Source organism: Ochotona princeps, chromosome 13 (assembly GCF_030435755.1).
Source record: "Ochotona princeps isolate mOchPri1 chromosome 13, mOchPri1.hap1, whole genome shotgun sequence".
NCBI classification, from domain to species: domain Eukaryota; kingdom Metazoa; phylum Chordata; class Mammalia; order Lagomorpha; family Ochotonidae; genus Ochotona; species Ochotona princeps.
Genome location: NC_080844.1, coordinates 2,003,943 through 2,076,031, shown reverse-complemented (window position 1 = coordinate 2,076,031; position 72,089 = coordinate 2,003,943). Strand labels below are relative to the sequence as shown.

The 72,089-nt window shown below is 40.8% G+C and overlaps 1 protein-coding gene across 1 annotated transcript; it reads left to right on the top strand.

Annotated features, from left to right (window-relative positions):
• The first annotated feature begins 28,849 nt into the window (after nucleotides 1-28,849).
• Nucleotides 28,850-52,809, top strand: LOC105942610 (histo-blood group ABO system transferase 2-like). Its single transcript, XM_058671870.1, has 2 exons — nucleotides 28,850-28,945; nucleotides 52,381-52,809. The coding sequence occupies exons 1-2, from the start codon at nucleotides 28,850-28,852 to the stop codon at nucleotides 52,807-52,809; spliced, it is 525 nt and encodes a 174-aa protein (XP_058527853.1).
• The last annotated feature ends 19,280 nt before the right edge of the window (nucleotides 52,810-72,089 follow it).

Sequence of the window (72,089 nt, the reverse complement as noted above, 5' to 3'; positions counted from 1 at the left end):
GTGAGGGCCTACCCCTAAGTGTTGCAGTGTGTTTCCAACATTTTCTTCCAAAAGTTTAAAGGTTTCTGGATGTAGGTTTAGATCTGTTATCCATTTAGATCTGATCTTAGTGTATGGTGAGAGATGTGGATCTATCTTTTTGTTTCTGCAGGCTATCAACCAGTTGTCCCAACAGCATTTATTGAACAGACCTTCCCATTTGCCTGGGTTGTCGTTTGTCTTTTTGTCAAAGATTATTTGGCTGTATCTGTGTGGGTTTCCTTCTGGCATTTCTATTCTGCTCCATTGGTCTTCCTCTCTATCTTTGTGCCAGTACCACGCTGTTTTGATAACCACTGCCCTATAGTATGTCCAGAGGTCCGGAACTGTGATTCCCCCTGCTAACTTCCTGTTCTTCAGGATAGTTCTAGCTATCCGTGGTTTTTTGTGCTTCCAGATGAACCTTTGGATCATTGTTTCCAGTTCCATGAAGAATGTTTTGGGCAATTTGATTGGGATTGCGTTGAATGTATATATTGCTTTTGGCAGTATAGACATTTTAATGATATTGATTTTACCTATCCAGGAGCATGGGATGTTACTCCATCTTTTGAGGTCTTGTTCAATTTCTTTTTTAAGTAGTTTGTAGTTTTCTTCAAATAAGTCTTCTACATTTTTGGTTAGATTTATTCCCAGATATTTCATACTTTTCTCTGTTATTTTGAATGGTATCTTGCTGGTTAAATCTTTTTCCATCTTGGGGCTGTTCGCATAAACTATGGCTGTTGATTTTTGTTCATTAATTTTGTACCCTGCCACTCTACCAAACTCTCGTACAAGTTCTAGCAGTCTCTGTGTTGAGTCTCTTGGCTCTTCTACATAAAGAATCATATCATCTGCGTATAGTGAGAGCTTGACTTCTTCGTTTCCCATTTGGATTCCTCTGATTTCTTTTTCTTGTCTTATGGCCTCAGCGAGTACCTCTAGGACTATGTTGAATAGTAGTGGAGAAAGTGGACATCCCTGTCTTGTTCCAGATCTCAGTGGGAAGGGTTCCAGCTTTTCTCCATTCAGTATGATGCTGGCGTTGGGTTTTTCATATATGGCTTTAATTATGGTGTGGATTTTTCCATCTATGCCTACCTTGGTTAGGGTTTTTAGTAGGAAGTGATGTTGGATTTTGTCGAAAGCTTTTTCTGCATCTATTGATACTATCATGTGATTCTTGTTTTTCAGTTTTTGGATGTGGTGTATCACATTTATAGATTTTCGAATGTTGAACCATCCCTGCATTCCAGGGATGAATCCTACTTGATCTGGATGAATGATCTGTCTGATGTGTTTTTGAATTCTGTTGGCTAGGATTTTGTTGAGAATCTTAGCATCAATGTTCATCAAAGAGATAGGTCTGTAGTTTTCCTTCTCTGTAGGATCTCTGCCCGGTTTTGGGATTAAGGTAATGTTGGCTTCATAGAATGAGTTTGGAAGGGTTGCCTCTTTTTCTATTGTTTTGAAGAGTTTGTAGAGGATTGGGGTCAGCTCTGTTCGGAATGTTTTGTAGAATTCTGGAGTGAAGCCGTCTGGGCCTGGGCTTTTCCTTGTTGGGAGGTCTTTAATCACTGATTCAATCTCTACTTCAGTTATGGGTTTGTTCAGGTCGTTTGTTGCCTCTGGGCTAAGTTTTGGCAAGTGGTAGAAGTCTAAGAACTTTTCCATTTCTTGGTGATCTTCTGATTTGTTGGAGTACAGTGCTTTGTAGTAATTTCTAATTATGGCCTTAATGGATGCGGTGTCTGTTGTTATGTTGCCTTTTTCATCTTTGATGCTGGTAATTCTTGCCTTCTCTTGTTTTTTCTTTGTCAGTCGGGCCAGTGGAGTGTCTATCTTGTTTATCTTCTCAAAAAACCAGCTTTTTGATTCATTGATTTTGTGTATGGTTTTTTTTTTTATTTCTATCTGGTTGATTTCCTCCCTTGTTTTGATGATTTCTTGTTTCCTATTGTGTGTGGGGCTCTTCTGCTGTTGTTTCTCCAGTTCCTGGAGGTGTGTGTTTAGTTCCTGTATTTGGCGCCTCTCTTGGGCCTTGACATGAGCTCCAATTGCGATGAGTTTACCCCGTAGCACTGCTTTGACAGTGTCCCACAAATTTTGGAATGTTGTGTCAGAGTTTTCATTGGTTTCCATAAATTTTTTGATCTCATCTTTAATTTCTTCTCTGATCCATTGTTCATTTAGTAGCATATTGTTCAGCCTCCAAGAGTTTCTGTATTTCCTGGGGCATTTTGAATTGCTGATTTCCAGCTTCATTCCGTGGTGGTCTGAGAGAGTACATGGTATGATTCCTATCTTTTTGAAGTTATTTAGGTTTGCTTTGTGTCCTATCATGTGGTCGATCCTGGAGAAGGTGCCATTGACTGCTGAAAAAAATGTATAATCTGTGGCCTTAGGGTAAAAAATTCTATAAATGTCAACCAAGTCCAGTTGTTCTATTGTTTGTATGAGTTCTGTTGTTTCTTTGTTGAGTTTTTGTTTTGTTGATCTGTCTATAGTTGTTAGTGGGGTGTTAAGATCACCCACTATTATTGTGTGCATATCTATGTCTCCCCTTAAGTCCGTGAGTAATTGCTTCACGTAGCTAGGTGCGTTTGAATTTGGTGCATATATGTTCACAATGGTAATTACTTCCTGATGGATCAGTCCCTTCACCAATATATAATGTCCTTCCCTGTCCTTTTTGATGTGTGTCAGATTGAAGTCCACATCATCTGAAATTAAGACAGCTACCCCAGCCTTTTTTTCTCGTCCATTGGCATGAAATATCTGTTTCCAACCTTTCACTTTCAGCTTCTTCGAATCTCTTCTGGTTAGATGTGTCTCTTGTAGGCAACAGATAGTTGGGTGCTGTCTGGTAATCCATTCTGTTAATCTATGCCTTTTGATTGGTGAGTTCAGGCCATTTGTGTTGAGAGTTAAAATTGAGAGGTTGTGATTTTGCCCTGCCATACTTGTTTTTGTGGGTGTTGATATCTGTGTTATTGCCCTTCCTTGTGTGGACTTTAGTGGGGAGACCTTCCTGTTTGCCATCTTTGCTTATGATTCACCTCCTTTTTTTCTGGAATTAGTGCATTTCTAAGGAGATTTTGTAGAGCTGGTTTTGTGCTGGCATATTCTTCTAATTTCTCTTTGCTGTGGAAGTATTTGATTTCATTCTCAAATACGAATGAGATCTTTGCTGGGTACAATATTCTTGGTTGACAGTTGTTCTGATTCAGGATTTGGAAGATCTTTGTCCATTCTCTTCTTGCTTGTAAGGTCTCTTCAGAAAAGTCAGCCGTGATCCTGATTGGTTTTCCCCGGTATGTGATCTTTTCTCTGCTTCGTACTTGTCTCAGGATTCTTTCTTTGTCTTCGTTGGAGTGGAACTTGAGCACCATATGTCTGGGTGAAGATCGCTTTGGGTCATATCTGCTGGGAGTCCTCTGACCGTCCTGGATTTGAGCTGGATTCATGTTCCAAGTGTTTTGAAAGTTTTCCTGTATAATTTCGTCAAGCACAATTTGCATTCCTGATTCTTTTTCCGCTCCTTCAGGAAGGCCAATAATCCTAATATTTGATTTTCTGAGGTTGTCTTTCATTTCTTGTATGGTCTTATTGGCTTTGTTCAGACTTGTCTCCAGCTGTTTCATGAACTGGGTGTGTTCGTTTTGTGTGTCTTCCGTTTCAGAGATCCTCTCTTCTGCTGTATTTGTTCTGTTGGTTAGGCTCTCAATTTTGTGCTCTAAGTCAAGGATTTTACTTTTCATTTGTTGTATTTCTGAGGCTATGTGGTTCTTGAATTCCTTGAAGTCCTCCCAATTCTTCTCATTGTCTCTGACATATTTTAACATTATTTTTTTGAATTCCTTGTCTGGTAGATCTTCTATGTCTTCATCTCGCATCTCCGAAATAGACATTGGCTTTCGATCCTTTATTGGTAGGGTGTTGGCACTCTCATCTGGATCATTACCTTTTCTGGTATTTCTTCCCATTGTGTTAGTGTTTCTTTTTTGAGAGACCTAGGCACCAGTGTGCTGAGGGGTCTCCAAGCACTATCCTGTAGAGATCGGAGTCTGCAGGCGTGGAGTAGCAGGGTGTGGGAATTTTCAAGGCACTTTTGGTGCGTCTCCAGAACACTGGACCTCAGGGCGCCACTTCCAGGGCCCAGAGGATTCAAAGCGCACTCTCAGCTCGTCCCCTACAGGTATGCTACCACAGGGCGTGGGGGAGTGAAGGCACTCTCTGTGCGCGCCCCCTGTGCACTGGATCACAGGGCTCGGAGCAAGGGACTATAGGGCGTGGGGTGTTCCAGGTGCTCTCTGGAAACGCCTCCTGCGCAGTCCCGCCCACCCCAGGACTTGCAGGGGACCGACCGCCCAGGCGCTAGCAGGGAACTGCCCAGCCCAGAGGCGTGCTTGGGTTCCTGTGGGATAGCACCGCCCAGCTGAGTGCCAGACCGCAAAGGCACAGGGGAGTATCCAGTGTGCCTTTTGCCTTTCTCCCAGACACAGTTTTGGCAGTTTCAAGGCACTCGCCCTGTGTTCAGGCTCTGTCCGTGCCCCGGGGTCCAACTCCCGAAGCCTCCAACCCACCACTGTCCCCACCCAACTCACTCAAACCTCAGGTTCTTGCAGTCTGCCTCTTCCTCTGGTGGGAATCCTGGCCGCCGGTGCGTCTCCCGACTGCTGCGTCTGTTGCTGGTCTCTGCGGGTCGCGATGGAGCCTGGAGGCTGCGGCTGGTGCAGGTCCCGGGGGTTGGCGACCAGGGTGGGCAGATGCCGGCGGGTCCCAGTGATTCAGGGTCCTGGTGTCCGCAGCGGGGCAGGTCCTGGCGAGTCCTGGTGACCAGGGTGAGCAGATGCCAGCGGGTCCCAATCACCGCCGGTCCTCACGGCCACAGCGTCTGCGGGTCGGTCTTTGGGTGGGTCGGCGGCTTTCAGCGTCTGCACTCAGAGGTGACTCAGCAGGTCAGGAGCGGAAAGTCGTCTTCCCTGTCCTTTGCTTTGTTTTGTTTTTCCCTGGTTGCTCTTCCGAGTTGTGTGGATTTTTTTGGCTCCACACTGTCCAGGGAACTTCACGTTTTTCTCCCTGTAGTTCTATGCTGCTCCACTTACGCTTTTGTCGCGTTCTAGCCCTCTCTGTCTGTGAGCTCTCTCACAGTCTTCCTCCTATGTCGGCCATCTTGCGAGTCTCCGATCCCGGGGCTTTCAAGGCGAGGACTTTAGCCGCTAGGCCACGCCGCCGGGCCCCAGTGAGAAATTATTAAGGAAGAAAAATGTCAGTGCAGAGGTAGGAGACCAAAACTATGGAAGGACCATAGGAATTCAGAAACCTTATTGGGGGACACTCAAAACTGCTCCCTAAGAATGCATTTGAAAACTATTAGAACCAAGTAAAAACCAGGAAAGCATAATTTTTTAAACAGTTGATCACAAGCCTGCTTGTGTATCACTCCAATAAGGAGACAATAACTCTACTAGATACTGTCAAATGGTGAATTTAGAAAAATTAGTAATGTACTCAGTGCTGCTTTCTCTTAAATTAGGCCCACAGTGTCCAGGGCACCTGAATTTCACCCTCCTTAATCCATGATTGCAAAAATTTAAAATGAAAAATGTAAGACATTATGTTTTGTGGTATTTGTAAACATCAACAGACGCTTTCTTTTAGTCACATTTCTCCAGTGGTTACACCTGTGCATCCCTAGGTGGATAATCCTCTCAGTTTACTCCATTTCATTCAAAACAATATCATGTGTGCTTCCTAATTTCCCCCCATTTTAAATATTCTTAAGTACTAGAAAACCATTGTTATTGAAATTAGAAAATTCTAGTGGGGAGATTGTGATATCATTGCAACTACATTGAAAAGGTTCTTTTTATACACAAGTTTTTAATCAAATTCAGCTTAAAACTTTTGAAGGAAGACAGGGATATTGATGGCAGTGATCATTTTTTGTCATGAATATAAATTCTATTATGCATTTTAAATTATTTCTCTCACTTTCATAAAAATACAATATTATCCTTATTATAAGATTGCTATTTTTGAAAGCTGAACATTAAAACTGAAATTATTTGAAGAAAGTATTTGAGGGTCAGTTTCATGGCTCAACTGGCTAATCCACATGCACATACCAACACCTCATATTAATGCCTGTTTGCATCCCATATGTTCCACTTCCCTCATAGCTCCATCCTTATGGCCTGAGAAAGCAGCAGAGGATGGGCTAAAGCTCTGGAACTCTGCACCCAGAGGGAAACCCAGAAGAATCTCCTGGCTCCTGCTTTCAGATCAACCCAGCTCCAGCAATTTCAAACATTTGGAGACTGAATAGCTCTCTTTCAGGGGCTTCTTCTATTTATAAATTTGCTTTTGCAATGATAAGAAATAAATATTTAAAAACAGGAAGTATTTGATCTTATGCTGCTTACTTTGATGTAATTTATATATAAGCTAATAATTTATTTATGTTAATAGGAGACAGTTTTTATGGATATTTTATAGCAGAAAAATATGTTAGCAACACACATTATGACAGAAATTTAAATGGCTGCTTGCTAAAAAAGTATCAATAATTATTAAGAAAAGTAATGAAATGTTCTAAAATGTATTAAAATATTTCTAAACTTTTCAGAACAAAATAAATATCACCAAGGCGTAACTAAATCAGTTCAGATTTAGTCCATTTAATTAGGTAACATTTAATTAAAATAAATAAGTTAAATTGAAGCTATATTAGAAGGATGGAAATTTAATGCAATTGAAGTGTAACAACAACACAAATATTTTTTTCAAACTTATCAATTAACTAGTTACATAATACTTTAAATTGGTTATTTCATTCTCATAAGTTTGATATGTAGAACAGAGAATTTCCTAACATTTCCTAACATTTCTTTTTTAAAAGATTTATTTATTTTTATTGGAAAGTCAGATATACATAGAGGAGGAGAGACAGAGAGGAAGATCTTCCATCTGATGATTCACTCCCCAAGTGACCGCAATGGCTGGTGCTGCACCGATCAGAAGCCAGAAGCCAAGAATCTCACCCAGGTCTCTGACGTGGGTACAGGGTCCCAAGGCTTTGGGCTGTCCTGGACTGCTTTCCTGAGTCACAAGCAGGGAGCTGCATGGGAAACAGGGACACCAGGATTAGAACTGGCACCCATATGGGATCCCTGTGTGTGCAAGATGAGGACTTTAGCCACTATTCTACTTTGCACAGGTTCTCACATGTCCTGACCAAGTTACTCCCTGAGCACAAAAACACATGCTTGATAAAATGTGGAATTATGTGAAAATCTTAACTTGAATATAATAAAACAGTTTTTCTAGGATGCAATGATATCCATTTTTGCGATAAAGACTGCATTTTTTTTCTTTAATTTTAGATTCTTTCTGAGATGGGTATTCAAAAGTAGTATGATATATGTTTCAAGATTTGCCTTGATATTTCATGCTATCTAAAGGATTCACTGCTATTTAAGCTGCTCTTAATAAATTAATTTTAATTGACATTGGGTAGTGTGTATTTTTAAAATGTGATGGGATCATTTGATTCATGTGTTCAATTTAAGATAATCCAGCCAAGCTAATTAACATTTCCACCACTACTAATGTATAATTTATATTAACACATTCATTTAAGAGGCAGACACACAGAGAAGGTTATAGAATTTATATCTGCTTATTCATTCCCCAAAGAAATAATGGCTGGAACTGACACAAAATAAAGCTGTGATCCAGGATTAGTTCAGATATTTTGCATGGCGCAAGGACCAAACTAACGCCTAGGCTTACACCTTTAACAAGTTATATTTTAAATAGTAATCAGGATCTTATACAGCATTCTACCTCAGGCACTCTCATATAGTCCAGTATTCCAACAACGTTCTTATCACCGGTCCAAAAATCTTACAAATCACCCCAAAGAATTCATTCTTCAGCAACTTTTAATTCACAAGGAAACCTTCACAGTTTTGGCATTACACAGAATCATTGCAAGCATGAACTTTACTGCACAAAAATTTCTAAATTTAGCACTGTATCCCCAATTGCAGCTACCTTTAAGATGATATAATCCCTGATGATTTGACTTATTACACATTGTTAATTAAATTGGAAGGTCTGGGGTGGAGTGAAAGCTTTAGAAGGAATAACAGGAAAAATGAATGCTCAGCATTGATTTATATATGTTTTCTTTACTGCTCCCTTGCCAACACCTGCAGGAGTATCTGGCACATAATAGGAAAGGATGAATTTGTGCCAAATCATTTATGGAAAATACCATGGTGATCATTGATGCAAGCAACTACTATGCTATATTGTATGCTGCTCTTCACCAAAGAAATCTGCCTATATTTAAGCTTTGGTCTAAGCAATTTGCATAGACATTATTTTGTTCAGTTTTCAGAACATCACCAAGTGATATCCATAAATTGGTCCCACTTTGGTGTTGAAAATTGGTAGACAAATTTGCACGGAATAATTTACAGAGGAATCCATGAGTGTGCATCACCTTGGTATGTAATAGTTTGCTCTTCTGAGAAGTAACTCATTCTAGGAGATGGCAAGTGTTTCTAATGAGGTACTCCCTAATAAACTAAACTTATAAGTCTAGGATCTAATCTCCAAGTTTTCACCAAGATACCCACCCCCCCTCATACCATCACAGGAACTATCAGGGATATTCTCAAACTGTATTCAAAATATACTGCCACATGATTGTTTAATTTTACCTCTGAGCATGGATTTTAATGTACTAAAACATTACTTCAAGTTTCTTGGAGCATTATTTACAATATCCAAAAGATGAATTTAAGTCTTTATCAATAGTTGATGGGTAAGAGTATATTGTATAACAACATAAAGTAATAGCACTTGCCATTTAAACAAAAGAAACTGTCATTTACTAAGTGAGCGGAGCTAGAGAACCTTATAATCAATAATTCAAAAACAAAGAAAGATGTTTGAATCCAACTGATGAATAGGGGATAAAAAGTCAATAATTAAGACAAATAATACTTCAGTGCAGATTTTAAATCCAAAAGCACAGCCGGGAATCCATGAGAAACACATATTTGATGACATCATGAGTGGTAAAAAATGTAAAGGCTTATACAGGTATACAATATTTAATCTCAATAAATTGTAGGAATGGTTCAAAATATAAAAGTGCAAGTGTAAAATTTGTGAACACATTGAATACTAACTCAGAAAAAAAATTAACAAGCAATATCTCAAGTTTCTGACATTTGTCAAAAAAGTGGAAAGCACAGTTGAGGTAAATCTTGACTGATTTTTAAACTTGTATATGAAAGATTTTACCTAACTGAATTGTAGCACGATTTGGAATGCTACATTGGCCACAAGTTGCAACTACAAAAGAGGTATTCCCTGAAGTGTGTGAATACTCACAGTGCTCGTGTGTTCTTTTCATTTTGTTTTCAAAATATATATAAAGGGACCAAATTTTCTGTGTTTCATGATACTCTCTCTTATGCCCTCTTTTCCTCACTTCTTATTTTTCTTTTTATTCTTAAAATGACATGGCTTCACTTTACTTAATAATCAAAAAATTAAATATCCACTGAATAAAGAAACCAACAGGAGGGAGAGGTTGTAGATTAAGCAGTTTTAGTTCTGTGGGTTCCTCAATAAGTGAAATAAAGTTCAATGTAAACAGCAAAACAAAACCTAAACTTGCTTATCAACTGCAAATGGGAGCTGTTCAGTGGATGAAACTTATAGAACCTTACTTACTATACCCAAAGAAGTAATGTATTCATTTCCCTTTATACTCAGCCTGCTAAACAAAGTTCTGTGAAGGTCTTAAGGTTTGGAGTGCTGATTAATAAATCATTTAATAGTTAAGAAACTAAAGTCTGACAAACAGTTTTTCTGGAATACACATTAACAACAAAATGTGAGTAATTCTGCCCAGTCATTAGTTAGGAACCTCATGCGGCATCCTTCTTCAGAGGAGGAGATTAAATATATATATACTGTGGGCTGTGCATGGTATCTTACATTCAAGTTACTTCTTGTGAAACAAGTGCCATTAATTGAATGCTCTTAATAGTATTAGAAGCATGACTACTTGTGTATATCAGAATAAGTCAGAGAGTTAACATACTTCAACATATTTTCTTTAATCTGATCCTGAGCATTATTTTTGACCAAAATGATAAAAATGCGACAAGGAGGGAAAAGTTAGAAACATGACTGAAGACCAATTTCTGCTGCTGTGATTATACCCCTTGATAATCCACTGTGCATTTAACCTCATGATCTAATATAAAATCCTTTCTTTAATTATTGTTATGACTCCATTCAATAAATTTAAGGTACATATTTACATACTACTCTTGACCAATTCCTGAAAACTTATGTGAGGAGTTTTCATTTAGGCTTAAATTACATTATTTTTATTAAAAAAAAAAACCCTATAGTAACAAGAAATGCAACTAATCTACATAAATAGCTCTTCATGATGAAAGTTTCACAGAAATAACTGATCCATAAAATATCAATTATTATTATTATTTTGATGATCTTTACATAGTTGATTAAGGTGCAAAGGGTCAAGTACTACAGGAAAATTGGTAATATCACCACTTCCACACTCTTCCTTTTATCCAGTATCTGAGGGAAGGGGGAGACAAAAGGAGAAGCAACACCCAGCCTCCCAAAAATCCCAGAGTGCCCAATGTGGGGCATGTGCCAAGGGTACTGCTCACGTGGTTTTGATAGTTCAACAATTCTAAATTGCTGCCAATCTTGCCATTCCAAGCACGATGAAATCTCTCCAGAATCTACTAGTTGACACAGCCCACCTTAGGGTCCCCATTTGCCCAGATTTTCACTGCCAACACTTGGCTGGGATAGTTCATCAATTTTCTCCATCCTCCATGCCCTGTGGTAGTGTCAGGTGTCCTCTACAGACTCCAGTGGACTTTCATATCCTTCATGTGTAACTGGAAATGCTGTCTAATGCTTTGCCTGAGCCACTGAGGAGGCTCAGTTTTGACACATGCACTCCATGGTCAGACAATAGAACCTGCAATTCTCTCATGGTTTAGGTTCCATTCATTTGGGGAGATCCCAAAAGAATCATCTGAGGTGATTCCAGACCTTATTCTCATGTGTGCTTGCCAGTACAAGCTCTGGCACAGTCCATCACCCCAATCAGCTTATGCATATGTTGTTGGTTGTATGCCTGAGTCAGTTCTGTTTCCAGCCCTGTTTTCCTCATGAACCAATGGGTGTTGCAGTCTAGTCTGATCCTGCCTACCACACACTTGGCCCTCACGCAAACCAGTGGGAGCTGTAGCCTCGTTGGAGCTACCCACAATAACCTTCACCAGTCTTGCCCCCTGACCTGTTTCCCATGCTTGCCAGTATGTACAGCAATCTGCTCCAGTCTGTCCCACATTCCATTCAGCTCTCATACATGTCAAAGCACATTGTAGCTTAGTTTAACCCAACCAGTCCACCTATCCAGCCCACACATGTACTGGTGGGTGCCACTCTCTGTTTTGCCATGCATGTCCCAGTTCTGGCTTTCATGCTCTCCAGTGGGAGTGATAATCCAAGTGAGAGGTGCCCACTGTTTCCATAACGGGCCCAGTCGCACTCTCGGATCATGCACTCTCCTGGTGGTTCTGCAGTTTAACTTGACAGAATTAGCTCCTGGTGCTCACATAGACCACAGAACAAATGGAGTTCATTGATATCTACAGAACCTTTCATCCTACAAACAGAATAAACAGATCCCTTGAACATACATATAATAGTAATAATAATAATAATAATAATAATAATAATAATAATAATAAAACTACTACACAGAGCTATATACACTAACAATTCTGATGAAATGGACAGATTTTAGGACACTTGAAATCTAAAGAAAAGGAATAATGAGGAAATTGATCATTGAAATAGCACAATAAGCAGGACAGAAATTTAATCAGTAAGTCGCTATAAGCATAGGCACTCAAAACCAAAATACACAAATACGACTATATCCAACCAAGAAACTTCTGTACATCAACCAAATGATCTGCAATGTGGAGAAGCAACCAAGAGAAATGGAGAAAAATTTAACATTCAGGATTTAGAAATGGGTGAAGAAAATGGACATATTTCCAAGTGAACAAATTAAAATGGCTAATAGACATAAGAAAAAATGTTGTGGCTCTTTTGCTATCTGAGAAAATGTTTTTAAATGAGGTTCCACTTAACTCCAGGGAGATTGGCTTACATTCAGAAATCTGCAAGCATGGATGAGGCGAGGCAGATATCCTACTCCACTGTTGGTGGGAGTGTAGGTTCATACAACCACTATGGAAGTCAGTATGAAAAGTGCTAAGAAAATTAAAAATTGATCTGCAGTATGACTCAGCTCTCCCATTTCTGGGAACATATACAGAGGAAATATAATCTGTATATTAGAGAAATACATTTTTCTTTTTTATATTTTATTTTATTTTTATTGCAAAGTCAGATATACAGAGAATAGGAGAGGCAGAGAGGAAGATCTTCCATCTGATGATTCACTCCCCAAGTGACTGCAACACCTGGTGCTGAGCTGAGCCTAAGCCAGGAGCCTGGAGATTCTTCTGGATCACCCAAGTGGGTGCAGGGCCCCGGGGCTTTGAACTGTCCATGACTGCTTTCTCAGGCCACACTCTGGGAGCTGAATGGGAAGTAGGGCTGCCTGGATTAGAACCGGCATCCATATGGGATGCCAGGGCATTCAAAGAAAGCACTTTCCTTGCTAGGCAATGGCACAAGAAATTTGTGTATTAGAAAGTGACCTATATTCATATATTTATAGCAGTACAATGTACAAGAGCAACGACATAAAAAAGGTGCCTGTTGAAAAAGGAATAGATAAAGAAACATAGTGAGAACACTTTATGAAATATTACTCAGACATTAAGATGAATAAATTCTATGATTTGCAACCAAAATGTCCCAAAAAGAGACCTGTATGCTCTGTGAAATCGATCAATCCCCAAAAGACAAATATCACACGTTGTCTCTGATATAAGGCAAACTTCATGCCAAATTCAAGGTTAATAGCTTTATAGGTAAATATACATACACATATATTCCTCTAGAGAACTCTACAAATGATATTGGCATACACAGAAGTGAAGATACATTCAAGTATGCATCCCTGAATAAATGAAGGAATCCTGATAAGACTGATGAGAATATGTCTTGACAATAGGATACTGGACTTTCTGTCATTGTCAATGTACAATGTGATGATACACTTAGGGAGCTCAATAATGAACTTGTGACTATTGCTGAAGGAATACAATTATATAATAATTTGGGGAAAACCATAGTAGGGATGTGGTATGGTAATATCTCAAAGGCAAAATCCTGACACTATGGAACAACATCCTGAAAATAAATAAATAAATAAATAAATAAATAAATAAATAAATAAATAAATAAATATTAAAACATAAATAGCACGTGATATGCTAAATACAAATATTCTCTCTATATATACATGCACACACGGCCACACAAACATGATTCAATAATCTAATTTCTGACTATAAATCATAGGATATTGGAAACATCATTTTTAGGGTAACTTATTAAAATACCTTGATTTATCAGCACTGAGTGAATAACATATTTTTTTTTGTCAGCAAAATGGAATACTATTTAACCTTTAAACAAAAGGTTACTGAATCATTTACTATATGGTAGAACTAGGGAACACTGAGGTAACCAAATATGTCAAACAAAGAAAGAAATATATTCTGATCCCAAACAACATATTGGAGGTAAAAAGTTAGTGATTAGGATGAATAATATTTTAAATCATACTAAAAGCCAAAATCAAAGTTTGCAATGAACTTCATTAGCAAAATTTTGTATGAAAGCAAAAAGAGGAAAAAGAGAGGATTTATACAGGCATATGAGGCTTGATATGCACAAAATATGAAGAGATGCTTCTTCAAAAGCCACAAAATGCAAGTATAAAATCAAGAGACAATGAGTAATAATTTCAAAAATAAGCATAAATACTAAGCATAACATTTAAAATGCTAGCATTAACAAAAAACATAGAAAATCATAGTAAAATCCATTTTAGTTCATTTTCTGAAAATAATCAGGAATAAATTTTATCTGTTAACCTATAGGAATATCTGGAAAACACTACCTCAACCAAATATAGCAAACATGAAAAACACATTTCAGAGGTTTCCACATTCAGTATTCTCATTATTTTTCTTTTCCAAATTTACATAGGAGGAACAAATTACATATATTTCATACACGTTTTAAATTTAATAAATTTATTTTACTTTTGATGATGTTTAAATAGTTTAGATGGATGTATACCCATGAGGACCACTAAGTAGGGTTGGAAGGTTTGAGAAATGGGAGAAAGTGGATGAGATGATTACTTACATTTTTTTTTCTTCCTGTAACTAGGAAAAGAATGGGAATGGGCTGCTCCCAGCAACCCAACAGCATGAGTACCCTGTGATGAGGGGCAGGTACTCTATGTCATTCTAGGGTCCCTGATGTTCATCATGGTTCCAAGGGTACTGCTTACATAATTTCAGCAGTTCTGAGATGCTGTTGATTTCATTGCTCCAAGGTTAAGGAAATCCTTTTAAGATTATTGGCTGTTATACTCCACTATAGAATCTACACTTCCCCAGATACTTGCTGTGAAAGCTCGGCCAGCAGTTTTATACAATTTTTTCTGCCTTTCACCCTCTGTCACAGAATTAAGCATTCTCAGCAGGCCTCAGTGAGCCGCCCTGTCCACCATATGCACCTTGCATGCCCTCTACTGCATAGGCTTCACCAACCAAGGAGGCCTAGTTCTGACACATGTACTTCATGGTCTGACCGCAGATTCATTGATACTCCTCACAGTTTCTATTTTTAGTTCAGAGTTCCATTTAGAGGAGAGATACCCCAAAATTTTCTTGAGGCTATTCCAGACCTACCTCTATTGTTTGTAAGACAGTGTGGGGGTCCAGCTCAACCCAGCACCCACATCAGCCAACACACACAAGTAACTTTAGTCATCCAGTCAGTTCTGTCCCCATTCCCATCACATAAGCAAAACAACAGATGCAGTGGTGCAGCTTAACACTACCTACAACATACCCAGTCCTCATGCACACAAGCAGGAACTACAGCCTAATTGGAACGGCCCCTAAAAACTCCCATTAAACCTGTCCCAGCCCTAGTTCCTGTGCGTGCCTGTATGTCTAATCCATCACGCGTCCCATTCAGCTCTCATACAAACAAACCAATGGGTGCTGTAGCCTCGCCCAGAAAATCAAAACCCATTCATTATCCAGCTCACATTTGAATGCTACCAACTTTGTAATCAGGCATGAACATACTCCTGTATTTAATGCTCAGCAGTGAGAGCTGCAGCCCATCAGATATGTACCCACAGTTTTCCCTATTAGGCCCACTCCCAGTTCCAGATCTTGCACTTTCTGGGTTGTACTGTGTTGGAACCTGACAGGATTTCTTAAATCCTGTCACTTATCAGCTGATGATGCAGTAGAGATTGACCAGCCTGCACTTATTCTGGCTCATGCATGTACCAGTGGATACAGGTGCCTGGTCTAGTCTGGCTCTCCCCATAACCCAGTCCACATGCAGGCCAGTGGGTTTTATATCACTGCCAAGCCTGGTCTGCCCCAATCTCACATCTCATACTCACCAAAAAGAATAGTGGCCCAGCAGGGAAGATCTACAGTTCTCTCACTGGGCTCACCAAGTGCCCCCATTACAGCCACCAGGTTGTATATGCAGTGGCAAGTGTTGTGACCTAGTGTGACATGGCCTACCCTACCTCAACATTCATCATCAGGTGCCACATCCTAGCCCAGGCCAGCCCTGATGTGAACTGCCTGGTTCTGCTGCCAAAATAGACCTGTCCCATACCCCTTTCTAGTTTTTTTTTATTATTAAATTTATTCATTAATTACATTGTGTTGTAATTACATAGAATCTGGGATTCTCCCTCCCACCCTCCCCCCATGGTGGGTTCCTCCACCCTGCTACATAACCATAGTTCAAGTTCAGTTGAAATTCCGTCCCTGCAAATATTTGCCAAGCATAGAGTCCAACATCCCATAGTCCAGACAAGTCCAACTACTTATTGGGTAGACCCTCTCTGGTCTGAGGGCAGAGTCAGCAGAGTATCTTCCCGGTCAAATAAAAGCACTAATATACCATCTGCAACAATTTACATCGTTATGGAATTAATTGACATGGTATTGAGCAGTCAACATGTTAAAAATAAATGCAATTTCTTAACCACTTTCTGTGACCCCCCATTCACAGTTCAATTTTAGTTTATATACTACAAATGACATAATATCCATAACATAACATGATATGCTTAACATCATATTCATCTCCACCAGAGGGTGCTGTAACCTAGCTCTGCAATCTGCAGCTCAAGCCCAGATCTGACTCACATATGCCAGCAGGTTCCTGCCTTATCTGGGCTGCTCCCAGCATTGGTTCTTGCACTAGCCAACAGTCAATACATCCTGACAGAGGAGTTCCTGTAGATCTTCTATCCACTCACCTTTCATTCACAGATCTCACACATACTTGTGAGTTCTTGGCCAGCTTATTTTGGCCCACTTCTTGTCCAGGCAAATATAGCAGCCTTGCAAAACTGGTCCACTCTCTGTCTTGCTGTTGGATACTACAGGCTACTCATGCCTGAGTCATTACCAAGTCTGGCTCTCAAGAGGTTCAGTGGGTGCTGAGACATAGCCCAACCTGTTTGACACCCATCTGTCTATCACAAGATTCGCCAAGCACTAATCACCAATCCACATCCATGTCAAGAGATGGTGAAAATATTTTCAGTCTGGTTCACCACACCAATTCTGGCACTCTCATTCCCCAGTGGGAACCACATCCTGATCAGGGCATCTCTTTACCTTGCCAACCAGGCCCATTCCCAGTCAAAGGTCTTGCACATGCCAATGGTTTCCAACTAAGCCCATTATGGCCCATCCCCATCTTTGCCTTTGTTATTGTATGTTGCCCAGGCCCTTCCTACACCCAGTTCTTGGGTGCATTTGCAGGTGTTGCCACCTGGACCAGCCTTGCCTTGTTCCAACCCCAGTTCCCGTGACTACCAGTGAGTTCCATAGTCATGCCCAGCTCAGTCCATCACCAAGCCCAGATCTTGAGCAAACCAGCTTCTCTGGTAGGCTCTCGGTGACTCCCAGGGGTGAGCCCACAAATCCCACAAAGAATGTTCCCCAACACAGCTATCTTGAGTGCCAGTTTGTGACATGGCCCAGCCTTACATGGTCCACCCTGCCTCAACAGTCACTGGTGAATACTGTGCACTAGTCCTTCCTGGCAGACCCCCTGACCTAGCTTTCGTGTGTGCCACTTAGTGGTGGTTGATGGTAACTAGCCCAGCTCTGGTCTCCCAAGTAGGCAGGTTCATTGCTGACACAGAAAGATCCTCTGGTTCCATCCTCAAAACCAGCCAGTGTTAGCCTCACATTTACATGCAAGTGCAACAGCTTGACTGGTAGAAGTCACTTGGATTCATCATTGATTGTATTGTTCTTCCTCATAGTATTCCCTCTCACATACACCCATATACCCTTTGCTGAACAATCCACACCTCACATGCTTGTAAGCATGTACATTCCCAAATTCAGTTGCCCAGCAGTACAGTGCACAGGCCTGGGCCCTGCACCCTTGCCTGGGTGCCACACACACTCTTGCAAATGGGTCCTCAGACCCTTTTTGACACCATGCTGGTGTCTGCCCATGTGCTAGCATCAGTCCCTCAGATCTCTTTAGCCACATTTCTTCCAACAGTGTAACACCCTTCTAGGTACAAGGCAATCTAGGCATTTGCCTACAGCTGGGGCTCATATACACTTTTAAAAGCATAATGACAAACCCTTTCTTAATTCCCCCAATCTTTCCTTTCTTATTCTTCTTTTGGTTTTTTACATGACATTCCTTCAATATACTTGATAATAGCAAACTTTCAGTATATAAGATATTTAACAAGTAGTAGAGGTTCTTGAATTAGGACAGTTATAGCACTTCAGGTCCCTCCATAAGCTGATTAAAATCTAATGTAAATAGTGAAACAAAGCTAAGCTTAATTATCAACATCTAAATAGGAGTTTCTTCTAGATAACATACTCTGAAACCAAAACACTAATTGTATCTAATCAAGTAAACATTTTGCCTTCATATTCAGACTGATAAATGAAATTACCTGAAGGTCTTCAAGCTTTGAGTGTCTATTCATGGATTTCATAATGCTTAAATAAATAAAGTCTGTTAAACATATTTTCTGGAATATATGTTAACAAAATAGTTGGAGAGATTTTGCCCCATCACCATTCAGTAGAAGGGAGCCCCCTGCTAAAAGGATCACTTGGAGGCATTAAAAAAAAAAAAAAAAAAAAGAGTGTGCCCATCAGGAGATGTCATTCTCTGGAAACCTGTGGGGAATTCTTACCTTGGTGCCTTAGGGCCAAGTCCACAGGATGCTTTCATGCTGCCATTTCACCTTCCTAGTATTGTTCACCTATTGTTCACCTATTGTTCCTATTATTGTTCACCTTCCTATTATTGTTCAGGCTGTACCAATGCAGCAGGCCACAAGAACATCTGAGAATAGGTTCCAACACCAACCTAATACATTAATGGTGCCTTGGATGTCCCCAAAAGTAAGTGGAAACCACATAAACACACCATCCTAAACTCAAGGAAGACACACCATTACAGATAAGCTGTGTCCCTGATATTTATTATTGTGTCTTGGTAGCAACTAGCTTGACAAGCTAGGTACTACCATGAGAACTTAAAATGCCTTGGAGGTTTTCATTTGTTTGTTTGTTTGTTTTAATAGAAAATGCATTTTGTAACTAGTTCTTCGCTCTTCATTTCATCTTGTTATTCGTTATCACAGTCCTGGTAATCCAGGATTCAATAACCTTTTAAGGATTAACGGTGACTTAGACAAAACAGCAGATTACCTCCATCACAGACTAGCATCCCAGATATTGATGCTAAAATGACTTTGATTCTACTAGTATTTCTCAAAACTTAATCATTTTTCCTCATGACCTCCCTGGCTAATCCAGCAGTCTACATTAAACAGCATGGCATTAATGACTAATTCACAAAGTTCAAGAATCCAGTGAGACAACTCATCTCTGGGACTTTCAAATGAGTACACACCACACTGGCAGGACCAAAGACCCAGACCATGCTGGACACCCAATTCCAGATGCCAATGTGTTGTAGGGTTTTTGAACCCCGAATACTGCAGCAACCTCAAATTCTTGTCTCGCAGGAAAGAAGAATTTTCATGCGGACGCAGTTTAGTTTTAAAGTAAGATTTATTAGAAATAGTTGAGAAAGTAGACTCCCATCCTAGTGATGGGAGGGGGCCTCGAGATCCTCTGCCATAGTGGCAGGGGGAAAGGCAAGAGAGAAAAACCCATGTTAATGGTGGAGAAAGCATCTTTTAAAGGTTCCCCTCAAAGATGTTTCTCCATAAACAAAGGAAATTCCTGGTTTCCATGGTACCTGGCCTTGGGACAAAAGGCCAGAAAGGTGTCACTGGCCAACTTCCTTGGTCCCTTTTTAATGATAAAGAGGCCAGTCTGAAGTCCACCCCCTTGGCAATGGCTGGAGACAGAATTGGGTGGAGGCTTCAGGTGGGGAATAGATATGTTAATGTCACCCTTGTCTCCTGGGGGAAACACTCCTGATAAGATATGTATTTGTCTTGGGAGAGACGTGTTCTGGTGAATCCAAGACATGGTGGGGAAAATACCCCTTTATATTTGGGAAGAAAAATGACTTGGGGACCCAGAAAACCCTAACTGCCTACCACCCAGTCTAACTCCTCTCACAAATGGATCCAACACCCACATTGTCCACATTGGCATTGCTTGCATCACCTTGGCATCCCTATTGTGAACTGGATGGTGTTGTAGCCCAACCAGCCCCATCTGGTTTTCAGATTTTCCAGTAGATGTTATGAACTAGCCCAACCCCCTGATCTGAACCACATGTAGGTCTAGTGTGTAATGTAACCTTGCCTGGTCTGGGATACTTCTTTCTGTGATTCTTGCAATCCTCTCCAGGGAATGAGTACTCCTGGCTCCTTTATCAGATCTCCTCTTGGTGACAAATCTCACATACATCCGCGGGGCATGCCCAGTTCACTTTGTCCACCTCTTTTTCTGGCAGGATCAATGCCCTTGCCCAACCAGCCCACACACATTCTGGTTCTAACTGCTGGGTGCTAAAGCTCAGCCATACCTGGTCAATGCCTGCTGGGGTCCGTGTGATGGATGTAGGAAAACAGGAAGGTGTGAGAACTATTGCTTCCATTGCAGGCAAGGCCGCAAAGGAACTCCCCGCTGAGCAGGGCTCCAGCGGGACATTGCTTTGATCACCTGAATGCAGCCCGCTTTCCATTGCCGGACACCAGACTTCCCCACTGAGTTTTCAGTAATCTGCCTAGGCACTGTCTGCCCCTGTGGAGTTAACAGTTGATGTATGGTATCTGTGAGAGCTTGGAAGTTGATGTTACTGATGTTCGCTTCTAGCATAAAGGTTTTTACCTACTACTGCTACAGCTGCCACCATTGCTATGTTAATCAAAGGTGTTCCATGCCCAGGTGGCGGGGACTTGTTTACAGCCTTTCCTCTCCCATTGATGTATTAATCAAAGGTGTTCGGTCCCCAGGTGGTGGAAACTTGTTTACAGCCTTTCCTCTCCCATTGATGATATGCTAATCAAGGGTGCTAACTTCCCAGGTATAGGGGAAGCCCATTCTTTCCTTTCTTTGATCTTTGGATCTCGCCTCCTGTTTTACATTTCCTCTCTTAGTTGATTCAAGAGGTATGAGCTTGCCTTAGGTGAGACAAATGGCAGAATTATCTTTAGCAACACCCATTTAATTATGACATAAAAAGTTTGAGCCAAAGTTTAACTGATTCTGTATAAAGTGGACGGCTTTATTGCTGTGTCCACTATCTTCAAGGAATTCTGGTGGTCCGTCTCTTTCTTTCTTTACGCCGACTCCACGCACACTTGGCAGGTTTCAAACCTCGGCCGGAGCTGGACTCCGGCAAATGCCCAGAAATAGCCCCATGTGGTCCAATGCGAGGTAGTACTTAGTCTAACCATTTCTATATTCTCCCTGGCTCTTATGAGTACCATTACGTGTTGGAGCCCAGCCCAATCTAGGGCTCCCCACACACAGTCCACATTAACACCAAGGGAGACTGAAGCCTTGTCTAGCCCAGATGATTGTCTTTGTTCCAGTGCATGCGCTCATGAGCAGGAAACCTGACCCTGTCATGGAGTCACATTAGTTTCACAACCAGACCTATTAACAATCACAGATCTTACATGTGCTGGCAGAGATTGCAGTTCCACAGTGCTGAGACTCTCACTGGTGGGTACTGTGATCTAGCCCAGCCAGGTAGGCACCCAGAGCTAGCTTTTGCGTGCACCATTGGCTGGTGCTCAGTGGTGGTAATGCTAAATACCTTAGCTCAAGTGTTCCACATGTGCTGGTTCTTTGGTCTGACCCTTAAATGTGCTCTCATTGCTCCCTCACAACCACTTGGTCTCAGTTCCCTCCTTTACCTGTAAGTACTGTGGCTTTTCCAGCCAGATTCCTTCAGTAGTCCTTCCTCACTTGGATATGAGTCCATGTGTCCTCCACACAGGATGGGGGTCGAGTTGCCTGTCGAACCTCACTGTGCATATGGGGTAAGAAAGGCCGAGTTGCTCCACCCAAGCATCTGCTGAGTTCCCCTTCCCTTTGGTAGAGCTACCCAGTCAGCCTCATTGTACATGGCAGCAAAGAAATCATTGTAATCCACTCTATTTCCACAAGATGAATTTGCCTGATATGCCACAATTAAAAAGTGACAGGATCAGAGTTCCACTGAAATACAAACATGGAATAAAAATGATAGTAATGAAGAGTTCTAAAGTCCTTTTATAAGTATTAGAGATTTTAATAATGCTGATTTGCTTCTGTATTTTGGTTGCTAATAGAATAAGGTTTAACCTAAGTGCAGCCATTTTGAGAATAACCGCCATGTTATGTTCAAGTTTTAGTTTCCCCGAAATGAAGTAAGCAGTATAGGACTGAAGGAGTCACTGTCTGTGGTTTTGCAATATGTAGTTGAAGATAAGCTAGCTGAGAAATGTGTAGCTAGAGATAAGTTAATTGAGGAATGTGTAGTTAAAGATAAACTTGCCTATAGAAAGAAAGGTCAAGCTATTTGTGTAAGTCTGTGGTATGTGGTTTTTGGTCTACAAAAACCCTGGAGAAATGTTGCTCGGGGCTGCAGCCTGACCAGGTGCCCTGGACTTGCTGCCGCCCGCTTGGGAACGAAATAAACCTCTTGCTGTTGCATCCTTCAGCTGGTGTGTGCTGTTTCACCGGGCGACCTCACGTCCCGTCAAAAAGGCCAGTGCGAAGGGCTTCCCCTCCGGGGGTCTTTACATCATGTATAACATTGATTCATACAAATAGAACAGATTCTATGCATTTCCTATAAAAATAAAGGAGACAGTCACACTCCTCTAACTCTCACAATTTCCTTGATTCCAACCGAATAAGCATACCTTTTCTCCTTGTCTTAAAAATCAGCACTTAGTTTTGATACAGTTTTCTCACGGGCTTAATTTTCACCTAACCATAAAATTTTGTAAAAATTTTGAAGACCACAAGAGCACATTTTCAATGATTTGTAGTCATAAGATAAAAATAAGAGTTCTGACTATGTTTGTTGGGCATTTGCATTTCATGCTTTCCAAGATGCCTTCTCTGGTCTTTACCCATTTGTAAGTGGGTTCTTTGCTTTGCTGTTATTGAGCATCTTGAGCTCTTCATACATTCTGAATATTAATGGTCCTTTGGTTGCAAAATTTGAAAATTTTTCAATTTTATTTTTTGTTGTCACTTTATTTTTTGACAATTCCTTTTGTAGTGTAGTTCCAATTGTTGTTGCTTTAACTGCGTTTTCATTTTAGGTTCTTTTACAGGCATTCTTTGACAGACTGCTTTGATTTAAATGACATGGAGTATATTTTGAAGCCTGAAAATGTGGTGCTTCTAGCTCTGTTTCTGTTAATAATGCTATAGCTATTTCAGTGTCTCATATGTTTCCACATTAATTTCAGAATCATTTTTAAGATATATTTTAGCTAAAAGGATTTTTTTACAAACATATGAGAGGGGATCATTCATCTGCTGAAGTTCTCTCCAAATACCCGGAAGAACCAGAGTTGCCTTAATCCAAAATTATCAGCCAGTAGATTTTTCCAGCTAGGGTTATCCTCCACTGCTTTTCCATTCCACAAAGAAAAATGTGATTCAGAATTGGAGTGATTGCAATACAAACCAGCACCCCTCTGAGATGCCAGCACTAGCAGGTTAAGGAATAGCCTACTACACCACTATGCCACAGTGTATTTTCTAAATCTGAGAAAAAATGTCACAGATACACTGATGGTCTTACAATCACGCTGTAAACTGCAATGGGCAGTGGGGACATTTGGGTTTAATAGATTATGCTAATCTATAAACACGAAATGCTGTCCCTTTTTTGCTACTATGATTTATTTTTCCTTAAGGTGTTGTAAGTTTTCTTTGTAGATAACTCAGCCATCCTTATTTAAGTATTTCAATGTATTTAAATTTCACTTTAGTATGTGTAAATGGGACTCACCCTACAAGTTCATAGTCAAGCTTTGTTTTTATATGTAAAAGTGATTGGATTTTGTGTATTTGCTGCAATGTAACTTTATCAGACTCTCTTAAGAGTACAGTAGCCTCTGTGTACACACTTTATGTCCACTATAGAGATCATTGTCAAGTGCAAACAGGGAGATATTCACCAATTTGTATCCCTCTGATTTCTTCTTATCAAATCACTTCCTATAATACATAAAGTACAACATTCAATCAGCAGTAGTGAACATGGCACTCTTAGCTGGTTCCAGATTCAGGTGCAAATGCTTTCAAACTGTCTCTGATCAATGTGATCATGGACATGGGTTTCATATAGTGTTGGAGTGTGTTGAAGAATATTATACACTTCTCTGTTGAATTGATATCTTAATCATTATAGAATGCACTTCGTATTTTAGAACAAGTTTATGTAGCATGTATAGTTTACTTTTCATTTACGTTTACCAGGAAATTATCTGCCTTCCCTTCTTTCATTGTATTATTCTTAATTTTTCTGTGTATTGCTTTTTAAAGCACTTTCATTATGGCAGATTTTTGCTGGTAAGTTCCTTCAATTTGTTTGTTCATAGGTCCTCATTTCACCTTCATTTACAAATAAGAGGTTTGCTGAACACAGCATTGTATATTTCAGAGTTATTTCAGGACCTGGACTATGTCTCTCTATTCTCTGCCAGACTGTAGGGTTTCTGATGACAAATCAGCTTTCAGTCTAATTGAAAATCCTCTAAATACAACCTCACAGTTCTATCATGCATATTTTATAATCTTTATGTTTATTGTAGATTATTTGCTTATAATACATTGTGATAAAGAATGCTCTTGGTAGTATCAGTTAGTTGGCTGTGTACCTCCTATTCCTGAATGTATTTTTCCTTCTCCACCTTAGGGTTATATTCTACTCATACTTCACTAAACAGGCCTTCTATTTCACTCTGTTTGTCCACCACTTTAGGGACATTAAGATATCTACATTTGGTCACTTGATATTGTCATATGTATCCAGAACATTATTTTCACAATCTGTATTTTTTTCTCTGTGTTATTTCCAAGGTTTTGTCCTGCAAGAAAAGTATTTTTCTAATGTCACATCAAGTGAATATTTAAGGATAGCCAATATACTTTGCACTTATTGAATTCATCATTCATAATATTTCAGTTTGATACACATTCCATATATCTGTCTCAGTAAAATTTTCCATCCACATAATATATAGACTTAATAATCTCAGCAATGTGTTTCTGTGCATTAATTTTATGAACATTTTCTTGAATTCATTTCCAGGCATTTCATTTGCCTCTTCATACTTGATAATCCAAGAAGATCAAGTTGTTAATTCATGGCAATGCTAATGAAGATAAATCATGTTTGAAGATAAAACCCTGAATTCATATGAATAATCCCACCAGTATTAGCTTAATACTACAGTGTAACATGAAATCAACTTGTATAAGATATGAAATTACTTATATTTATTAAAACAGATTATACAGATTATCTACAAATAATCATATTCTATATATTAACATATTGTACAGATTATCATACTCTATTATATGCTTCAGAAGTATTTTGCAAATGAAAAGTATTTCACTTGAAATATGCTCAAGTATTACAGAAACTGTGAAATGTTATCTGTATGCTTCTACAAAATGTGCTTTTCCACTTAATTTACTACTGAATAAACCATAGAGAATATGAAAATAGTAATAATTACAATAAATTAATAACCTATTAATTTTTAATAGAAAACATTTATGCTAAATGAAGTTTATATGTCATTCAAAATTACTGCAGCATGCCATTTTCAAAAATTACATAAGAGAATACTACACAGACCATAGTTTAGTAAAATTATGTTTCTCATTGGTGGAAAACTACTATCAAATCACATTTAAGAAATGCAAATCCACATTATCAAGGTAAGACATAATATTTCTGACGGTTTATTTGTTTTTATTGGGAAGGCGGATTTACAGAGAGAAGGAGCTACAAAGACAAGGATCTTCTGTCCACTGGTTCGCCCCCAAGTGGCCGAAATGGCGGGAGCTGGGCTGATCTAAAGCCAGGAACTTCTTTTGGGTCTCCCATGTGGGGTCACAGGGCTCTGGGCCATCCTTGATTGCTTTCCTGGGCCACCGGCAGGGATCTGGATGGGAGGTGAGGCAGCCGGGACATAAACTGAGGCCCATGTGGGATTCTGGCGGGTGCAAAGCGAAGATTTAGCCTCTGGGCCATTGCGTCGGTCCTGGAAGATTACTTTAAAAGTTGCATTTTAAAAACATATTATTTCTGATTATGTGAATAATGGATGTTCAGTAAGAATTATTTGCAAATTAAAAAAGAAAAGGCAAAAGAATTAAGTGGTGGTTTAAATGTGTTCCTCCAAAGTTTATGTGTTGGGATATTAACTCCCCAAACAAAACATTGTTGGGGAGTAGGTTCTAGGAAGAGATTAGCAGGATACTGAATGGATGATGGATGAATGTGACTATCACAGTTTAGGCTACTTACCATAGACACGGACTTTTTACCAAACAGTTTGGGCACCTTTTACCCTGTTGCTGTCGCATACTACCTTCCCTTTGGTGGTCAGTCATAGGGTGGTGCCCCATGAAAGCTTTCACCAGAAGTGAATACTTGATCTTGGATTTCTCAATTTGCAGAACTCTAACAAGTAAATTTCTTGGTAAATTATCCTATCTGTAATATTTTATTATAAAACAAGCTAAAACAACCATCATTAAATGTTGATGTACCCATAAAAAAAATGTGCTTCTCTGGATGAAGCACTACATTGTGTAACAACTTCTACTGCTTAAGTTTAACATTTTCAACATTCACTAGCTTCAATAAAACACCTAAAGAAGCTGGAAGGGAAGTTTGAGGACACCCAAAAGAAAACATAAGTGAAATAAATGATTTTGGGGAATGGAGCAAACTAAGGAGCAAGTTTTCCATTCTTATAGATTTCTCAGGCATATCACAAATCTATTTTGGATTAAAAAGATTGAAGAGCAAAAAGGAATTAAAACTCACTAATTGCAAGCATTACAAGCTGACATTGAAATTATGTGAGAAGCAATATATTATTTTTCACACATTAAATAAGCTATCAAAATAATATTCCACATCACAAAAACTTTCAGTTGAGAGTGGTATTTTAAAAAGCTCAATAAAATGTATATAGAAAACCACTATAAAATAACATGAAATGATATGCATCAAGTGCATATTTAAAAGAAGTAAAATACTGATATTCAGTGAATATATTCAATATAAAGCATGTGATGCCCATGAGAACAAACTCAGTTTGCTAACCTTATATGAGTAAAATCATTTTTAAAGATTTATTTTATTTTTACTGGAAAGTCAAATATATATGGAGCTGGAGAGTAAAAAACCAAGATCTTCCATCTGCTGCTTCACTCCCCAAGTAGCCACAATGACCAGAGCTGAGGTGATCCTAAGCCAGGAGATAGGTTCATCCTCCGGGTCTCCCACATATGTGCAGGATCTGAAGGCTTTAGGCTGTCCTCAACTGCTTGCCTAGGCCACAAGCAGGAGATGAATATGAATCGGGCTCATGGAATTTAAACTGGAGTGCTTATGGGATTGTTTTGCAAACAAGGCAAGAAATTTAGCCACTATGCTACCATGCTTGGCTCAAATAAATTCATTTTTAAATAGACTGATTTTAAGCACAGTCAGGGTAAATATATTGAATTCAATGGTACATAAAATACATTAGAAATTATATTCCTACAAAGACATTAATGACAGCATTATAATCATTTATATTTTGTAAGTTTCCAAAACTGACCACAAGATACAAATCTATAAATTCAGGAGTTTACAGGGTCAATAGCTTTTCTTTTTTTTATATATTTACCTGTTTGTATTGGAATGTCAGATAAACAGAGAGGTGATGAGAAAAGAGGAAAATCTTTGTCTGCTGATTCTCTCCCTAGTTGGAGGAAATGTTCTGAGCTGAGCTTATCCAAAGCCAGGAGCCAGGAGATTCTTCTGGGTCTCTCATGCAGATGCAGAGTCCATAGACTGTGCGTTGTCTTTAGGTGCTTTATCAGGCTACATGCAGGAAGCTGGATTGGAAGTGGTTACACTGGGACATGGTGTGGTGCCCATATGTTCTCCCAGGTGAATGCAAGGCAAGCACTTTAGCAACTAGTATATAACTCAGGGCCCAATAATTGGAAATTTAAGAAAAAATACTTAAATAATGTCTATACTGTGTATCATCAAGGAGGAAGAAATCTTTGTGAAAAACATAAGAATCTAAAAACATTTTAGTGAGCTTATACAGTGTCAAAGTAGAGATAACAATTATCTTAACACAGATACAGTGTAGTTAAAGCTAGAATCGGACATGTAGTTGCTAGGCATTCAACAAGCAAAGATAAATTTTGATTTATTTGTAAGTAAGGAGAATTAAGATTTAGGTATTACAAAGAGCTTCTCATGAGTACACACAGAAAATGCATTCCTCTACACAAAAAGTATAAGAGGAAGAAATTTCAATACATGGAAAACTTTGAAATAAGACAGGCATGTAGATTTTGGCTGTGACAATGTGAAAATAGAAGATATACTTGTAAAATTATTCATAATCTGTCACATTGAAAATTATGGATGTTGAAATATTTCCCAACTGATATATTTTATCTTTCTGACTTGCTTTATCAACTCTTGAAATATTTGGCACATATTGATTACTTTTCTCAGAATGTCAAGTATTCTTTTATCAGAACTAATAAACACCAAAGGACTGACAGTGGCATACATGTTTGCCAAGAGACTCTGGATATGCGGTACGGCTGGCTCATATTTCCACAATGTGTATAAGAAGGACGTGATGATGATATCAACACAGGACATAATCACAAAGAAACTCACCAGCACTAGGACAGTACAGGTGGCCCTTTTTGCTGGGGAGGTTCTTGGGGAAATGCTCATGCTGTGAAGGTACTCAGACTTCCTCTGATGGCTACATAAGAAAATCACCATGTACATGCTGGAGAGAAGCATCATTCCTAAAAAGAAGATTTTCTGGGACAAGTTAATCATGCGATATAGTGCCCTGACAATGGAATTTATAGTGGTGAGTGAGCAGTACTTACTGACATTGAGTAGATTGGTCCTGTTGGAATGAGCTACAGTGTAGATGATCATGTTGCTGTTGGAACACAGGCTGAGGCAACAAATGCAGAAGAAAGCAATGGCAACATGTTTTGTGAGTTTATGTTTAAATGTTGACAAGTAGAAGGAGCTGGGACTGATGGTGATGACTTGAACAATGCTTAGGAGACAGGTGGTGGAGATGGAGAGACTCATAGACACTCTATTCATGAAGATCACAAGTTTACACTTTAATTCATTTGGAAATCCCAGGGATTGGAATATGTCTACAGATGAAATATCTAGAGTGGTAAGTAGCATCACTATATGGACAAAAGCCAGCTGACAAGTGATCATGTCTGTTGGTCTAAGTCTATGAATTTGTTGGATTGTGAAGATGTGGAAGAGAAGAAGGGAGGTATTGGCTAAGATGCCAATGCCAGCTTGGAAAAAATACACATGTTTCAGTGGTAACATTACTGGATATTTTTTTCATGTCAGTATATTTGAAGATATTTCAACTACCTATAAGGCAAAACACAGTCCTCATATCACCATAAATCTTTCTGTTTATATGAAACTCATGCAAAATCATCCTTTTTATTTTACCCACTACTTTAATAAGCTCTGAATGTTTACTAAAGTTACTGATAGTAAAACGTCTGCATTATTTATTCTATAACATATGAACATTTGTCAGTATATGTCATATTTCAAGCTTTTAAAGAATTCACTGTTTAGGTAATTCAAAATAATTATTCAATAAAATAATACAATTTTAATTTGCTTTCCCAAATATTTTGAAATTGGTTCTCTGTAAATACACACATACATGCATATATATAACAAATATGTATGTATGTATGTATGCATTTTTGCTATATATATTTGTGTATATAATGCTATATATGCATATATAAATACATGTGTATATTCATCATATATATATATATATATATATATATATATATATATATATATATTCGCTGTCCTGCAGCGATGGACTTGGTACACGGAGCCTGACAATGACACACATGGACTACTGACTAATGGCCAATAGAAAAAGTTTATTAACAGCATTAGACTGTTAAAAGAAGGTTGTCCCTTAGGCATTTCAGGCCAGGGCTAGAGTCATTTGCATTTCAACAGTAAGGTCTCCCAATACTCTAGCACATCCAGTATCTGAACCTGTGAACCAAGAGATTTCCTGTTCATTCATCTCCATATCAATTGTTCCTGGGCCTTGTGGAGGAACTGCTGCTAGCCTCTCTCTCTCTCTCTGACTCAAATTCAGAAATAGACCGCAGAAATAGAAAACCTTCTCACAACCACATGCCATGCCATGTGGTAATGCAGGAATCAATGCATTGTTGATTAAATGGATGCTGAACATTCTCCAGAGCTTAATCTAGTGAAGCAAAAAGAATTGTGTATCAACTTTGAACTCAATAAATGATTGACTATTTCCACATCTGAATGATCCTGATCAACTCATTTAGTAACACACTGAAGGAAGAAATAATCTATTACAATAATTATAAGTAAATATGTAACAGTATTACAATATTCATATATTATCAGTCATTCAGTAAGGCAAATTAATGACAAAATGATGACCAGATAAGAATATCAACATTTTCTTGGTCCACCACAGCAATTTTTGCCTGATGCTCTCATAAATTTTATCATATTTATAGGGAGAAGCATTTGAAGACATATGACAACATTTACAATACTAAAACAGAACAAGAACTTTTGATGAAGAACTATGTGTGAGTAGGTTAATAGCACTGATTAAGAAAATTGAGTCAGTTGGCAGAATCAACCAATACAAATTATTTCCACTATAATAGGTTCACCTCAAGGATATTTTTCTTAATAAAATGGACAAATTTTAGAAGAATAAAGAGAATAGGTATCTAACAGCATTGATTATCTGCAATGCATCACATGTTCCTTGAAATGTTGCATAATGCAGAAAATGAGAAATGCAGCATTAATCATGAGAATATGCAAATTGTGCAAATTGTGTTCACAGACCCATTGAGAGAAAGAAAACAAAAACAGAGGTAGCAAAAATTCAGTGTAAAGTAGGAGACAAAAAACGCAGCAAGATAAGTTAATAGGAAATCATAATTTCAATAAAGAACGTGCTGCATAGAATTGAATTGTTAATACCAATAGAATCACATAGATACAAGAAAGAGAAAGTACGCATTTAAGGTTTCACACATGCCAACCTATAAACCACTGAAACAGCAAGGCTATAGCCAGAGCTACCCATTAAGTTCTGGGTTTAGAAAAAGGTAAAAATTGTGCTCTCTGCTCCAAATTCCCTGTTTAACAACACTGAGTAGAAGTTAAATGAACTTTACCATTGTTATGCAATATCACTAAAATGTACTGAGTCATTTCAGGTGTGTTATACCTAATTAGAGAAAATTGAAATCAAAGAGGAAGTTAAATTTAAAAATGTTGCAATAAATGATAGCATGTGCAATTGCAATTCAAGTCAGCAAATATATAGAACTGTAATCCTGCAAACCTATACACTCATGTGCTTCTATAACTCATGAAATTACAGAATTCATTAATCTAAAATTCATAGCATGATTTGAAAATATTCTTAACACTTCACTGAAAGATAGACTGCTTCATCTCAGAAGCCACAGAGACACTCACCCAGTTAAGCCTCTGATGGGACTCCATAGTGAAACAAATCCTCAACATGTGTTTATAGTGAGGAGATGGTACCACCTCATCTCCTTACAGGCCAATTATTCCCACTTCACTTGTAGAAGCAGCACAATTTGGCCTGTCATCTTTAGAAGAATATCCACTTGAGGGAAAAGGTGAACTTTCCTGGTCTCTGGGAGACATCAGTGGAAAACATCTGGGTGCCACTCTTCTCACCTGTGGACTCATTTCTCTGAGGCAGGCCTGCCTGGACAGGTTGTCTGTTCTCAGGCCTTATTAACAAACAAGAGGAAAACAATAAGGTTAACTTCATGACAAGTTCAGGCCACAGCTGGTTTCTCAAGAGAGCCCCACAGTCCAGGGGACTCATGATGACATCCCACCTGATTCTCCCGTATGGATATCACGGAAAAAATAAGTGCCTGTAAATCAGGAAATGGTCCCTTTTCCTACTCCTCCATAAGAAGAGAAATTTTTATCCAATAAGAAACATCCCTGACCAAGGGCATCTGCATCAGTAGCAGAATGCAGGCTGTGTTTCCTCCTCTCCAGGGCAATGCAGTTCCCTGGAACAGAAAGGGTAGATTCCATGTCAACAGCACAGAAGACAAAGTTCAAATGGCCTATTAAAAATGCCACACCCACTCTCCTGTCTTGCGCCACATCATCCTCACATTCTCTGCAAGTTTCACCGAGTGTCACTTTGTTTCACACACTCCGAAGTACAGAATTAGCCTACCAGCTGTACCCAGCAGCCACCTCACTTTCTTACTTGCCAAAGATTGAATCTTACGTGAGTGGAACAGCCTCACTCTGATCCCCTTTATAAATCCAACACCTCCTGATTCTAAAGTGGTGATGCCGATCTTCTTCCAAGCATATCCTCACCTGCACACTGACAGTCTCTTGACTACGTTCTGGTCAGCCTTTCATGTATCATCTTTAACTCCTTATTGCACTGTTACCAATTGGAACTTTGTGAGGATCTACCTTCCCAGTCATATATGAATGCTGCTTTTTGAAATGGAGGCTTCTGCGAAACTAGATATACTAGGTTTGCCTTTTCAGACTCACAGCACAGAGCTGTTGCTGTCCTTAATTTTAGTTATTCAGTCAAGCTGATTAGTATATCTTCACTAGCCAATGTATATTTTTTGTTGAAATACATTTTTTTATGTTTGTATGTGCAAATGAACACATTCATTGAGAAGCAGAAATTCATGGAGAAAGATAGAGTTTCTATGAACTTGTTTCCTACCACAGAAGACTGATGGGTCAGTCTGAGTTTGCATGATTCTGTGACCAAGGAAATTCATCTACATGGCATCGATGGGTAGCAAGAAATGAGCTGAATAATGCTGTAGCTGTTACATTCCAGTGATTATCTTAACCAGAAGCAGAAATCAGAAACCTACACAAGACTCTCTAACACCAGTACTTTAATATAGGATGTCAGGATTTTAACACTAGGCCAAAAAAGATACCATCACCACTAAAAAGCTCTTCTCTATGCAAAATAGAAATCCATAATATATTATTTAGTGTGATCAAATGCAGTCAATTAGTCACCAAAATGTGTGCTTTGGGTCTAACTGAAATGCTGTGTCCTATAATCAATATTTTACAATTCCAAATCCTACCCTATACTGTGTAACAAATTTTGGAAACTAATTATTTTTAAATTAGCATGTCTTTATTAAATGAACAATATAGGCATTTGAGGATGGCTGAGAGAATCCACACAGCTTTGACATTTCATATTATTATTATTTTTTAAAGATTTATTCATTTTATTACAGCCAGATATACAGAGAGGAGGAGAGACAGAGTGGAAGATCTTACGTCCGATGATTCACTCCCCAAGTGAGCCGCAACGAGCCCGTGCGTGCCTATCCGAAGTCAGGAACCTGGAACCTCTTCCGGGTCTCCCATGCGGGTACAGTGTCCCAATGCATTGGGTCGTCCTCAACTGCTTTCCCAGGCCACAAGCAGGGAGCTGGATGGAAAGTGGAGCTTCCAGGATCAGAATCAGTGCCCATATGGGATCTCGGGGCTTTCAAGGCAAGGACTTTAGCCACTAGGCCACGCCGCCAGGTCCAGACATTTCATATTATTAAAAGCAAGAACATTAATGTGTGGAAATCCCTGTACTACTGCTGAATCCTTAAGGAAATCTACTAGGCAAGATACACTCAGGGATCAGAGTTGGAAATGAAATTACTTAAAATATCTCAACAAAATAAACATCATTAATCATATTGGAAGGGGAGACTGGGATGGAAAATTTAAGAAAGGCTAACAGAGGTAAAACCATTCAGTCAACAATGAAAAGCATTGATTTGTGTCTGTCTCCTTTACTGTTCTGTCTGTAACACCAACAAGAGTATCTGGTACATAGTAGGACAGCAGAGTTTTGTGGCAAATTATTTAGTGAGCATACTATGCTTAGGGAGTAGTGACAAATTACTGTAAAGCATTATACACTAATATCTGCCTAAGGAATTTGCATGTATTTTAGTCTTTTCCTAAGTAATTTGCCCATACTTTTCTTTCTTGGTTTTCAGAACATCTCCACATTACTCCCAAAAGATATTTCTCTGGTTGTATTGAAACACGGCAGGGAACTGGAAATGGAAGTGCTCATGCACTGAAGCAAACCATATGAGGTCATCCTGTCATATAATAGAATGCTGCTGTGAGAACAACTCATGCCCAAAGATGGCCACCACTAAGTCCAAGGATAGAAATCCACAAACAACATCACCCAATATGAAGTTTTGCCTCTAAGACTCTTCAACAAAGGACTGTCAACCCCTAGAAATAAGCACCCATCACATAAACTGGCTAGAATATTCTCAAATTGCATTCCAAAACCTACTCCTACATCACTGTACATAATGGAGTTAATTCATCTCTGGGTATATATCCTAGGGTATTTTAAAAAGTAACTTTGCATTTAATAGAACATTTTCACAGCATTAGAAGGTGAACTCAAGTCCTTCGAAGTTCAATGGTTAACAAAACATTGTGTATCAACACAATAGGAAATTGTGAAGCTTTAAACAAAAGAAAGTTTTGTCATTGAACAAATGATGGAACTAGGAAATGCTATAGTATTTGAGATAAGTCAAACACAGAAAGAAATATACTGTGAGTTCTGCTGATAAATATGAGTTGAAAAGTCAATGATCAAGACAAATTTTAAATCAAAATTAGAACCAAAACCAAAGCAAGGAATCCATGAGGAAAAAAATCAATCTTCTACATGAAAACAGACATAGGAAAAAAATTGAAGGATTTACACAGTTCTATGAGATTTGGCGTGTGTCAAATATAAAGAACCCAGTGCCATAACCTAGTAGATAAAGTCCTAGCCTTGTACTTGCCAGCATCCCATATGGACTATGAGTGCCGGTTCTAATCCCAGTGGCCCTGCTTCCCATCCAGCTCCCTGCTTGTGGCCTGGGAAAGCAGTTGAGAATAGACCAAACTCTTGGGGCCCTTTACTCCCATGGGAGACCTGGAAGAAGCTCCTGGTTTCTTACGCCTCTGCACCTCAGCTTGGGTCTTTGAAACCTCTTGGGGAGTGAATCAACTAATGAAGATCTTTCTTTCTTACTCTCCACCTCTCTGTATAGCTGAGTTTCCAATAAAGATGAATAAATAATTTAATATGCCACAAAATTAGACAAATACATTGGTAAGAGAAATTTTTACTAACTTCCTGAAATTTATCTACAAAACATTAGCTTCTCAGTAATTTGGTGTTTACTACATATTCTTTTCTTTTACATTCTTTTTTCCTTTTTTTATTCTCTGTTATACTTTCAATATTATATTTTTCCGTAGGTTATACTACCTTTCCAAACTCCTTCCCTCCGCAGTGTTTTACCCCATATTATTATAAAAACATAGTCCTTCATAGCAAACATATGCCCATCATTCTGCAAATTGAGTGTATCCTGAATTTTTGGCTACAAATATTGGCATATTGTTGAACATTCTGTTTTCTTTCTTAGTTTTTTGAAGATTTAGGTTTTTTCATTGAAAAGTTGTATATACAAAGAGCAGAAGAGACAGAGAGGAAGATCTTCTGTCTAATGACTCACTCCCCAAGTGACCGCAATGGCTGTAGCTGTGTTGATCCAAAACTAGGAGCCAGGAATTTCTTCCAGGTCTCCCATGTGGGTGCAGGATCCCAAGGCTTTGGGTCTTCTTAATTGCTTTCCCAAGCCACAAGCAGGGAGCTGAATGGGAACTGGGGCTGCCGGTGTTAGAACTAGCACCCATATGGGATTCTGGTGAGGAAATGAGCTGCTAGGCCACTGCACCGAGCCACAAACATTCTATTTTTAAGATATATCCAATGGTATCCAATGGTTCCATTGAGAGTCCATTTTTCATTTGGAAGTAGAGATGTATAGTAGAAAGATTTTACTGGCTATTTTATAAGATTTTTAGCATTTAAATTTTGGAATTTTTTTTTTGTTATCAATTCATTAATCACATTGTATTATGTGACACAGTTACATAGGTACTTGGGTCCTCCCCACCCCTCCCCAAACACTCTCCCACCATGGTGGATTCCTCCACCTTGTTGCATAACCATAGTTCAAGTTCAGTTGAGACTCCCCATTGCAAGCGTATGCCAAACATAGAGTCCAGCATCTTATTGTCCAGTCAAGTTCAACGGCTTCTTAGGTATACCCTCTCTGGTCTGAAAACAGAGCCAGCAGAGTACCATCCCAGTCAATTAAAAGCTCCAACATACCATCAGCAAAAATTTACATCATTATGGAATTAATTGACATAGTAATGAGTAACCAATATGTTAAGAGTAAATGCAAGTTCTTAACCACCTTCTGTGACCACCTCATTGACATTTTAATTTTGGTTTATACACAACATATAGCATACATAACATAACATGTTATACATAACATCATATCATCTTAAATTAAGGCAAACATGTGGTATTTAACCTTTTGGGATTGGCTCATTTCCCTTAGCATTATGGTTTCCAGTTTGGCCCATTTGGCCACAAAGAACTGCATTTTGTTTTTTTTTAATAGTTGAGTAGTATTCCATGGAGTAGATGAACCATAACTTTCTTATCCAATCGTCTGGTGATGGGCATTTTGGTTGCTTCCATGTTTTTGCAATTACTGATTGTGCTGCTATGAACATAGGAGTGCATGTTGGTTTCTCATAATGATTTGGATATATTCCTAGGAGTGCTATTGCTGGATCATACGGTATGTTGATTTTGAGTTGTTTGAATGTTCTCCATACTGATTCCCATAGAGGCTGTACCAGCCTGCAGCCCCACCAGCAGTGGAGTAGGGTTCCCTTTTCCCCGCAACCTCGCCAACAAGTGTTGTTGGTGCTTTTATTCATGTGGGCAGAATTACTGGTGTTAGTTGGTACCTCATTGATGTTTTGTTTGTTTGTTTGTTTGTTTTTTTTTTTAATTTTATCTTAAATTCATGAATTACATTGTTTATGTGACACAGTTTCATAGGTACTGGGATTCTCCCCACCCCTCCCCAAACCCTCCCACCATGGTGGATTCCTCCACCTTGTTGCATAACCACAGTTCAAGTTCAATTGAGATTCCCCCATTGCAAGCATATACCAAACATAGAGTCCAGCATCTTATTGTCTAGTCAAGTTCAACGGCTTCTTAGGTATACCCTCTCTGGTCTGAAGACAGAGCCAGCAGAGTATCATCCCAATCACATAAAAGCTCCAACATACCATCAGCAAAAATTTACATCACTATGGAATTAATTGACATAGTAATGAGTAACCAATATGGTAAAAGTAAATGCGATTTCTTATCCACCTTCTGTGACCACCTCATTGACATTTCAATTTTGGTTTATACACAACATATAACATTCATAACATAACTTGTTATACATAACATCGTGTCATCTTAAATTAAGGCAAACATGTGGTATTTAACCTTTTGGGATTGGCTCATTTCCCTTAGCATTATGGTTTCCAGTTTGGCCCATTTGGCCACAAAGAACTGCATTTTGTTTTTTTAAATAGCTGAGTAGTATTCCATAGAGTAGATGAACCATAGCTTTCTTATCCAATCCTCTCTTGATGGGCATTTTGGTTGCTTCCATGTTTTTGCAATTACTGATTGTGCTGCTATGAACATAGGAGTGCATGTTGGTTTCTCATAAAACAAGTGTTCTGGATATATTCCTAGGAGTGCTATTGCCGGGTCATACAGTATCATTGATGTTTTAATTTGGATTTCCCTTATTGCCAGGGAGCTTGAGCATTTTTTCATATGTTTATTTGCCATTTGGGTTTGTTCCTTTGTGAAGTGTTTGCCAATTTCCCATGCCCACTTCTTGAGTGGCTTGTTTGTTTTGGTGTTTTGTCTGTTTTGTAGTTCTTTGTATATTCTGGAGATTAACCCTCTATCTCCTATGTAGTGCGCAAAGATCTTCTATTCTGTGGGATGCTTTTTAACTTTATTGATTGTTTCGTTTGTTGTACAGAAGCTTCTCAGTTTGATGAGGTCCCATTTGTTTATTCTGGCCTCAAATTCTACTGCATTTGGTGTCCTTATTAGGAAGTCGGGACCTACCCCTAGATCTTGCAGAGTATTTCCAACATTTTCTTCCAAAAGTTTAAAGGTTTCTGGATGTAGGTTTAGATCTGTTATCCATTTAGATTTGATCTTAGTATATGGTGAGAGATGTGGGTCTATCTTTTTGTTTCTACAGGCTATCAACCAGTTGTCCCAACAGCATTTATTGAATAGACCTTCCCATTTGCCTGGATTGTCGTTTGTCCTTTTGTCAAAAATTATTTGGCTGTACCTGTGTGGGTTTCCTTCTGGTGTTTCTATTCTGCTCCTTTGATCTTGCTCTCTATCTTTGTGCCAGTACCACGCTGTTTTGATAACCACTGCCCTATAGTATGTCCAGAGGTCCGGAACTGTGATTGCCCCTGCTAACTTCCTGTTCTTCAAGATGGTTCTGGCTATCCGTGGTTTTTTGTGTTTCCAGATGAACCTTTGGATCATTGTTTCCACTTCCATGAAGAATGTTTTTGGCAATTTGATTGGAATTGCGTTGAATGTATATATTGCTTTTGGCAATATAGACATTTTAATGATATTGATTTTACCTATCCAGGAGCATGGGATGTTACTCCTTCTTTCGAGGTCTTGTTCAATTTCTTTTTTAAGTGGTTTGTAGTTTTCTTCAAATAGGTCTCCTACATTTTTGGTTAGGTTAATTCCCAGATATTTCATACTTTTCTCTGTTATTTTGAATGGTATCTGCTGGTTACATCTTTTTCCAACTTGGAGCTGTTTGCATACACTATGGCTGTTGATTTTTGTTCATTAATTTTGTATCCTGCCACTCTACCAAACTCTCATATAAGTTCTAGCAGTCTTTGTGTTGAACCTCTTGGCTCTTCTATGTAAAGAATCATGTCATCTGCATGTAGTGAAAGCTTAATTTCTTCATTTCCCATTTGGATTCCTTTGATTTCTTTTTCTTGTCTTATGGCCTCAGCAAGTACCTCTAGGACTATGTTGAACAGCAGTGGAAAAAGCGGACATCCCTGTCTTGTTCCAGATTTCAGTGGGAAGGGTTCCAGTTTTTCTCCATTCAGTATGATGCTGGCGTTGGGTTTTTCATATATTGCTTTGATTATGTTGTGGATTTTTCCATCTACGTTTCCTTGGTTAAGGTTTTTAGCAGGAAGTGGTGTTGAATTTTGTCGAAAGCTTTTTCTGCCTCTATTGATACTATCATGTGGTTCTAGTTTGGCAATGTTTGGATGTGGTGTATCACATTTATGGATTTCCTTATGTTGAACCATCCCTGCATTCCAGGGATGAATCTTACTTGATCCGAATGAATGATCTGTCGGATGATTTTTTGAATTCTATTGGCCAGGATTTTGTTGAGAATCTTAGCATCAATGTTCATCAGAGAGATAGGTCTGTAGTTTTCTTTCTCTGTAGGATCTCTGTCCGGTTTTGGGATTAAGGTGATATTGGCTTCATAGAATGAGTTTGGAAGAGTTGCTTCCTTTTCTATTGTTTTGAAGAGTTTGTAGAGGATTGGGGTCAGTTCTGTTCTGAATGTTTTGTAGAATTCTGTAGTGAAGCCGTCTGGGCCTGGGCTTTTCTTTGTTGGGAGGTCTTTAATCACGGATTCAATCTCTGCTTCAGTTATGGGTTTGTTCAGGTCGTTTGTTGCCTCTGGGCTAAGTTTTGGCAGGTGGTGTGAGTCTAAGAACTTTTCCATTTCTTGGTGGTCTTCTGATTTGTTGGAGTACAGTACTTTGTAGTAATTTCTAATTATGTCCGTAATGGTTGTAATATCTGTTGTTATGTTGCCTTTTTCATCTTTGATGCTGTTAATTCTTGCCATCTCTTGTTTTTTCTTTGTCAGACGGGCCAGCGGGGTGTCTATTTTGTTTATCTTCTCAAGAAACTAGCTTTTTGATTCATTCATTTTGTGTATGGTTTTTTTTTATTTCCATCTGGTTGATTTCCTCCCTTGTTTTGATGATTTCTTGTTTCCTATTGTGTGTGGGGCTCATCTGCTGCTGCTTTTCCAATTCCAGGAGGTGTGTGGTTATTTCCTGTATTTGGCACCTCTCTTGGGCCTTGACATGAGCTACAATTGCGATGAATTTACAATGTAGCACTGCTTTGGTCATGTCCCATAAGATTTGGAATGTTGTGTCAGAGTTTTCATTGGTTTCCATAAATTTTTTGATCTCATCTTTAATTTCTTCCCTGACCCATTGTTCGTTTAATAGCATATTGTTCAGCCTCCAGGAGTTTCTGTATTTCCTGGGGCATTTTGAATTGCTGATTTCCAGTTTCATTCCGTGGTGGTGAAAGGGTACATGGTATGATTCCTATCTTTTTGAAGTTATTTAGGTTTGCTTTGTGTCCTATCATGTGGTCGATCCTGGAGAAGGTGCCATGCACTGCTGAAAAAAATATATAATCTGTGGTCTTAGGATAAAAAGTTCTATAGATGTCTACTAAGTCCAGTTGTTCTAATGTTTGTATGAGTTCTGTTGTTTCTTTGTTGAGTTTTTGTTTTGTTGATCTGTCTGTTGTTGTTAGCGGGGTGTTAAGATCGCCCACTATTATTGTGTGTATATCTATGTCTCCCCTTAAGTCTGTAAGTAATTGCCTCACGTAGTTAGGAGCATTGGAATTAGGTGCATATATGTTCACGATTGTAATTACTTCCTGATGGATCAATCCCTTCACCCTAATATAGTGTCCTTCTCTGTCCTTTTTGATGTCTGTCAGCTTAAAGTCTAGGTCATCTGAGATTAGGACAGCTACACCAGCCTTTTTTTCTCGTCCATTGGCATGAAATATCTTTTTCTATCCCTTTACTTTCAGTTTCTTAGAGGCTTTTCTGGTTAGATGTGTCTCTTGTAGGCAACATATAGTTGGGTGCTGTTTGGTGATCCATTCCGTTAATCTATGCCTTTTGATTGGTGAGTTTAGTCCATTTGTGTTTAGAGACAATATTGAGAGGGTGTGATTTTGGGCTTCCATGAGTGTGTGTAAGTGTGCAAGTGTGTAATTGCGACTATTAGAGTTTCTCATTGGTTGACTTTCCTTGTATGGATTTTAGTGGGGAGGTCTCCCATTGCCATCCTTGATTTTGGTTTGTATTTTTTCTTTCTGGGTTTAGCACCTTCCTGAGGAGATTTTCCAGAGCTGGTTCGTGTTGATGTATTCTTCGAGTTTCTCTTTACTGTTGAAGTATTTGATTTCATTCTCAAATACAAATGAGAACTTCCTGGGTACATTATTCTTGGTTGGCAGTTGTTTTGTTTCAGGACTTGATAGGTTTTACTCCATTCTCTCCTTGCTTTGAGCGTTTCTTCCGATAGGTCGGTTGTGATTCTGATTTGCCTTCCTCTGAAAGTAATCTTATCCTTTTTTCTTACTTGTCTTAGAATAGTTTCCTGTATTCACTCTAAGGTAGCTTGAGGACAACATGTCTGGGTGAGGATTTGTTTGGATCAAATCTCCTGGGAGTTCTTTGTCCTTCCTGGATTTGTGCTGGATTTATATTTCCAGTATTCTGGAAGTTCTCCTGCATTATCTCATTGAGCACCCGTTGCAAGCCTGTCTCCTTTTGCACTCCTTCGGGAAGGCCTATTATTCTAATATTTGATTTTTTGAGGTTGTCTTTCATTTCCTGTATGGACTTATTGGCTTTCTCCAGATTTGTCTCCAACTGTTTGATGAGCTGCTGCCTTTCATTCTGATTGTCTTCCATTTCTGATATTCTGTCCTCTGCTGTGTTCATTCTGTTGACTTGGTTTATTTCTGCAGTGACATGGTTTTCGAATACCTTGGACTCTTCCCAACGCTTCTCACTGTCTCTGATGAATTTCATCACTAGTTTCTTAAAGTCCTTATCTGGTATTTCCTCTATGTCTTCATCTTGCATTTCAGATATTGAGATTAGTTTTTGGTTGTATTGGGAGGGAGTGCTTGATCTTTCTTCTGGGTCATTGCTTTTTCTGATACTTCTCCTCAATGTGTTTTGCCTCCTGTTGTTTTGGGATTTATGCGTCTGACTTGTGTGTCCACAGCCATTGCCCTCAGTCCCCTGAAGCGCCTCCCAACTGCTCAGCAGCTCTGAGAGAGTGCCCAGGGAACCACAGCAGCGCCATGGGACTTGGGCTCAGAAGTCCCCACACCAGCTCCGAACAGTGGAATGGCTGCTAGGGAATCCACTGGCTCTCACCTCTGGGCTCAGCCTGAGCTCCAGAGGCCGGGCAACACTCAGCAGAACCCCATGACCTGGGCAAAAGAGCAAACCAGAAGGGGCACGGCTGCGTGCCCCCCACAGCCCTGCGCCCCCCAGGGCTCTGCTTCCACCATTGAGAGAATGCAACTGAGAAAGTAGCCTCTCTCAGGCAGAATCCCCTGCTGGGCCCAGCAGGAGAGGCCAAACTAGAGCCGACTCAGATTCAGCGGAATCAGAGACTGGTTCTTCCAGCTGGAGCCCCGCCCAGAAGAGTCTGCTTGTTGTAGCGGGAGGTGGAACAGCACCCCTGAGAGGGAGTTCCTGAGCAGCACTCGCAAGCGGGAACTCCAGGGAGCAAAGTCAGTGCTGAGGCCCGCGGAAATCTCCAACACAGCCCGGGGCTGGGAATCCCAAGCCTGGAGCAGCAGAGGCCCACACGGAGGAGGAAGTCCTCAGTGGGGCAACGCCCCTGAGATGGTAGAGAAAGCTAAGCTGCGCAAGTCTCCTGCGCTGCACCACTGGGGATCCTCGTAGGAGCCCTATGCCCCGGCTCCCACAGAAGTTGGAGTGTTCAGTTCTCGCACAGCTTCAGACTGGGAGAATTCCGGGGCAGAGGAGGCACTGAGCAGGGTCAGTCTCAGTATGGTTCTCTCAGGGAGCAAAAAGCCTGAAAATCGAGGGTTTTTTTTTTTTCTTTCACCCCTGGTGCACTCCACCTCTCTGGGTTCCTGTGTGTCCCAGCGTCACCGGTTCCCGCTCCACAAAGCTGCTAAGCCAGGTGCCTCTTGGGGCCCGTGTTGCTCAGAGCGCCAAGCAGTCTCACAGCTTTGGTTGCTGGAAATTTCACCAGGAGGGGAGCGGTCGCTGCTGCTGGTAGGGGCCTTCGCAAAAGGCAACCCGTCCCACTGTCTCCTGCTGCACTGGGTCCTCTGGGCTTCACGCTGATGTGCCCCTTTCCCAGGATGACTCACCACGTTTTAACCAGGTCTTTGTGTTTCCTGCGTTCCTTCTCTGGATTTCTTCTGAGTTATGTGTTTCTTCTTGGATGCTCGATGTCCAGGGAGCTTCTGGCACTCCTTCCTGTGGTTCTTTGGTCCGCAGATCTCTCTCCAGTCGCGCCCTGTCTCACTTTCAGCACTTCACTTTCTATGCCCGTCCTCTCAGGCCGTCCATTTTTTCCGGATCCCTAATTTTTGAAATTTTAAAAAACGGAACACATTTCATGTATCATATGTGTGTGTATATATATGTGTGTGTGTGTATATAAATACAGTTATACCAACTTCCTAAACTCCACCTATTCTCCTATTCTCTTTTTTATTTTTTGCAGCAATAAACTTGAAGTAATACAGTGACAAATTTAATCCACTGGCAGCTTAAAAGAAAGTAGTAGAGATTGCTTTGATCAGATACTGTAGCACACAGGGCTCATCCATAAGTGAGCGAAAGTCTAATGTAAACAGTAAAATAAAACTTAAGCTTAAGTATCAGTATCTAAATAGGACCTTTATACTCAGTGACAACTACAAAAGCCCAAAAGCAAAATGTACCTAATAAAACAATGTGTTCATTATGTCATCATACTCAGACTGTTAAATTGAATTTTCTGCATATATTCCATTTTGAGAGCTGATTCTTCAGTTCCTTAATGCTTAAATAAAGACACTCTGCTAAACAGATTTTCTGTAAAGTAGAATGGAGCCATCTGACCCCCACCCCTTCACTCAGAGGAGGATATAAACAGAGTGTAACAATCAGGAGTTGTTGCCATTTAGAAACCTGTGGGAATAATTAACAGAATGCCTTAGGACCCATTTCCCATCATTATGGAATAGAGCAGATACAAGAGCCAAAAGAGAATCCTGTAATCATTTCAACACCATCTTGGTATATAGTTACACCTTAGATACATACAACAAGTTCATTTCAATCAGTGCTTATGTGAAGAAACTAGAAAAGCACCAAGCAAATTAGCTAACCTTACAGCTAAAGGAATGAGAAAAGCAACAGCACAGCAATCCCAAGATTAGTAGGAAAAAGAAATCATCAAAATAAGGGAGGAAATAAACCAAATAGAGACTGAGAGAACTATACATAAAATCAATCAAAAAGCTGGTTCTTTGAGAAAATTAACAAAATAGACTCCCCACTAGCCCGACTAATCAATCAAAGGAGCGAGAAAATATTCGTCAATAGTATCAGAGATGAGAAAGGAGATATAACAACAGATACCTCAGAAATACAAAAAATCGTCAGGAACTATTACAAGCAACAAATATGAACAAATATGCAAGCAAATCAGAAGACCTAGAGGAGATGGATAGATTTTTGGACACGTACAATCCACCAAAATTGAATCAAGAAGCAATTAACAATCTAAATAACGCAATAACATGCACTGAGATTGAATCAATAGTTAAAGCCTTCCCAACCAAGAAAAGTCCTGAACCAGATGGCTTCAGTGCTGAATTCTACCAAACATTTCAAGAGGAACTTACCCCAAACATACACAAGCTTTTTCAAACAATAGAGAGACAATCCTTCCAAGGTCTTCCTATGAAGCTAATATTACCTTAATGCCAAAGCCAAATAGAGAACAGCAGAAAAAGAGAACTAGAGACCGATATCCTTGATGAACATAGATGCAAAGATCCTCAATAAAATACTAGTCAACAGGATCCAACACTACATCAAATAGATTATTCATGCAGACCAGGTGGGATTCACCCCAGGCATGCAGGGATGCTTCAATATCCACAAAACAATAAATGCAATACATCACAGCAACAAATTGACTGATAAAAACCATATGATCCTCTCAATAGATGCAGAGAAGGCGTTTGATTAAATCCAGCACCACTTCATGCTGAAAACTCTAAACATGATAGGCATAGAAGGAACATTCTACAACACAATCAAAGCAATTTACAAAAAAACCAATGTCAGCATCATACTAAATGGGAAAAGATTGGAAGCCTTCCCACTAAAATCTGGAACTAGACAGGGATGTCCATTATCACCACTACTCTTCAATATAGTTTTGGAAGTCCTTGCCAGAGCTATTAGGCAAGAAAAAGCAATTAAAGGAATACAAATTGGAAATGAGGAATTTAAATTATCCCTATTTACAGATGACATGATTCTCTGCACAGGAGAACTGAAAGATTCAATCAAGAAGCTATTGGAACTCATAAGAGACTTTGGGAGAGTGACAAGATACAAAATTAATGAACACAAATCGATGGCACTAGTGTATCCAAAAATTCCACGGATGAGAAAAAAAAATGTGTGTACAGTCCCCTTTAAAATAGAGGAGATGAATCTTAAATACCTAAGAATTAAGCTAACTAAATATGTGAAAGACCTCTATGATGAAAAGTATAAATCATTTAAAAAGGAAATTGAAGACCCTGAAAAATGGAGAACCTTATCATGTTCTGGGATTGGCAGGATCAACATCAAAATGACCATATTACCAAAAGCAACATACACATTCAGCGCAATCCCAATCAAAATCTCAACAATGTTCTTCTCAGAAATAGAAAAGATGATACAAAAGTTCACCTGGAATGACAAAAGACCGTGAATAGCGAAAGTTATCCTGAAAAATAGAAATCAAACCAGAGGAATCACAATTCCAGAACTCAAGACATACTACAGACCAGTGGTTATCAAAACAGCCTGGTACTGTTACTGGTACAGAAACAGAGAAGAAGACCAGTGGAAAAGAATAAAAACACCAGAGGGGAATCCACACATGCATAGTCAAATAATCTTTGACAAGAAAACTGAAAACAATCCAGGCAAAGATCCTGGTCTATTCAGCAAATGCTGTAGGGACAACTGGATAGCAGCCTGCAGAATTAAGAAGCAAGGCCCACACCTGTTGCTTTATACAAAACTTGGTTCTAAATGGATCAAGGACCTACATATACACCCAGAAACCACCAAACTATTAAAGGAAAACATAGGCAGCACACTCCAAGATATAGGAACAGGGAAAGACTTCTTAGAAAAGACACCAAAAGCAAAGACAATCAAATTCGAAATGAACAAATGGGGCTACATCAAACTAAAAAACTTCTGTACAGCAAAGGAAACAATTAACAAAGCGAAGAAGCAACCCACAAAATAGAAGAAAATTTTGCATACTACACAAGTGATAGGGGACTAATATCCAGGATTTACAAAGAGCTTAAGAAACCCAGGGCCAGCAAAACAAAACAAAACAGAACAAAACAAAAACCCTGTTACAAAATGGGCGAAAGAAATGAACAGGCATTTCTCACAGACATTTCTCAAAAGAACAGATTCAAAGAGTGAAATCTGCATGTGCGAAAGGGATCTGTAATTCTATATTTGCAGCAGCACAGTCTACAATAGCAAAGACATTGAAACAATTCAGATGTGTGTCCAAGGGAGAGTGGTTAAAGAAACTGTGAAACATTTACTCCATGGAATATCATTGTGCTCTTAAGGAGAATGAAATTATTCTATTTGCAATCAGGTGGTCCAAACTAGAGACCACTATGCTCAGTGAAATGATCCAAGCACAAAAGAAAAAATACAATATATTCTCTTGTATAAGGAAACCAACATAGAAAGTGCAACTCCAATAGTGCAATCCATACTGTTTTTTCGATTGCTTGCTTTTTTCATGGCTGTATCTCATATGTTTTGATGTTTTTTTTTTATTTTAGTTTGGTTCAATCGAAATAATCTCCTTTCCATAGTCAAATTCATCATGGGCTCATAAATTGTAAAATGGCATCATTTTTCCCAAGAGACTTCTGTGATTCCCTTTTGTCACTCACGTGATGGACACTAAGTGGCACATTTTTTTTTCCATGGTGCTGTAATTTGTTGCTGTTGCTGTTGTGGCTGTGCAAACTCATACAGTTTGCTGATCTTATTTCATGGCTTCACCCACATGGTATTGTATAGTGATGGAGTACTGAGGTCTATCAAATACAGACATGGAGGTATAATGGAACATGCATCTCTGCATCCACATGAAAGGTTGATTCCCATTGAAACTTGGACATGTGTAGACAATAGGATGCTGGACTGTCTGACATTGTCTATACCAACAATGTCGGGGTACACTCAAATTAGAGACTGATAGAATTATGATCCCTTCTGAAGGAATACACTATTGTAACAAAATGGGAGAAATCTGACTGGGGATGAGAGTTGGCATGCAATCCAAACCTATATAAAATTGTACCACATAATTCAAAATTCAAAGTAAAAATACATTAAAAAGAAAAAAACAAAAGGTGTTCTCTACATGTTCAATTTCCACCTGTCATTTATATTGAGTTTGCTACCAAATGGATGTTCACCTGTCATATACAATATGTGTATGGTATGTGTTGGATTTCAGCCTGCCATTTAGGATATGTCTGCTACAAGTTGGTTTTCCACCTGCTGTTTACAATGTGTCTGCTACATGTTGGATTTCCTCCTGCTGTCCAAAACGTTTCTGCTCCATATTGGATTTCCACCTGCAGTTTAGGAAGTGTAGGCTAACAGTTGGGTTTCCACTTGTCCTTTACATTGTAGTATGTGTATTGGATTTCCACCTGCCAATTAGTGTTTCTATTCCCAGTTGGATTTGCACATGTTGTCTATAATGTGTATGCTATGTGTTTGATTTCCTCCTGCTGTATCTAAAACTTCCTAACCATGTTGGATTTCCATCTCCAGCTTAGCGTGTGTCTGATACCAGTTGGGTTTCCACCTGCTGTATAAAATGAGTCATTTCATGTTGATTTCCAGCAGCCATTTACAATGTATTCTTCCAGCTGGATTTTGACCTCTGCTTAAGTTGTGTAGGCTATGTGTTGGGTTTCCTCTGCTGTAAAAAGTTTCTCTACACATTGGATATCCACATGCCATTTACATTGTGTCTACTACCTTTGGATTTCCACCAGTCATACACTATGTCAGCTACTTGTTGGATTTCAGCGTGCCATTTAGGATATGTCTGCTATAAGCTGGTTTTCCACCTGCTGTTTAAGAAGTGTTTGCTATGTGTTGGATTTCCTCCTGCATCTACAAATTTTCTGCTACATGAAAGATTTCCACCTGCAGTTTAGCGTATGTCTGCTATCTTGTGGATTTCCCACCTGCTGTCTACAATGTGTCTGCTCCATGTTGGATTTCTTCCTGTTATATACAATGTGTCTCCTATGTGTTAGATTTCTACCTGTTCTTTACTATGTGCTATCTACTTGTTGGATTTGCTCCAAGTGTGTGCAAAGTTCTTCTCCATGTTGGATTTCCACTTGCGTGTTATGCTGTATGAGAGTTACAAGTTGGATTACCACTTGCCATATTCTCTGCGTGTCTGCTCCTTGTGGATTTCCACCTACCATTTACAATGATTGGATCTGTTACCAGTTGGATTTCCACCTGCCTTTTGTGATGTGACTACTACTTTTTGGATGTCCATGTGCTGTGTTCAGAGTGTCCATAAAGAGCTGGATTTCAGTCAGCCATTGACAGTATTTTTGCTGAGTGCTGCATTTCCACCTACTATGAAAAATGCGTGGGCTACGGGTTGAATTTCCAAGTGCCCTGTTCAAAGTGTCTGTGAAGTGTTGGATTTCCACAGGAAGATTAGAATGTATATAGTATGTGCTGGATCTCCTCCTGCTGTATACAATGTGTCTATACTATGTGTTGGATTTCTACCTGTTCTTTGCTCTGTGTTTCCTACTTGTTGGATTTGCTCCAGCTGTGTGCAAAGTTCCTCTCCATGTTGGATTTCCACTTGCAATCTAGAATGTATCAGGGTTACAAGTTGGATCTCCACCTGCCATGTTCTCCATGTGTCTGCTCTTTGTGGATTTGCAGCTGCCATTTACAATGAATGGATCTGCTACCAGTTGGATTTCCACCTGCCTTTTGTGATGTGTCTACTATTGTTGGATTTCCACCTACCATTTACATTGTGCCTGCCTCATGTTGGATTTCACCATTCTGTTTACATGGTGTCTGCTACAATTTGGATTTCCTCTGCCATTTCAGATGTGTATGCTATGTGCTTGCTTTCCTCCTGGTGTATACAAAATTTCCCCTCCTTGTTGGATTTCCACATGCAGTTTATCGTACATCTGCTACCAAGTGGATTTCCCCATCTTCCGTATACAATTTGTCTTTGCCATGTTGGATTTGCTGCTGCTGTATAAACTGTGTCTCCTATGTTTGATTTGTGGCTGCTGTATACGATGTGTGTCCTACGTGTTGTTTTTATACCTGTTATTTACAGTGTCTGCTATGTGTTGAATTTCCACCTGCAATTTGGCATGTGCCCTCTACCAGTTGGATTTCAACATGCCTTTTTCAAAATATCTGCTTCTTGTGGATTTGTATCTGCCATTTACAATGTTTCTACTATCATTTTGTTTTCCACCTGCCAATTTTTTGTGTCTGTTCCATGTAGGATTTCCTCCTGATGTATACAATGTGTCAGTTCCATGTTGAATTTCTTCCTTCTCTATACAATGTGTCTCCTATGTGTTCAATTCCTGCCTATTCTTTGTCTTGCATTTCCTACATGTTGGATTTCTTCCTGCTGTGTGCATAGCTCCTCTCCATGTTGGATTTCCACTTGCAGTTTATGATGTATGAGAGTTACAAGTTGCATTTCCACATGCCATGTGTCATATGTTTGTTACTTGTGGATTTGTACTTGCCCTTTACAATATATATGGTACCAGTTGGATTTCCACTTGTGTTTTGTAATGTGTCTATTACATGTTGAATTTCCTCCTGCCATGTACAGTGGGTCTTGATAGAGTAGGATTTCTGCTGGCAATTTACAATGTTCTGCTCAGTGTTGCATTTCCACCTACTGTGAAAAATGTATTGGCTATCAGTTGGATGTTCACCTTCAGGTTATAATGCATTCAGCAACGTGTTGAATTTCTGCCAGCTGTATCCAGTGTGTCTACTATGTGTTGGATTTCCACCTGCCAATTACCGTGTGTCTGCTATCAGTTGGATTTCCATCTGCTTTTTACAATGTGTCTACTACCAATATGATTTCCACATACCATCTGTTTTGTATTCATGAAGACTTGGATTTGCAACTGTAGTTTTCAATGTGTGTCATTCATTTTGGATTTTCACCCATTGTTTAAAATGTGTATGCAACATGTTGCATTTTCACCTGCCATTTACCATATTTGTCCTATATGTTTGATAGCAGTCTCACATCTGCCCTATGGATGTCTGAGCCCTGGACAGAATCTGGATGCTGGGCATCCCCCATCTGCCGGCCTTCCGTGGAGCTAGATGTCTCTTTCCCACCATCTATGCTCTGAATTTGCCCTTATCCCACAACTTCTGGGAGACAAAGTGGCAATGCATGTCATCTGGCTTTTCTATGTGGTGGCCACTAGCATAGAATGGAAGTTCAGGGAGCTGGGCCTGCCATGGTGCATTTGTCATGGCTGAAGCTGCCAGCCTCGTGAGCCTTATGGTCCTCTTCCTTTTTGTTTATGTTTGTAACTGAAAAATATACAAAACTGTCATTTCCCTCAAGCATTTTGAAGTGGACATCAGTAGCAGCCTGCTCAGACATTCTTTGTAGTCATCAACATTATGCTCTCCAGAATCTTCATTTTCCCACCCAAGATTCTGTGTCTGTCAAATATTCAATCTGGACCTCTCCCCAACCTGAGGTACCCTCTTCCTCAATGCTCCTCAATTCTCTGGGACCTCCTCCGTGGGTCCCCTGGAAATTCTTTAGTGATGGTTTGACCCTTGTAGCATGCCACCTTCACTGTGGCCCATGTTAGTGCAGGCATAGCTTCTTTGAGAATGTGTCCTGGTTCACTCCTGGGATTTGCGTGCTTTTGGAGGAGGTCAGGGTCACACATCCCCTTCAGAGCAGATTGTGTGACAGCCAAGGCATGAGCTGTTGCTCCCGTATTGTCCACACTGCAAGCCACATGACCTGGGTTAGATAGCCGGTGAGAGACAGAACAAGCCCATGATCCTGCACTCTCCCTGAGACACTCCCAGGAGCCAAGATCATGTCAAGCTTCCTCCATACCCAAAGTGAACCACAAAACTCTGAGCAGTCTTCCTAGAACTCTGAAGTTCCTCAGTCACTCTCTCTTGTTTACCAATGCTGAGTAAGAGCCTCTAAAATGACCTTACCCAGGATATCGAATGATGGGCCAAGTGGGAGCAGGGCAGTCTGTGTGGAGCTGTTTGTCCTGCACACAACCCGCAGCCTGTATGCTCCATCGTTTCATGGATCACACACATGGTGTCTTGTTTTGCAGGGTGGTGTATCCACAGCCTGAGGCATTGACTAACTCGTGAGTGACTTGACTGGCAAATGTTTCATATGGGACAGGTGCTGACGTGGACAGTAGAGGAGGGTGTGGCATATCTGGAGCTCAGGGAAGCTGTTACACTTAGGTTCTGTGAGGCCTGAATCTGAAGGCCCCCACAATATTCCCTGTCCTCATTTCATTCCTCTAATCTGGTTCCCCAGTTTTCTGTCCCTTTATCCATCAGGGAATGCTCAAAGCTGTGATAGGGTCTTCCATACACTCCTGCCATTGGTGGGTGGACCTCCACAGGGCCTGGACCTCCCTTCTCACAGCAGGGCTGTCTGGAGTCTGGAGTCTGGGGCTGTCTGGGGTTGGTCTCCTACCAAGTCCCTTTGTAATGGGGGCAGCTCTGTGAAATGTCAGAAGATGGAGGCTGAAGAGAGGGTCTAGTGATGGGGGGCAGCTGTGTGTATTTGCTCTGCTCTTGGCTTACATGTTGCTATGGGACTCTCTCCCGTGCAGAAGTGATGTCCTTGTGGTGACATCCTGTCTGGCTCCCATCATCTGGGATGGGGCATTCAACATTGACCTCTTGAATGAGCAGTTCCAGCTGCAGAATGTGACTGGTTGACTGCTGGCAGGACATGTCCATGAACCATATGGAGGTGATCAGCATCTTCTCTCAGCAGCGCTTCCATCATGGGGTGGATTACCTGATGTGCACTGATGTGGGCATGATCTTCTGGGACCATGTCGGGGTGGAGATCCTGACCACACTCTTTGGCACTCTGCACCCTAGTTTCTATGCAGCCCTCCATGAGGCCTTAATCTATCAGCATCGGTGGATGTCCCAGGCATATATCCCCTGGGACGGGGCTGATTCCTACTACATTGGAGCCTTCCTTGGGGGATCAGTGGCTGAGGTGCAGCAGCTCACCAGTGCTTGTCACCAGGCCATTGTGATTGACAAGACCACTAGCATCGAGGCTGTGTGGCATGATGAGAGCCACCTGAACAAGTACCTGCTGTACCACAAGCCCACCAAGGTGCTGTCCCCAGAGTACCTGTGAGGTGATTGTCTACTGAACTGGCCCTCAGTCTTAAAGAAACTGAGGCTTCTGACAGTGCCCAAGAATAAGCAGAAAATCCAAAACCCCATGAGGGCCTTAGAGAGGATGAGGTCTGGGGCTGCTCTGTGCTCAAAGCTGTTCTGGGAGAAAGGGCACTGTGATTCCACTTCTTCCCCCTTTAGAAAGACTCCTGAAGCTGAGCTGCTCAGCTGAGATGCCAGCTGACCCTGCCTTCTGTCATCACACAGAGATTCTCACACAGACACACACAGTCATGCTCATGGACAGTAGACACAAATACACAGACGTGCACACTGACTCACGGCCCCATCACTGGGTGCAGTACATGTTCCATAGTGGCCAGTACTAGCACTTTCTTCCAGGAGTGACTTGGGCACTTTTCCTGGGATTAGACCAGTCTCAGCCTTCCTGACCAAGGCCCTAGCATCAACCCTTATCATTCTTCAGGGATAGTTTTGATGTGGTTAAAAACATGGTTCATGGGGATAAGCTGTCACCTGTCACACTGGCATCCTATATGGCTGCCAATTGCAATTTCAGCTGTTTCACTTCTGACCTAGTTACCTACAAAGCACCTGGGAAAGCAGTGAAATAGCGCCAAGTGTCTCAACATCTGCCACCCACCCTCAAGGGGTTTTGGGATCCAGATCTTGTCTCCTGACTTTGACCTGGTTCTGTTTGTTCTGGCCATCTGGGGCATGGACCAGCTGATGGACTCGCAGATGGAAGATATCTATCTACCTTATCTGTTCTCTTGCAACTTCTGTTCAAATAAACAAATATTTAAAAAAACTCATTGTCAAGGCCATCCAAATTTTGCCCTGTTTCCTTTCCTAATAATTGTATCATTTTGTATTTATTGTTTAATTCTGTGATCATTTTGGAGTTTGTTTTATAGAATATGGAGAGTATGTATAGTAGTCGGTCTCTATATCATGTTTGCTTAAATATGTTTTTATTGTGTATAGTATGTCTGGTGGTTTTATTGTGCATGTATGTGTATTATGTGTGTAGTGTGTACATGGGTCTGTATTGTGTGTTTGATGTACATAAATACGTGTGTAGTATATTTATAGTGGGTCTAGTGAGTATGTGTGTGTGTTACGTGTGTATACTGTGTTTACTGTGTATTGTGAATCTGATTTGTGTGTGTATTTGAATTGTGCATGTAATATGATTGTAGTGGGTTTAGTGAGCCTGGGTGCATATTGTGTGTGTAATGTGTGTGCAGTATTTGATGAATAGGCTTAAATACTTGAGTACTTGCTCAATCTCAATGGCTGTGTTACGAAACTGTCCCCCAAGTTTCGACTTGGGAAATGCATGCTAAGCACTGCAGGACTGGGGTTCTTAATTCCTTATGAGGGGAATCCCCTACACCTTCACACAGAGGACACTGGGCATTTGATTCTGTCAGAACAGGCAGGTGCACGAGTGTGACCCATGTGGACACACCTGGCCTCAGCCTTGGCCATGGCTCTTCACTGCAGCCTTTCTTATGAGAGCAAGAGACAGGAAATGATTCCTACAGCAGGTTATATGGAGCCCACACACTTTATGGCATTATTTGTGGCAAAGCTAGTAAATAAGAGTGTTGTTCTGGAAAGATCTCTGGCTGGATGTGGCCATGACATGCATAGCCCTTACTGGTCTAGTGCTTACATGTCACCATAAGTAATCATATGGTTTGTGTTCTCCCCAGTGAGAGGGGGACCACAACCAGTCATCTATGTGAACACTGGAAGTTTCTCTTGGTGAGTTCCCATACAAGTGGCCACTGAGAGTCCCACTGTTTGGGTTCCCAAACCCAAGGGTTTTGCACTTTGTGGAACCTGTGCCTGAAGCTAGATCTGGCCCAAAGAAGGCAGTGGTGTGCCAGTGCCCCGTGGAAGCACTGGAGCCAGGGACAACCCCCAAGATCAAGCTATGTGTCCCGGCCCCAGCCAGCATGTCCTGTTCCCTATCATCCATGTCTGCAGTGTGAGCCTCTCGAGTGGAAAGAGGTTCATCTTTGACGTCAGTACCTGTGCCCCAGACATGTTCTGGGAAGAACCCTGATGGGCATGGGTGTGCCTTTGAAGTGGCTGTCAAAGACCTGCACAGGCTGGAGATAGGGAGACACAAAAGCTCCAACATGAACCCAGAGAAAGAAAAAAAGCCCTGGAGGAGAAATGAAGTCAATGCTGCTCACAAAGCTGGGGCAAATGGTGTTGCTAAAGTGTCTCTGATGATCAGCCATCTGTGTCCGAGTCCTAGAGCCACACTGTGGGAGGACTCAACAAACCAGAGCAGAAATGAGTATGACTGAGGTGGAAGGGGGCACATGACTGCAAGGGGTATGAGACCTGGGGGGGGGGGGCAAGCATAGGGTGGGACTGACCCTGGGATCTGGGCCTGTTCTGTTTCCGTTGGCCATATGTTTCTGATGCCAAAGCACCTATCAAGTAGTACCCAGAGCCAGGTCAGTCAGCCTGCTGTCCTAATCATGCCATCAGTCATGGCTCAAAAATGTCCTATCATTCGCATGATTCAGACTGGGCTAATGGCCTGAACTTCAAGACTCTGTTTTCTTTTACTGGGGCTTCTCTGTAGGTAAGTCTTATATCACAGCATATTTTTATATAGCTAGCTGAGCAGAGACCACACAAGTGCTACAGACATGGACTCACACCGGCTGAGCAGTGTCTTCTCATCACTTTGGCCAGACCCTAAATCAAGTCCACCTGGAGGAGAGGGCATCATAGGACTTGGGTTCCAGGAGATGATTCTCACGTGGGGGTCTTTATTGGAATTACCAAACTCAGGTATCCAGGGGCAGCCCTGAGCTTATTTCTGAATGTGTTGGCAGCTGGAGGAAGTGTCTTGTCATTCTTGTACAACTCAACCTTCCAGTGGTACAAGGAGGGGTCAAGGAGTAAATGTTTTTTTCCTAACACACATGAGGAACAATGGGCGCAGGAACCATGTCCAAAACTTCATCCCAGTCCTTCTTGGGGTCTTGTCTGAGTTGTGCCTAAGCTCAGGTGATACAAGCTTTAGGGTTCACAGGTCACCCAGATCTTTGGACTGTATACCTGAGGGCATCCACTGGGAACAAAGGTGAGACTGAGGAGGTCCTGAGAAGTCCAAGGACATGTCCAGGGATGTAGCTGTAGATGCTGGAGTGCTCAGACTAGATCCACCTGATCTAATGCTAGATGTCCCTCCTCCCATCTGGGTTGCTGGCTGTCCTAGTCCTGTCCTAGTCCTGTCCTGGGTTGCTACTGGGTAGTGCTGGTGTGAAGTGTGCAGATGGTGTGCCATAGAGTGTGGTCAGCAGCTTACAGAGCCTTAGGGGATGTCTTGTCTAAGGAAGGGGCTAAGCTGGGAGGTCCTCAGGAGGTGACCTCAGTTCTTTAACAATGGGCACAATGGAAGCTGGGACTGTAATAGGTGGGAGCCCACATTCCAGTGCTAGAAGCTCAGCCAGATCTTTTGGACAATGACCCTCAAGAAGGCATGTTGTCTTTCACCATTCTGAGACCTAAGTTTCAGTCATCCCTGGGCTGAGGGTCTTCTTGGGTGCTGCAGATTCTGAGTCAGCCTTCACCCCTGATGGCTCTGTTGGTTCTTCCTGAGGGACCCAGAGGTGACACGGGTGACATGAGAAAATCAATCAGCTGAAACCAGGACACCACTCACCACTGACACATGAAGGGTGACCCTGTAGCCTTCCATGGGTATGGGTCAGTGGGCATCTTGGGTTGGCTTCCCTTCAGAAGGGGCAGGTAGGTGATGATGAGGGTCCTGGGGGAGCTCCATATGGACTATCTTTGTTGTGACTCTCTTTGGCTTACCCCAGAATGTTAGAATTAATCATATCCATGGATGAGACCAGCAGAGTAAAGGGGACATCATAGAATACAGGCTCAAGGGGGACCACTTTGCAAGAGAAGACACCTCAGCTCCAGTGTGCAGGAGGATCTGACCCAGGGCCAGGGTCAGTCCCAGGACCACAGCAGTCACTAGTACTCACATGTGGTCCATTCCATGTCTGTTGCCAGCAGCAAGGCAGGCATAGAGGAAAAGCTGGTGAAACTGTTGATGCCTGTCCAGCAAAGAAGGGACCCATTGTTCATCCTCACTGCCTGTCCGTCTATTGACTTTTCGCCATCTAACAGGTGTTGTTACCTGCTATTTTTACTTATTGTCTCATGTGGCTCCTGGAAGCTCTAGACCAACCCCATGGGTGGGTGACTAGGTGGGATAGTTTCAGAAAGGGCTTCCCAGGGCCAAGTCCTGAGGAGGGGGCTGCCTAGACATGACTTCTTTTTTTTTTTTTAATTATTTATTGTTTAATTTCAGTAATTACATTGTATTATGTGACACAATTACATAGATACTTGGGTTCTCCCACCCCTCCCCAAACCCTCCCACCATGGTGGATTCCTCCACCTTGTTGCATAACCACAGCTCAAGTTCAGTTGAGATTTCCCCATTGCAAGCGTATACCAAACATAGAGTCCAGCATCTTATTGTCCCGTCAAGTTCAACGGCTTCTTAGGTATACCCTCTCTGGTCTGATGACAGAGCCAGCAGAGCATCATCCCAGTCAATTGAAAGCTCCAACATACCATCAGCAAAAATTTACATCATTATGGAATTAATTGACATAGTAATGAGTAACCAATATGTTAAAAGTAAATGCGGGTTCCCAGCCACCTTCTGTGACCACCTCACCTATACTTCAATTTTAGTTTATACACAACATATAACATTCAAAACATAACATGTTATACTTAACATCATATCATCTTAAATTAAGGCAAACATGTGGTATTTAACCTTTTGGGATTGGCTCATTTCCCTTAGCATTATGGTTTCCAGTTGGGCCCATTTGGCCACAAAGAACTGCATTTTGTTTTTTTTAATAGCTGAGTAGTATTCCATGGAGTAGATGAACCATAGCTTTCTTATCCAATCCTCTGTTGATGGGCATTTTGGTTGTTTCCATGTTTTTGCGATTACTGATTGTGCTGCTATGAACATAGGAGTGCATGTTGGTTTCTCATGGAACAAGTGTTCTGGATATATTCCTAGGAGTGCTATTGCTGGATCATACGGTATGTTGAATTTGAGTTGTTTGAATATTCTCCATACTGGTTTCCATAGAGGCTGTGGTTATCTCTCCCTCCATGAATAGGCAATGGGCCTCAAACCTCAGGTCCCATAGTCTCAGGCAAACAGTTTTCCCATTTGCAGAGCATGACCCAGCTTCCCATAGAAGGGAATAGAAGGAACAGAGACTTTTGGGGGGCGGTAGAGTGGTCCCAGCCCAACTCAATACCTATGAAGTGGATGAGTTCAATCATTCATCAAGACTAACACTACACACAGGCATCTATTCAGGCTCATAGGGAAAGTCAGTGAACAATAATGGGCTGACTCTCAATCAAGGAGGCAACCTTTCCCCCACATTTCCTGGCAGTTAGGACTCAGGATAGCAAAGGCCAAGGTCTCCTGGCCTCCCATACATATGCATTCTTTTATCCTGTGAGCAAGATGACAAAGCAAAGGAGTGCTGGGCTGTGGGTTCTGAGGGACATACTTCATGGGATTCCTGCTGGAGGGCTGATGCTTTGGCTGCCACTTGCAGGAGCAGAGCAGTCATGTGAGAATGGACCCTGGGAGGCAGCAGGGGATAGTTGAACTGCTTAAGTCCCTGCAACCCATTTTTTAAAATTTAAAGAATTATATGATATTAAGGGAATCCATCAGATTGCAACAACAGTTTCTCATCTTTGAACTCATACTTTTTTTTTTACAAAAATGTGATGATGATATTTAACTCATTTAAAGAGAATATAGTGATGGTCACACATCTCAGGTAGCATGGGACTCCTCTTTGGCTCTAGGCTCCACTTTACACTTGACTACACCTTGTTCTGGAGTCATATTCTCTAGCTATTTTAAGTGGTTAATCAGCTCTACCTGCCCCTTCTGAAGGGAAGCCAACCCAAGGTGCCCACTGACCCATACCCATGGAAGGCTACAGGGTCACCCTTCAAACATAGGACACATTACCCCAGGTGGTTGTCACCCATTGGTGGTATAAATGGAGCATCCTGTTTCTTTTGCATTTAATATTCACTTATTTATTTTTTAATTTATTTTTATCAGAGGTCAAATATACAGAGAGGAGGAAATTCAGAGAAGAAGATCTTCTATCCATTGATACACTCCCCAAGTGATGTCAATGGCCAGAGCTGAGCTGATCCAAAGCCAGGAGTCTGGAACTTCTTCTGAGTCTCCTCTGCAGCTGCAGGGTCCCAAGGTTTGGGGTCATTATCAACTGCTATCCCAGGCCACAAGCAGGGAGCTGGTTGGGAAGTAGGGCCACCAGGATCAGAACCAATGTCCATATAGAATCCTGGCACATTGAATGCTAGGACTTTAGCTGTTAGGCTACTGTCCTGGGCCCTCTAGTAGCCCTTTTTTTCCAGTATCTATATCAGGAAAAAATTGTTGCTGTTATTTATGTTCTTAAGATACACTAGCAAATATTGCTTCCTAATTTCACCAATTACTATTTTAATTTTAAGTGTCTCTCTAGGAACTATATGACAAAAACAACTCATAGAAATTATAATTAAGCTAGTCCAAGAGGTATTGTAACTAGCTAAATAATGCCAGAATATGCATTGCATAGATAACCTAGCTGACTGAAAGCCATCAAGGTGATTAAAAATGCTTGCCTTTTTTTAAAGATTTATTTATTTTTATTGGAAAGTCAGATTTACAGAGAGAAGGAGAGACAGAGAGAAAGATCTTTCATTGCTGGTCACTCCCCTAGTAGATACAATGGCTGGATTTGAGCTGATCCAAAGCCAGGAACCAGAACTTTTTCCACATCTCCCATGTGGGTGCAGGATCCCAAGGCTTTGGGCTGTGCTCATGGCTTTCCCATGTCACAAGTAGGGAGCTTGATGAGAAGCGGGGTCACCAGGGAAGGAAGCAGTACCCATATGGGATCCTGGCACATGCACGGCGAAGACTTTAATCACTAGGCTACCATGCATGGCCCCTCTGTTGTATTTGAGTGGAGGAAATATCTTACATGGAAATTTCCCTGAAAACACACAGAAAGGAAATCCATGATTTTAAAAAACAATATAAAATTTATCTAGATGAAATAGGAATTGTTAGTGTCCATCTGGCTCCTGGCTTAACATCTATTTCTTCCTCCCAGTCCTTACTAGCTGTCAAACTTCACAAACTTCACAAGTCCCTTCTCTGCCAAACATAGGACACATTACCCCAGGTGGTTGTCACCCATTGGTGGTATAAATGGAGCATCCTGTTTCACATTCTGACTTGTTTGTGGGAAGGAGCAGGAACTGGAACAGGCCTGCAGGTTCACATTTAGTTCCCTGGAAACTTCTTGACCCTGCCTCTTGGGACTCAGGTTTTTGTAGAAAAATTTATTGCATCATAAAACATATTACTACTAACATAAAACAACAATAAACAACAAACAATTTTTCATGAATGTGAAAGTTCTACTGGGACATCCCAGCTACAGGAAGCTTGAAAAGTAGAGCTAAGAGGCTAACATCATACCCTACACACTTTTTTTTGCTTGTCCATTTCGATCGATAATTCTCTCAACAAGTCAATCATATGCTTTGCTTGAAAAGGATGGTGAACTTTATTCCGCCGTCAGTGAACTAGGACACAGTTGTGTGGAAGCAGACGAGTTCAATGTAAGAGTAACATATATTCTTATTGTCAATGTACTCTCACTTTTTGATTTCAGATCCAATGTGTAAGTAAAAAGAATAAAACAGATATAAGATCTAAAGATTATCTCATATTACAAATAATACTAACTGGAGAAATCATTGTAATTCTATAGGCAAAACTGGATTTCCAAAACACCCCCTTCCTTAACTGCTACTTTTCTACTGTATCAGGGTTCTCCAGAAAAACCTAACCAATAGCAAAGACAGACAGATGGAGACACAGATGATAATTAGAGGATATTGGCTAGGGGAATTGATTATGAGATGAGAAATGCTCTGATACGTCTTCTGAATCCTGGAAAAACACACGATACAGTAGTATTATCTTGGGGCAAATCCCAAAGGCTCTGAATCAGAAAACTTAATAGTGTAATTCTCAATCAGAAGGCAAACCTGAGACACTGCGGGACAAGGCCTGAGAACTTGTATTCCCAAGAGCAGGAAGAGACAGATTTTCATGAGTCATAAAAAAGAGAGAGAAAGGGCAGAGAATCACTTTCCCCTGCTTTTTGTTGCAGTCAGGCCCTCCACTGATTGAGTGATAGCCTGAGGGTGGATCTTCCTATCCAGGCCAGTCTTTCAAGCACCATTCTCTTCCAGAACCATTCACAACCCCAATTGTTTCCAGTTTTGTTCTACCTTCACTGCTTGACAGGGGCCTCTCCTCTGGCTGCCCTCCCTTCTGGCTGAGTTTCCTGAAGAACAATGTGGCTGGAGGTTGCAACTTCTTAGCTGATGCCATGGCATCTTTTCCAGTTTGGCCTTGGGCTCCCAGTCAGAGGAGGACAGCGCCTGCGACCAGGGTCCCTGTGCTCAGGTTTCTTCACTTGTTCCCCCTGAGCTCATCTCTGCTGGTGTCACTTGCTGGAGGCACGTGGCCACTTGCAATGCTGCCCCTTGTCCTATGCCCACAACCATAAAAACTCCTCCTGCTCCACTGACTGATCCTCATTCTGGGACTTGTACTTGCTAATGAGGTAGCACTGGCCACTGTCGCTGTCACTTCTGAAACTGGATAGGGCCCACTCCACCTTGGGTTTCTGCATGCAGGGTTTTAGGAGGGCTTCTTGGCTGGCTTCTCATCCACACAGAGGAGGGTTCATCACAGAGATGTTTGAATTGCAGAGGAGGACAACGATAATGATGTTGACCTTGCTGCTGAGGCTGCAGGATCCTCCTGGGCCCCATCTGAACCTGCCTTTTAGGCCAAGGGCATGTTCGTTCTCATCTGTCCTCCCAGCAGCCCCCATTATGGTGCATGGCACATGGCTTCTTTCTTGAAGGTGAAGTTCTGCTTCTTCTCAGAGGTGAAGTCTCCCCAGGGAACTCTCTGAGTCATCATCTTCAGACGGGGACACACTAGCTTGGTCCAGGTTTCTGGAGGCCTTGAGAGCTCTTTGGAGACTAACTTCCTCTGGCGGACATCTTCCACTTTAGGCGGCTGTGGTTGCTACTCTTCTCTGAGGCATTCTTACTCATCTTGCTGGAGGCTGTGGCAGTGACAGTCATGATGCCTGGTCCTTGTTGTCCTTAATGTCACCCCTGCACATGGACCTGGCCTCAGGGTCCTCACTATTTAAAGAATTAATGGGAGTGCTGTCATTGGTGTGAGAATTGTTCCGGATAGCCACATTCCCTCACTGAAACCATTCTTCTGATCGGACTTGCCATACGTATTCTTGCACCTTTAGAGGAGCAGGTCTTTGGGGCCAAGCAAGGTTGCTTCATGGCTGCCAAAGAAGAATGTGGGGGATATTCATTGAGAGGGGGAGTTCACAGCAACATGGGCAATGTCATCAATCTGGGTGAGCCAGGGTGGATAGGTATTCATCTTGGTGAACATCCAGTCCCTGTGACTGAAGGCTTAGGGCATGCTGGCAGAGAGAGACAAAAGCCCAGGAATGGAACTGAGATGCTGAGGGGGAAGTTGGGAAAGCATGCTTTCCCAAGTATTTCTGATTCTAATCAAGTTGCCACCTAAAATGCACCAGCACACCAGCCCAGAAATCAGACAGCCACTGGAAGCATTTTGTAATGAAGATCCACAGTACAAGCAGACAGCTCTCATGCAGAATCCATGTTTACAGAAAATCGCAGACTCCTTCCACACTACCAGATACCAGCTGGGTTTCCCTTCTTGCAAAGAAGTAAAGTGATATCAGAAGAGACCATTTGCATTTTTACCATATTTTTCTCCCCATGAGAGAGAAAACACTTCTAAACTTTAGGAAATTTACTGCTTGCATACAGTTTCTCATCCTTTTTCACATTACAATGATGATCTGGGTAAGTGACAACAGACTCATGAGAAACATGTAAATTGGAGTAGAAATGAGAAGCTTCCTGAGACAAAACAGAAAGATGTGCACTCAGAAAAACATATGACGTACTATTGAAACAGATGACCATGCTTCTGTAATATCTCTCCTATTACATCCAATTTAAACTGAGCAAGTCAATAATGGGATAATAATATTATTGCAGTCTATTGTTTCTAAAACATTTAAAATAATCTGTTTCATTTTTTTTGAAAGAGTCATTTATTGACTTATTTAGGGTTATACAGAGAGAAAAAAAGAAGGAGAGGTGTCGTCCATCCTTGGAGTCACTCTCTAACTGGTAACAAATGCCTGGGCTGGGAAGGTGGAATTCAGGAGCCCTAGCCATGTCTCCCACACAGCACACATAGGTCCAAGCTCTTGGGTTATTATCTACTACCTTCTCAGGTACACTAACAGGAAGATGGCTCAGAGGTGGAGCAAGAAGAATTTGAATTCATCACTCTGCCATGGGATAAGGGTGTCACAAGCGGCATCTTTATTTCCTGAGCTGCAATGTAGGTCCCAGAGGTAGTTCAAAATCATCATGCCTTCATCTCAGAATTTCTGAGTGGTAGTTGTTACTTATGGTTAGTCATTTTTCTTTTTCACGAAAGAAAAATGATGGGATCACATCCCAACTGCCAAGGAGACCACGGGGAATTGGAGTACCTTTGGAGGTCAAGAACTCTGAGGTCATCCACTCCTGCTTGGCTCTACCACGTGGGATGGGAGAAGCCCAAATCCTTCCTTGCAGGACCCAAAGGCATCAGAACAACAGCCAAGAGCCCTGAGCAGTCCGCAGAAACAGAAGAACAGTAAACTTCCTTGAGGACTAGGGAGAGGAGCTTTCTCTGGTCCTAGCTTGGTTCCAACTTTGGATCCCAACCCTCTCTGGTAATGACCATCAGTGTCATTCTGGAAACCCCTCCAAACAAACAAACCCCTCCAAAAAAGCAAACAAAAAATCTAAAATAGATGGAGAACAACAAGGAAAGCTTAGACAGGAAATGGTCAGTGTGGATTCACTTATACCTTACTAGGTGGGACACAAAGATTAGTTACTCCTCACTAGGGCATTGAAGATTTCTCTGCACACCACTCCTAAATCTGTTTTGCACCTGAACTGTTGACATATGTCTTATTAGAGTTATAAGCCAGTCTAGACTATCCGAAAAAAACCCAGGTTCAGCAAAATTATGCTTCAGCTCTGTAAAATGCTAAATATTATAATGAAAATAGACATGAGACAGCTGAATAGTAATCTATAGCCATTTTAAGGTGTATAGAGGCTGGTTGTACATAAACTAAAATTGAAATGTCAATGAAGAAGTCATAGGATGGGAGTTGGAGGAAAATGGCCGACCATAGAGAGCTGGTGTAGGGCAGTGTGGGGACAGAGGGGAACCGATCCAGCAGAGAAACAAACCAGGAGACACAGAATTGAGGGGATAGGTGTAGGAAGGTCACTGGAATTCGCTGAAGTAAGAAGATCTACAAAGCTTGGAGAGACAACCATAAAAAGGAAAAAAGAGGAGACAGCACACCGTGAGAATTTTGGTGAGTCGCGATCCCAGCCAGGGGGAAGGCGGCGGAATCTCAGCCATTCCTGGGAGGACAAAGGCGGTTGGAAGGACAGGCATCCACACCCACAGGGGCACAGACCACTGGAGTGCAGGAGACCCTAAAGGAGGCTACTGGATTGAACAAAGGGGGCACCATCCCATGAAGATAAGCAGGGGGGCTTGCCTCCCAGCAGGTCAGCAACTTTAAGAGAGTGCAGAGGAGACTGGAGCTGCGCTCTGGGTCTGGGTACAGTAATCCCCAACTGGGCTCTGAAAGGTTGACTAACTGCAAAAGTCTCCAGTGGAAACTGCTGCTGAGCTCAGCCTGAGCATTAAGAGCGGGGCAACACTCGGCATAGCCTCCCTGGACAGAGGTGCAAGCTGGTGGGAGCACAGCTTCATGACTCCCACGCCTCTGCTCCAAACGGCAGAACACCTTTGAGAAAGTGCAAAAAAAAAAAAAAAAAAAGAGAAAGGGAAGCCTTGTAAAGGGGGCAGGGCAGGACTGTGAACTTGAATAGCTCCCCTGCTGTGCTCAGCTCAGCAACACATGGCTCCCGCCCCAAGCCCAAGAGGCAAGACCCGCTCTGTAGACCTGTGGCCTGAGGTGGTGCAGAGGCCCCTACTACACGCGGCTCCCGCCCCGAGCCCAAGAGGTGGGACCAGCTCTATAGACCTGTGGCCTGAGGTGGTGCAGAGGCCCCTGCTACACACAGCCACCGCCCCAGCTCCGCTTTGAGCCCAAGAGGCAAGACGAGACTCTGTGGACCTGTGGCCTGAGGTGGTGCAGAGGCCCCAGCTACAGGCGGCTCCCGCCCAGAGCCCAAGAGGCGGGACCGGCTCTGTAGACCTGTGGCCTGAGGTGGTGCAGAGGCCCCTACTACACGTGGCCAGGGCCCCAGCCCCCACCTCGAGCCCAGGAAGCAAGAAGAGACTCTGTGGACCTGTGGCCTGAGGTGGTGCAGAGGCCCCTACTACACGCGGCTCCCGCCCTGAGCCCAAGAGGTGGGACCGACTCTGTAGACCTGTGTCCTGAGGTGGCCCAGAGGCTCTGAGCCCAAGAGGCAAAACACAGCTCGGCAGAGTCAACGAACCCAGACGGAGGCGTGGAGCAGTGTGGCTTCCAGTGAGGCGACGACTTTGAGTGGGAGCTGCAGGACGAAGGCCTGGCACTAGGGCTGAGACATAGAGTCTCCTGACCCAGCTCGGGGCTGTGGTCCGCAAGCTCCGAACAACAAGCAGCTGGAACCCCCTGCTGTGCTTAGCTATAATTAGGCCAACACTCCATACAGCAGTTGTTGGGTCACACTTCCTATAAGCTACAGCACTGGGGCAACGGCTCCGGAAGAGCAAGTCAGAGACTAAAATCCCAAAATGGCAAGAAACAACAACACAATGAGGAGAAGTATCAGAAAAGGTAATGACTCAGAAGAAAGATCAAGCATTTCCCCTTCAAAAAATCAAAAACTAATCTCAATACCTGACATGCAAGATGATGACATAGAGGAATTACCAGAGAAGGAATTTAAGAAACTAGTGATGAGATTCATCAGAGACAGCGAGAAGCACTGGGAAGAGTCCAAGGAATTCAAAAACCATGTCATTGCAGAAATAAATCAAGTCAAAAAGGGAATCCTCGATATAGAACACAAAATTGAAAGCCTAACCAACAGAATGAACACAAGAGGACAGAATATCAGAATTGGAAGACATTCAGAATGAAAGGCAGCAGTTCATCAAACAATTGGAAACAAATCTGGAGAAAGCCAATAGGTCCATACAGGAAATAAAAGGCAACCTCAAAAAATCAAATATTAGAATAATAGGCCTTCCAGCGGGAGTGGAAAAGGAGATAGGCTTGCAACAGGTGTTCAATGAAATAATACAGGAGAACTTCCAGAACACTGGAAATATAAATCCAGCACAAATCCAGGAAGGTCAGAGAACCCAAAACAGAGTAGACCCAAAGCGATCCTCACCCAGACATGTGGTCCTCAAACTGCCTTCAAGCGAATACAAAGAAACAATTCTAAGATAAGAAAGAAGGACAAGATTACTTTCAGAGGAAGGCAAATCAGAATCACAGCAGATCTCTCAGAAGAAACACTCCAGGCAAGAAGAGAGTGGGATAAAACCTTTCAAATCCTGAAACAAAACAACTGCCAACCAAGAATAATGTACCCAGCAAAACTCTCATTTGTATTTGAGAATGAAATTTAATATTTCAACAGCAAAGAGAAACTACAAGAATACACTAGCACAAAACTGGCCCTAGACAACCTCATCAGGAAGGTGCTAAACCCTAAGAGAAAAAAAGAAAACCAAAACCAAAGATGGCATATGGGAAGACCTCCCCACTAATATCCATAAGAGGACAGTCAAGCAGGCAGAGATTCTAATAGTGGCAAATACACACTTGCACACTTACACACACTCATGGCAGCTCAAAATCAATTTCTCTCAATATTATCTCTAAACACAAATGGCCTAAACTCACCAATCAAAAGACACAGATTAACGGAATGGATCCTGAAACAGAACCCATCAATCTGTTGCCTACAAGAGACACATCTAACCAGAAAAGCCTCTAAGAAACTGAAAGTAAATGGATGGAAAAAGATATTTCATGCCAATGGACGAGAAAAAAAAGGCTGGGGTAGCTATTCTAATTTCAGATGATATAGACTTCAAGCTGACAGACATCAAAAAGGACAGAGAAGGACACTATATTTTGGTGAGTGGACTGATACATCAGGAAGTAATCACCATTGTGAATATATATGCACCAAATTCCAACACGCCTAGCTACGTGAAGCAATTACTTACAGACTTAAGAGGAGACACTGATATGCACACAATAATAGTGGGTGACCTTAACACCCTGCTAACAACAACAGACAGATCAACAAAACAAAAACTCAACAAAGAAACAACAGAGCCAATACAAACAATAGAACAACTGGACTTGGTAGACATTTGTAGAACTTTTTACCCCAAGGTCACAGATTATACATTTTTTTCAGCAGCGCATGGCACCTTCTCCAGGATTAACCACATGATAGGACACAAAGCAAACCTAAATGACTTCAAAAACATAGGAATCATACCATGTACCCTCTCATACCACCATGGAATGAAATTGGAAATCAGCAATTCAAAATGCCCCAGGAAATACAGAAAATCTTGGAGGCTGAACAATATGCTATTAAACGAACAATGGATCAGAGAAGAAATTAAAGATGAGATAAAAAAATTTATGGAAACCAATGAAAACTCTGACACAACATTCAAAAATCTTATGGGACACGGCCAAAGCAGTGCTGTGGGGTAAATTCATCACAATTGGAGCCCATGTCAAGGCCCAAGAGAGGCGCCAAATACAGGAATTAAGCACACATCTCCAGGATTTGGAAAAACAGCAACAGAAGAGCTCCACACACAATAGGAAACAAGAAATCATCAAAGCAAGGTAGGAAATTAACCAGATAGAAACAAAAAAAGCTATACACAAAATGAATGAATCATAAAGCTGTTTTTTTGAAAAGATAAACAAAATAGACACCCCACTGGCCCGACTGACAAAGAAAAAACAAGAGAAAGCAAGAATTAACAGTATCAAAGATGAATAAGGCAACATAACAACAGACACTGCAACCATTAAGAACATAATCAGAAATTACTACAAAGCACTATACTCCAACAAATCAGAAGATCACCAAGAAATGGAAAAGTTCTTAGACTTCTACCACCTGCCAAAACTTAGCCCAGAGGCAACAAACGACCTGAACAAACCCATAACTGAAGCAGAGATTGAATCAGTGATTAAAGATCTCCCAACAAAGAAAAGCCCAGGCCCAGACGGTTTCACTGCAGAGTTCTACAAAACATTCTGAACAGAACTGACCCCAATCCTCTACAAACTCTTCAATATAATAGAAAAAGAGGCAACTCTTCCAAACTCATTCTATGAAGCCAATATCACCTTAATCCCAAAACCCGACAGAGACCCAACTGAGAAGGAAAACTACAGGGCTATTTCTCTGATGAACAACGACGCTAAGATTCTCAACAAAATCCTAGCCAATAGAATTCAAAAAATCATCCGACAGATCATTCATCCAGATCAAGTAGGATTCATCCCTGGAATGCAAGGATGGTTCAACATCCGGAAATCCATAAATGTGATACACCACATCCAAACATTGCAAAACAAGAACCACATGATAGTATCAATAGACGCAGAAAAAGCTTTCAACAAAATCCAACACAATTTCCTGCTAAAAACCCTAACCAAGGTAGGAATAGATCGAAAAATCCACAACATAATCAAAGCAATATATGAAAAGCCCAACGCCAGCATCATACTGAATGGAGAAAAACTGGAACCCTTCCCACTGAAATCTGGAACAACACAAGGATGTCCACTTTCTCTGCTGCTGTTTAACATAGTCCTAGAGATACTCGCTGAGGTCATAAGACAAGAAAAAAAAATCAAAGGAATCCAAATGGGAACTGAAGAAGTCAAGCTTTCACTATAAGCAGATGACATGAGTCTCTACATAGAAGACCCAAGAGACTCAATACAGAGACTACTAGAACTTATACGAGAGTTTGGTAGAGTGGCAGGGTACAAAATTAATGAACAAAAATCAACAGCCATAGTGTATGCAAATAGCCCAAAGATGGAAAAAGACTTAACCAGCAAGATACCATTCAAAATAACTGAGAAAAATATGAAGTATCTGGGAATAAATCTAGCCAAAAATGTAGGAGACCTATTTGAAGAAAACTACAAACTGCTTAAAAAAGAAATTTAACAAGACCTCAAAAGATGAAGTAACATCCCATGCTCCTGGATAGGTAAAATCAATATCATTAAAATGTCTATACTGCCAAAAGCAATACATACATTCAACACAATCCCAATCAAATTGCCAAAAACATTCTTCATGGAACTGGAAACAATGATTCAAAGGTTCATCTGGAAACATAAAAAACCACGAATAGCTAGAACCATTCTCAAGAACAGGAAGTTAGCAGGGGCAATCACAGTCCCAGACCTCTGGACATACTATAGGGCAGTGGTTATCAAAACAGCCTGGTACTGGCAAAAAAAAATAGAGAAGAAGATCAATGGAGCAGAATAGAAACACCAGAAGGGAACCCACACAGATACAGCCAAATAATCTTTGACAAAAAGACAAACGACAATCCAGGCAAATGGGAAGGTCTGTTTAATAAATGCTGTTGGGACAACTGGTTGATAGCCTGTAGAAACAAAAAGATAGACCCACATCTCTCACCATACACTAAGATCAGATCTAAATGGATAACAGATCTAAACCTACATCCAGAAACCTTCGCACTTTTGGAAGAAAATGTTGGAAACACACTGGAACACTTAGGGGTAGGCCCCGACTTCCTAAAAAAGACTCCAAATGCAGTAGAAATCGAGACCAAAATAAACAATTGGGACCTCATCAAACTAAGAAGCTTATGTACAGTGAAGGAAACAATCAACAAAGTAAAAAGGCAACCCACAGAATGGGAGAAGATCTTTGCAAACGACATAGGTGATAGAGGGCTGATCTCCAGAATATACAAAGAGCTACAAAACAACCAAAATGTCAAAACAAACAAGACACTCAAGAACTGGGCATGGGAAATGGGCAAACACTTCACAAAAGAACAAACCCAAATGGTAAATGAACATATGAAAAAATCCTCAAGTTTCCTGGCAATAAGGGAAATCCAAATTAAAACATCAATGAGGTACCAGCTAACGCCAGTAAGGATGGCCCACATGAATAAAAGCACCAACAACACTTGTTGGCGAGGTTGCGGGGAGGAGGGATCCCTACTCCACTGCTGGTGGGGCTGCAGGCTGGTACAGCCTTTATGGAAATCAGTATGGAGAACATTCAAACAACTCAAATTCAACATCCCATATGATCCAGCAATAGCACTCCTAGGAATATATCCAGAACACTTGTCTTATGAGAAACCAACATGCACTCCTTTGTTCATAGCAGCACAATCAGTAATTGCAAAAACATGGAAGCAGCCAAAATGCCCATCAACAGAGGATTGGATAAGAAAGCTATGGTTCATCTACTCCATGGAATACTACTCAGCTATTAAAAAAAACAAAATGCAGTTCTTTGTGGCCAAATGGGCCAAACTGGAAACCATAATGCTAAGGGAAATGAGCCAATCCCAAAAGGTTAAATACCACATGTTTGCCTTAATTTAAGATGACACGATGTTATGTATAACATGTTATGTTAGGTTTGTTATATGTTGTGTATAAACTAAAATTGAAATGTCAATGAGATGGTCACAGAAGGTGGTTAAGAACTCGCATTTACTTTTACCATATTGGTTACTCATTACTATGTCAATTAATTCCATAATGATGTAAATTTTTGCTGATGGTATGGTGGAGCTTTTATTTAATCGGGATGATACTCTGCTGGCTCTGTCTTCAGACCAGAGAGGGTATACCTAAGAAGCCATTGAATTTGACTGGACAACAAGATGCTGGACTCTATGTTTGGTATATGCTTGCAATGGGGGAATCACAACTGAACTTGAACTGTGGTTATGCAACAATGTGGAGGAATCCACCATGGTGGGAGGGTTTTGAGAGGGGTGGGGAGAATCTAAGTACCTATGAAACTGTGTTACATAATACAATGTAATTAATGAATTAAAAATAATAAAAAAAGATGTACTTACTAAAAAAAAAACAAATTAGAGCCTTTTAAAAAAAAGAAAAAAAAGGAGTCATAGGATGTGGTTAAGAGCTTGCATTTTTTTTAGATATTGGTTACTCAATACTATGTCAATTGACTCCAAAATGTTATAAATTGTTGCTGATGTTATGGTGGGGCTTTTAATTGATTGGGATGATACACTGCTGGTTCTACCTTCAGACCAGAGATGGTCTCCCCAAGAAGCCGTTGAACTTATCTGGACAATAAGATGCTGGACTCTGTGCCTGGTATATGCTTGCAATGAAAGAATCTGAAGTGAACTTGAACTGTGGCAATGTAACAATTTAGAGGAATCCACCATGGGGGGAGGGTTTGGGGGAATTCCAGCACCTATAAAACTGTGTCAAATAATGCAATGTAATTAATTTTAAAAAAGAACATACAAAAACAAAACAAAAAAGAAAAATAATGGGATTCATTTGTCCTATATTCTTACTAACTTTGCTCTATAGAGTGTCATATTTGGTTAATACTAGTAATATTCACTGATAATTTTCCATGTTTGTTTAAAACATACCATTGTCTAAGGACATCTAAAATTAGAATTCCTAGCCAAAGAAATGTGTCATCACATTATTTTTTTTACATTTAATTTTTTTCCAATATTAAATATTGACTCAGCTTTTCTATCAACCTCTTCTTCCACGATCTACCCTGAAAAGTAGTCAAAAATTATGCCTTACCTCACACTTGACAACTTCAAAGATTTTTTTTGAGCTTTTATTCACCTTCTTGAGCAGCTGTCTAAGACCCAGGTCCAAGCTTATGCACATCCAGTTACTGCAACACTTCTCAGGAAGATTAGCAGCACAGCCTTGC

Excerpts from the sequence above, each read along its gene's own strand:
- LOC105942610 (XM_058671870.1), top strand. The coding sequence starts at position 28,850 with ATGTACATGCTGGAGAGAAGCATCATTCCTAAAAAGAAGATTTTCTGG. Across the intron at positions 28,946-52,380 it reads TGACAATGGAATTTATAGTG|GACATGTCCATGAACCATAT; the intron begins GTGAGTGAGCAG and ends GACTGCTGGCAG.